The 60000-nt window shown below is 49.3% G+C and overlaps 3 protein-coding genes across 5 annotated transcripts; 1 reads left to right on the forward strand and 2 right to left on the reverse strand.

Annotated features, from left to right (window-relative positions):
- Nucleotides 1-13429: 13429 nt before the first annotated feature.
- LOC144888532 (methionine synthase-like) lies at nucleotides 13430-34627 on the reverse strand. Of its 3 annotated transcripts, none has more exons than XM_078766869.1 (5): nucleotides 34537-34627; nucleotides 22115-22479; nucleotides 15967-16169; nucleotides 15760-15849; nucleotides 13430-14550 (listed from the first exon to the last, which is right to left on the reverse strand). In XM_078766869.1, the coding sequence occupies exons 2-5, from the start codon at nucleotides 22131-22133 to the stop codon at nucleotides 14371-14373; spliced, it is 492 nt and encodes a 163-aa protein (XP_078622995.1). In that variant the 5' UTR covers nucleotides 22134-22479; nucleotides 34537-34627; the 3' UTR covers nucleotides 13430-14370. The 3 variants fall into 3 exon arrangements, with proteins under 3 accessions (XP_078622995.1, XP_078622993.1, XP_078622994.1); XM_078766867.1 differs by lacking the exon at nucleotides 34537-34627 and adding an exon at nucleotides 34377-34525; XM_078766868.1 differs by lacking the exon at nucleotides 34537-34627 and adding an exon at nucleotides 30113-30211.
- Nucleotides 34628-35103: 476 nt separating this feature from the next.
- Nucleotides 35104-37511, forward strand: LOC144888533 (gem-associated protein 7-like). Its single transcript, XM_078766871.1, has 2 exons — nucleotides 35104-35115; nucleotides 35316-37511. The coding sequence occupies exon 2, from the start codon at nucleotides 35353-35355 to the stop codon at nucleotides 35986-35988; it is 636 nt and encodes a 211-aa protein (XP_078622997.1). The 5' UTR covers nucleotides 35104-35115; nucleotides 35316-35352; the 3' UTR covers nucleotides 35989-37511.
- LOC144888395 (uncharacterized) lies at nucleotides 36379-41279 on the reverse strand. The gene is made up of 4 exons (XM_078766268.1): nucleotides 41172-41279; nucleotides 40687-40819; nucleotides 39462-40546; nucleotides 36379-36566 (listed from the first exon to the last, which is right to left on the reverse strand). Exons 1-4 carry the CDS (start codon nucleotides 41188-41190, stop codon nucleotides 36379-36381), a joined length of 1425 nt encoding a protein of 474 aa, XP_078622394.1. The 5' UTR covers nucleotides 41191-41279.
- Between the last annotated feature and the right edge of the window lie 18721 nt (nucleotides 41280-60000).

Genomic DNA, 60000 nt, shown 5'->3' on the forward strand with positions numbered 1-60000 from the left:
GCCGACATTTGGGTTACCAAGCAAAACCTATATGAGAGTGTTACAGATTGCCAGCCAACTTTGATCAACCTGGCCCCATCCTACCTGGCTGACCTCCTCTCCAGACACACTCCCACCCGCAATCTCCGCTCTGCTGGTACCAACCTCCGGACCCCCCCCCCCCCCCCATCCGGACCAAATTCAGATCCTGGGGGGACAGGGCCTTCTCCACCGCTGCTCCCACCCTCTGGAACTCACTACCTCACACCATCAGAGACTCCTCCTCACTCACCACATTCAAAACATCACTCAAGACCCGTTCAGCACTGCATTCAACATTCAACCCACAGCATTTAACCCCTGACTATCACTTCTCCTTCTCCCTCTTTTTGCTTTTTTTTTTTTTTTTTTTTTTTTTTTTTTTGTATACAAGATCGAGGCTCGTGAAAGAGCGAACATTAATTACACAGAAAGACAAACCGACACATAAAACATATAACATAGGGAGCGGTAGACAAGATGTGGAGAGAGGGGGAAGGACACAAACACAACATTTGAGAGCAGGGACCGAGAGACATGGAGACATCGAGAGATCTGAGAGAGGGCGAGGGCTTTGGGGGGGGGGGGGGGTGGGAGAGGTATAAAACATATGGACACTGCCAGGACTTCCAGGAAAGAAGTTGGAATTTCAAACAAAGTGGATCTGGGGTGAATTAGCGGGGGTAGAAAAGATCAAGGTTTTGGATGGGGGAAGATAAGAGATGGTGGTGAACAGCTGTTTTAAAGACCTGGAGGGAGGAGTGGGATTGAAGGGAGTGAGGGAGTTTGTTCCAGAGGCGGGAGAAAAGAGGAATGAAAGAGTGAAGGTGAGCGGAGAGCCGAGATTTTGGCAGTTTAACCATCAGAGGGTTGCTGGCAGATCTTGTGCGACCTGTAGGAATATTTGGGGGACAGAGCACAGAGAGAGCTGGGGGTGCAAGGCCGGAGAGGAGTCGGTAGAAGACAGAAAGACCACCTACCTGCCTGCGGTGAGTGAGTGAAAGGCCCTCAGAGATAGCTTCATCGCGGGAGATTCCAATAATTCTGAAAGCTTTGGTTTCAACAGCGTGAAGCCGAGCGAGGTGTGAGGCAGAAGCACCGGCCCATAGGGGAGAACAGTATTCCATTGAGCTGCGGATGAAAGCCTTGTATGTGGTGAGGAGCTCAGGTGTGCCGAGGAAGGACTTCGCACGACGGAGGATGCCCAGTCGGCGACTGGCTTTGGAGGCCAGCTTGGAAATGTGGTTTTCCCAAGAAAGATCATGGCAGATAGTGAGACCCAAAATCTTGAGCGACAGAACTTCTTGGAGAGGATTGTTGAGAAAGTAGATGGGAGGGTTGTCCAGTCGATCTTTTCGGAGAGACATAGTAAGAGTGTGAGATTTGTCAGGATTGAAAGACATGTTCCACTTGTTTGACCAGTCTGTGATTTTGTCCAGGTCTTCAGAGAGTGAGGAGGCAGCAGACTGCCGATCTGAGGGAAGAGGAATGGAGCGGCAGAGAGTGGAGTCATCAGCAAAGAGATAGAGAGGATTTTCGAGAGAGTCAGAGAGATCATTGATGAAGACCAGAAAAAGCACGGGGCCCAGAACACTGCCTTGGGGAACTCCAGCCTGAACAGGAAGAGGAGATGAGAGAAACCCATTCAGGGCCACACGTTGACGACGACTAGAGAGGAAGTCCGCCAGCCATGCGTGGAGATTTCCATGGATACCAAAGGAGGAGAGTTTGGTGAGCAGAGCGGGGTGCCAGACCGTGTCGAAGGCACGTGATATGTCGAGGGAGACAGCTCTAATTTCCTGTTTGGCATTGAGGACCTCCATCCATTGTTGAGACAGCAGAAGCAGCATGTCCAGAGTAGAGTGACCTGGTCTGAAACCAAATTGATGATCAGAGATCAAGCCATTGGAGAAGAGGAAAGATTTCATATCAGAAGCAATGATGGATTCCATGACTTTGCTGATAATTGGGAGAAGGCTGATTGGTCTGTAGTTGCTAGGATCTGTTTTTGCACCTTTTTTGTGCAAAGCGGTGATGTTGGCTGATTTCCAAGCAGATGGCAGTTGACCTTGAGCAAAAGAGAGGGTGAAGAGAACAGAGAGAGGGTGAGATAGAGCAGCAGAGCAGGATTTTAGGACCCGTGGGCTGATGCCGTCGGGTCCAGTTGCAGAATCAGAGTCGAGGGTTGACAGAAACTTTTCCACCTTGTCAGGAGGAAAGGACACGGAGTCCAGGAGCAGCAGGGTACGACTGGGTATGGTGGGTACAGAGAGGGATGGGTTTGGGACACAAGATTTAGAGGCAAACACAGAGTTGAGGCATTCAGCTTTTTCACGTGCGGAGTCAGCTGTGTAGCCGTTTGAGGTAAGGGAGGGGATGGAGGGGGAACAAACACCAGAAACGGATTTGACCAGACGCCACCAGGATTTGGAAGAGGGAGACAGATAAGAGAGTTCGGTCTTGAGAACGGAGAGATATTGTTTCCTGGCTCTCCTGAGGGTGGACACACACTTGTTTCGGGCTTTGTGAAAGGAAATGAGATTTCCTTCCGTTGGATTTGCTTTCCAGGAGACGAAGGCAAGTTGTTTCTGGGCAACAGCCTCACCACAAGATTCCGTGTACCATGGACGGGAGGAGGGGTATGACAACTGAAGACGAGATGGGATAAATCTGTGCATGAGAGAGAGCAATTTACTTTGGAAGAATTCCCAGGATGAGTTGATGTCAGAGGTGGTAGAGATGGGAGACCAGTCCAGATGATTGATGGCTGCTTGAAGACCGTGCCAGTTGGCCTGAGTGAAATGCCAGACTCGTCGACGCTGAGCAGGCTCCCTGAGGATGGTCAGAGAGATGTCCACTTTAACAAGGACATGATCAGATGATCCGATCGGAGCAGAAGAAGAGCAGCAGACATTTTCAGGGAAGTTAGTCATAACCAAGTCCAGAAGAGAAGATGTTCCGTTGACTGAGATCCGGGTCGGGAAATTGACAGATTGTGTCAGTCCCAGTGAGTCGCAGAAGTCCTTTGCTGAGGAGCCATGGCTGGTGAGAGAGGTACCCACACCCAGCCAACTGGCATGATGACAGTTGAAATCACCACATATGAGGAAGAGAGAGTTGGGATGAGTAGATAGAAGTTGGTCCATATCATCAGACAGCGAGATGTAGATGGAGTCATCACTGTTTGGTGGACGGTACAACACACATATGAACAAGAGGTGGGAGCGAAGGGGAAGCCGTAGCCAGAGGTATTCCTGGGGGTGAGGTGGAGAGAGTGCAGTGCAGGGCGAGTGAGGAAGAGAGTTTTTGATAAAGATAGCAACCCCGCCTCCAGGACGAGGCTCAGGTCTATCATACCGGAGGAGGGAGTAGCCCGGGAGAGATACTATGGAATCAGAGACATCATAAAGGAGGCTGAGCCTTGCTTGCATCATAAAGGAGCCTTGCTCCATTACCTATTACCTTTAAATATTTCCCTATTGATTCTTGTCTTTTTGCAATTGTTGTTTTCATGTTTTGTTATGCATTATGTTTTGCACTCTGTCAAAGCGCCTTTGGGCTTCATGAAAAGCGCTATACAAAATAAATGAATTATTATTATTATTATTATTATTGTCTGGTGGTTTAATTTGCTGTGACACTTCGATTTTTGTAGGGATAAAGACTAAGATGCTTCTTCACAATTGTACGCAAAGTTTCCCTGTTAATGCCTAAGTTTTTCGTTCTTGAAAACTTCTTGCTGACTTATTACCTACGCCACCAAAGGTGAATGGACGTTATATGTTCACCCCTGTCTGTCTGTTTGTTTGTTTGTCCGTTTGTGAAAAAAATATCTCAAAAAGTTGTGGAAGGATTCGGACGAAATTTGGCAGAGATGTAGCGTATGTGACAAGGACAAAATCATTTGATTTTGGTGAAGATCCGGCTTCTGATCCGGCTACTGGAATTTTTTTCGTGATTCTTCACCATTGGGAGATCAGGCCTAAACAATACATAGCAGGATATCTCAAAAGGTTTTGGATAAATCTGGACGAAATATGGTGGAGAGGTTGGGTGTCTGACAAGGACGATTCGATTCGATTTTGGTGAAGATCTGAATATGGATTTGGATATGACAATTATTTAATTTCTTAAGTGATTCTTCTCCATTGGGAGATATGGCCAAACATGCTTCATAGCAGGATATTTCAAAACGTTGTGGACGCATTTGGACAAAACTTGTTGGACAGGTTGAGTGTGTGACAAGTAAGAATCGATTCAATTTTGGTGAAGATCCAGATCGGGATCCGGCTCGTATAATTTTTAAAGTGATTCTTCCCTATTGAGTGATATGGCCAACCAGGTGGAGGTATGCTCTCTACTGAGTGCCGTTCTAGTTTGGGCTCTGTCGGGCTGTTTCTCTCAGTCTTTCAATTGTTTCTTCAGTTCTTAATGAATTCCTTCACCCTGACCTTCTTGCATCTGCTACACTGCCAGTTGTCCTGTGTGCTTCAACATAAGCGCAATATTGAATTCCATGTGGGGCATTTAGCAAACCAAAGTTTGCCCGAAAGTGTCTTTGAGCAATATTTTAATACAGTAGTGATTGGCAAAACCAAAAGCTTCACAATTAAATGGCAGCTCTGTGTTCCTTGCTCCATTTGTCCATTTTTGGTTTTGATGATTGAGTTCAATTTTTCAAACGGATTCCTTCACATCACCTTACAAAAACAAAACCAGATATTTAATATAAAGAGTTGTTCATGATTAAAATGTGCCTGGTGTTGGCTTAACGGTTCAGGTGGCTGGCATAGGTGAGTTGACTCAGCCTGTCATCCTTCCTAAGTTGGCAAAATGAGTACCAGTTTACTGGGATGTACCAGCCAAAATGAGTACCAGCCATTCGAGTATCTTGTGTCGGAATAGCGACTCGTCCAGGATTGTGCCCAATAGCCAAGAAACTGCTGTGGCAGCCATATGCATTTGAAGATGCAATAACGAGTGTTCTTCTTCTTCGTCTCCGAACAGTTCATTACCGACACCTCGCAGTGCATGTAACCTCATATAAATCCATCTCGTTTATTGTCAGGAGGCTCTCGTTGAAAAGCATAACTGTGTCGTTGTTGATTATTCATGATTATCTTCAAGCTTGATCGTGTAACAGCAAATCTGCAAGGCAAAGCACACGTACTCACTTTTCAGCTCTCTTCTTGGGACCCTGCCTCATGATGTCGTTGTATATCCTTGAGACACATTGGGGCTTGTCCTGTGCAAGGCAAATGCAGTCGGATTCGACTCCACAATTGAAGAAAAAAATCCAGATACAGACAGTTCAGAGTTGAATACTCCAACAAAATAGCCAATACTGCCCTAGCTCAGCCGACAACTAGCTTGCACTCAATGGAGGTCTCTTCACTACAAGCATGAACTGGACTCATCTCTGCTTAGCTTCAAGATTCCTTTTTAATGCTGCAAATCGTCGGCAGGTTGTACAATTGCGAGATTCACAAAGGACAAATTGCAAATTTCTTTCATTTATCTCTTTATTATGAGTTTTCACCACATCAATGGCATCAATAATCTCACCAACATATTCTTAAAGGGATGTTTCAGGGAATCATGGCCTCGGCGTCTGTATTTTCGCACTTGCACAGGTGTTGAAAACCACAATTCCCATTTAGATAAGTGTTGCAAAACCACTTTTCGCACTCGTGCTGGCATTGAAAACCACTTTCCACACTTGTGTCAATGTTGCACACCACTTTCCACACTCGTGCTCGTGTTGAAAACCATTATTCGCATTTGTGTTAGTGCTGCAAAAACCAATTTCCACACTTCTGCGGTTGAAAACCACTTTCAGCACTGGTGCTTGTGTTGAAAACCACTTTTCGCATTTGGTTCAGTATTGCAAAACCACTTTCCACGAGGGTGTTGAAAACCACTTATCGCACTTGTGTTAGTGTTGCAAAACCACTTTTTGCACTTGAGTTGGTGTTGCAAAACCACTTTCCACACTTGTGCTGGCGTTGAAATCCATTTTTCGCACTTCTGCTCATGTTGAAAACCACTTTTCGCACTCCTGTTTGTGTTCAAACCCACTTTTTGCATTTGTGTTAATGTTGCAAAACCACTTGTCTCACTTTTGTAAGTGTTGCAAAACCACTTTCCGCACACGTACTGGCGTTGAAAACCTCTTTTCGCACTTGAGCTAGTGTTGCAGAAAGACTTTCCGCACTTGCGCAAGTGTTTAAAAAACCACGTTCTACACTTGGGCCTGTGTTGCAAAACCACTTTCCACACTTGCGCTAGTGTTGAAAACCACAATTCGCATTTGTCTTAGTGTTGCAAAAACCAATTTCCACACTTCTGCTGCCATTGAAAACCACTTTCAGCACTCTAGCTAGTGTTGAAAACCACTTTTCGCACATGGTTTAGAATTGCAAAACCATTTCCCGTGCTCGTGCTGGTGCTGAAAACCACTTATCACACTTGTGTTAGTGTTGCAAAACCACTTTTCGCACTTGTGCTAGTGTTGAAAACCACTTTTCACACTTGTGTTATTGTTGCAAAAACAATTTTCCGCACTCGTATTGGCATTGAAAACCACTTATCGCATTTATGTTAGTGCTGCAAAACGCACTTGTGCTAGTGTTGAAAAGCACTTTCCGCACTTGCGCTAGTGTTGCAGAACTACTTTCCACACTCGTACTGGCATTGAAGCCACTTATCGCACTTGTGTTCGGGTTGCAAAACCACTTTTCGCACTTGTGCTAGTGTTGAAAAGCACTTTCCGCACTTGATCTAGTGTTGCAGAACTACTTTCCGCACGTGTGCTGGCATTGAATACTACTTTTTGCACTTGTGTTAGTGTTGAAAAACCACTTTCCACACTTGTGCTGGCGTTGAATACCACTTTACACACTTGTGCTAGTGATGCAAACCACTTTTCGCGCTCCTGTTAGTGTTCAAAACAACTTTTGCACTTGTGTTGGTGTTGCAAAACCACTTTTCACACTTGTGTTATTGTTGCAAAAACCACTTTCCGCACTCTTAATGGCGTTGAAAACCACTGGTCGAACTTGTGTTGGTGTTGCAAAACCACTTTCGCACTTGTGTTAGTGTTGCAAAAAACACTTTTCACACTGTGTTATTGTTGCAAAAACCACTTTCCGCACTCGTACTGGCGTTGAAAACCAATGGTCACACTTGTGGTAGTGTTGCAAAACCACTTTCGCACTTGTGTTAGTGTTGCAAAACCACTTTCGCACTTGCGTTAGTGTTGCAAAACCACTTTCGCACTTGTGTTAGTGTTGCAAAACCAGTTTCGCACTTTTGTTAGTGTTGCAAAACCACTTTTCGCACTTGTGTTATTGTTGCAAAAACCACTTTCCGCCCTCGCACTGGCGTTGAAAACCACTTTCCGCACTTGAGCTATTGTTGCAGAACTACTTTCCACACTTGTGCTGGCATTGAATTCCAGTTTTTGCACTTGTGTTGGTGTTGCAAAACCACTTTCCGCACTTGAGCTATTGTTGCAGAACTACTTTCCACACTTGTGCTGGCATTGAATACCATTTTTTGCACGTGTTATTTTTGCAAAACCACTTTCCACACTTGTGCTGGCGTTGAATACCACTTTCTGCACTTGAGCTCGTGTTGCAGAACCACTTTCGCACTTGCGTTCGTGTAGCAATATCACTTTTCGCACTTGCACTAATGTTGAAAACCACAATTCGCATTTGTCTTAGTGTTGCAAAACGAATATCCACACTTGTGCTGGCATTGAAAACCACTTTCAGCACTTGTGCTAATATTGAAAACAACTTTTCGCACTTTGGTTAGTGTTGAAAACCATTTTCTGCGCTCGTCCTGTTGTTGAAAACCACTTATCACACTTGTGTTGGTGTTGCAAAACCACTTTTTGCACTCTGTTTCGTGTTGCAAAACCACGTTTCGCACTCGTGTTATTGTTGCAAAAACCACTTTCCACACTCGAACTGGCGTTGAAAACCACTTACCGCACTTGTGTTAGTGTTGCAAAACCACTTTCACACTTGTGTTAGTGTTGTAAAACCACTTTCACATTTGTGTTAGTGTTGCAAAACCACTTTCACACTTGTGTTAGTGTTGTAAAACCACTTTCACATTTGTGATAGTGTTGCAAAACCACTTTTTGCACTCGTGCTAGTGTTGAAAACCACTTTTCGCAATTGGGTTAGTGTTGCAAAACCACTTATCGCACTTGTGCTCATGTTGAAATCCACTTTCCACACATGTATTAGTGTTGCAAAATCAATTTCCACACTTGTTCTGGTGTTGAAAACCACTTTCAGCACTCGTGCTTTTGTTGAAAACCACTTTCCGCACTTCAGCTTGTGTTGAAGAACCACTTTCCACACTTGAGCTAATGTTGCAGAACCGCTTTTTGCACTTGTGCTGGCATTGAAAACCACTTTTCGCGTGCCTGTTGGTGTTCAAAACCACTTTTGCACTTGTGTTAGTGTTGCAAAACTACATTACACACTTGTGCTGGCATTGAAAACCACTTTCCGCACTCGTGCTAATGTTGAAAACCACTTTTTGCAATTGTGTGTGTGTTGCAAAACCACTTGTCGCACATGTGCTCGTGTTGAAACCACTTTCCACACTTGTGTTCTTGTTGCAAAACCAATCTCCACACTTGTGCTTGCATTGAAAACCACTTTCCGCACTCGTGCTAATGTTGAAAACCACTTTTCGCAATTGCGTTTGTGTTGCAAAACCACTTTTCGCACTCAGGTTCGTGTTGCAAAACTACGTTTCGCACTCGTGTTATTGTTGCAAAAACCAATTTCCACACTCGAACTGGCGTTGAAAACCACTTACCGCACTTGTGTTAGTGTTGCAAAACCACTTTCACACTTGTGTTAGTGTTGTAAAACCACTTTCACATTTGTGTTAGTGTTGCAAAACCACTTTCACACTTGTGTTAGTGTTGTAAAACCACTTTCACATTTGTGTTAGTGTTGCAAAACCACTTTTTGCACTCGTGCTAGTGTTGAAAACCACTTTCCACACATGTATTAGTGTTGCAAAATCAATTTCCACACTTGTGCTGGTGTTGAAAACCACTTTCAGCACTCGTGCTTTTGTTGAAAACCACTTTCCGCACTTCAGCTTGTGTTGAAGAACCACTTTCCACACTTGAGCTAATGTTGCAGAACCACTTTTTGCACTTGTGCTGGCATTGAAAACCACTTTTCGCGTGCCTGTTGGTGTTCAAAACCACTTTTGCACTTGTGTTAGTGTTGCAAACCTACTTTACACACTTGTGCTGGCATTGAAAACCACTTTCCGCACTCGTGCTAATGTTGAAAACCACTTTTCGCAATTGCGTTTGTGTTGCAAAACCACTTTTCGCACTTCTGTTAGTGTTGAAAACCATTTTTCGCGCTCCTGTTTGTGTTCAAAACCACTTTTTGCCTTTGTGTTAGTGTTGCAAAACCACTTGTCTCACTTGTATTAGTGTTGAAAACCACTTTTTGCAATTGTGTTAGTGTTGAAAACCACTTTTCGCACTTGTGTTAGTGTTGCAAAACCACTTTTCTCACTTGCGCTAGTGTTGAAAACCACAATTCGCATTTGTCTTGGTGTTGAAAAACCAATTTCCACACTTCTGCTGCCGTTGAAAACCACTTTCAGCACTCTTGCTCGTGTTGAAAACCACTTTTTGCACATGGTTTAGAATTGCAAAACCATTTTCCGCGCTCGTGCTGGGGTTGAAAACCGCTTATCACACTTGTGTTAGTGTTGCAAAACCACTTTTTGCATTCGTGTTATTGTTGATAAAACCACTTTCCGCACTCGTACTGGCGTTAAAAACCACTTATCGCACTTGTGTTAGTGTTGAAAACCACTTTCCACACTTGAGCTAGTGTTGCAGAACTACTTTCCGCACTTGTACTGGCATTGAAAACCACTTTCTGCACTTGAGCTTGTGTTGCAGAACCAATTTTCGCACTTGTGCTGGCATTGAAAACCACTTTTTGCACTTGTGTTAGTGTTGCAAAACCAATTTCCACACTTGTGCTGGTGTTGCGAACTACTTTTCGCGCTCCTGTTATTGCTCAAAACCACTTTTTGCACTTGTGTTAGTGTTGCAAAATCATTTGTGTCACTTGTCTTTGTGTTGCAAAACCACTTTTCACATTTGTCTTAGCGTTGCAAAACCACTTTTCGCACTTGCACTGGTGTTGAAAACCAATTGAAAATGAAAACCACCAAGTGAGTGAACCAAGAACATTCCCAATGTCTCTTATTCCCGGTTTCAAGCCAAAGTTGCTTCGCTCCAGCGATCGTCAGATCAATGTCCAATCGAGACTAGAATCCCGTTGGGTTGGCAGTTACAGTCCTGCTGCCAAAGCTGTGTAAAGGCGCCCTCCAGGCGACTGGGAAATCAAAAGGCGCCCTCCAGGCGACTGGGAAGTCACACCCTCGGGTATGGACATTCCACGGCTCACAGTCGGCGAACCGCAAATTCACCTTCAAAAGCCACGTTGCACACACACACACCAGATACGTCTGAATGCGGTGAAAATGGCATAAGCGAAGCAAAGACCTTGCGCAATGCGCCAAGCACGCAAGTCAAAATGGCCGTCTCGTGGCGTAATGGCACGACGATGATGACGATGATTCTCTTCAGAATCCACCGCAAAACCTGACACGCAGGTTTTTCTGTTACAGCGATAACAACTCTGTCACAGGAATCCCTTTCCTGGGAAACCCAAAGTTCACTCATGACTCTTGCTCGCCAACGTTCGCTCCAGACCGCAAAGCAACTATGCTTCTTGTCCGACTCCACTCGCTCCGCCTTCTTTTCCTCTCTTCTTCCTCTTCGTCGTCCGGTTCCCGATCTGGTTTCCTGTTTCTTTTAACTCTAACTTTTTCACCTTTTGAAAACAGTTCATAAACCATGAACCTTTTGAAAACAATAATAGTACATGGAATCAAAAATGTTTACAGTGGATGAAAACCACCACAACGGAAGTGACGAATCCGTAACACCACGTGCTCGTGAAGCACTTCACCCGCAAGAACGCCCTGGAACCAAGGTGGACGGGACCATTCCAGGTATTGCTGACTACACCAACCACTGTCTTTTGCGAGGGTAAGCCCTCCTGGATCCACGCCACGCACTGTAAGTTGGCTATCCAAGCACCAGACACAACACCACAGTAATTATGTTTTCAGTCACAGGTGTAATACTACTGATAGCGGTAGCATCTATTGGTAACGCGGTTAGGTGGGGCTGATAGCGGTCGCTTCGCGCTTATATTGGTGTCAGCCGTATCAAGCCGTGATCTGGCGGCTCCTCCCCCCTTCTTCTCCGAGATGGAGCACATGGGCAATGGCGTCTTGGGGCAATCAAACGAGCCAAACCAAAGGGCAGCGAACGCTGCCTGGCTGTTACTTTGCGGAGACGCGGGTGAGGCGATTGGGGAATTGAAAGGGGCCTATCTTATTTGATTAATGCAACGTAGAGTCAAACTATTGGAAACACAGCCTTACCTGAAACACATAATAATGAAATAACTATGAAGAGAGCCTATGTTTCGCTACGTGTTGCGATGTGGACTAACTAGGGGACGACCTTTGACCTTTACAAGAAATGGAGGTATTTACAAAGGGAATTATTTACAAAGGGTATATTTACAACACTTTACACGCTCCAGCGATCGTTACACGTTACACGCTTTACACGCTCAAAACCCCAACAATATTTACGATATTATTATTACTATATTATATTATTACTATATACTTATATTATTTACGATATTATAAGCCTGGTGTTGGCTTAGCGGTTAGGGTGCCGGCTTGGGATCCTAGGATCCTGGGTTTGTAATCCCGGTCGATCGCTGAATTAACGCCAGGGGGGTTGACTCAGCCTGTCATCCTTCAGAGGTCGGCAAATTGAGTACCAGTTCACTGGTAATTCCCTGTGTGTCCCAAGAGGTGACTAACGGGGTTGGTGGCAGGAAGGGCATCCGGCTATAAAACATTGCTTCAAAAAGGAGACCGTGCTGCCCAAAAAAGGCCAACCCCTGCTCTGCAGGGAAAAATGGCCTCTAAAGGTGGTTCTATTATTACTATTATTATTATTATTATTATTATTACGAAAATGATACGACTGTATTAAGAAACCTGGGCAAATTTGTCCAAAGCGGCCTGAAGGTGAGGGATGAAGGTATGAAGCCTAAGGCCTATACATAATGTGTCGTTGGAAGATCCGTAATGCCTATGCTTTCGATATTTGATGGTCATTTTCACAATCGGTTTGTTTGTGTTTCACACTGAATGGAAAATTTAAAGGTAGAGGAGCTTGCAGATTGTAATGCATGACAGGGTTGACAATATATTCTGCCTGAATGGCATAGAAATCAAAATGGCGGTGTCAAAATGACATCACCCCTGTCACGTGGCCAGGTCCACAGCTCTGATTGGCGTACATTTGTGAGGGACATACATACATACATACATACATATACACATACATACATACATTAGGAACAGAAAAACACTGTTCTAGACGGCTTTGCACTATGGGCTACACTGTAAAAAAATCCGTGTCACTCAGACCAACGAACGCCAAGAAAATGAATTTTTAACATGCGAACATACACATATGTACATATATATACATGTACATGACCGATCCATTAACCTCGCTTTTCAGCGCAGTGTAAAAAAGGAATGTAGCGAGCAAAACAACTCCATACTAGGTGAGGTTTGGGAACATGAATCCCCCGAAATTTTTGAAAAATTCATGTCAATTTTTTTGGGTCATTTTGGGGGTATTTGTGTCCAAATTGAAACCAAAAAAATTGCACCCATGTCCAAAGTAAGCGGTTCAGTTTGGCATTTTAAATATGAAATAGGCACTGCCTAGAAATGAATGAAACCGTTCAGAATTACTCTTTAGAACCCCTTAGAATTATCCTTTGGAACCCTTAAGAATTAAAGTTTCGAACCCCTTAGATTTACCCTTTGGAATTACCCTTTACAACCCATTCGAATAATCCTTTAGAATCACCCTCTAGAATTACGCTCTAGAATTAAACTCCAGAAATACCCTCGAGAATCACCCTTTAGAATCACCCTTTAGAATCACCCTTTAGAATTATCTGCTGGAATTATCCTCGAGAATTAAACTCTAGAATTACCCTCTAGAACCCATTAGATTTACCCTTTCGGACCCTTTACAATTACCCTTTAGAAACCATTACAATTACCCTTTAGAATTAAAAATGGTGGGTTAGAACGGTTCTTCATTTTCGATGGAAGGACGGACATAGCCCAATATTGAAGCGGCTACAACACTTAAAAACTAAGCAAATAAAAACGTGATAATTGGAGGAATTTGGTTTATTTCACCTGAACATCCATTGCTGGGAGGATTATTTTCAGTTAATACAGCATCTTATTATCTTAAAAAAATTAATGAACACTGAATACCACATACCTTTCAAGGACTTTTGATACACTAGTAGGCCCTTTTTGTATTATTATTGTTATTTTTAATGAGATATCGCCCGGCACAAAGCCTTTAAGGACACGAGGTGGGGGGCACACAAAGGAAAGTATAAATATTTGACAGAAAGGAGGAATCTATTGACATTCTTGTTGAATTGAGGTAAGTTTGGTCCAAATTTTCATTAGCCTTCACAGTTTTGCAGCATACTTGCCTGCTTGAGCATTAACTTACCTCTCACTGGGCCCAGATATGCATGGGCCAGGGTGGGAGATGGGCGAGGGGGGTGAGGGTGGGTACAAAACCAGAGCATTCACTCACTACCCCTTCAAACTCGTGAAACTGGAGGGGTTTTCCTGAATCACTGAATTGAGAGCCCGACAGATTTATTTAATGTGGTCGTGGTGCAGCACAGGCATTGCGGGCCAAATGGTCCCCTCCTGCGTCAAGGTTCGTTGGTGAGATTTATTGGTCTGGGATTGAAGTGGTCACAAACTTCACCGTGACCAACAGACATTATCAGGTTTTGTATTTGTGTGCAGCAGAATCGCGTTTTTACTTCATGCAATGTAAAGATGGCACTTCGGTATTTTCCGTGAAGTTCACAGAAGGGAATGGGGAAGAGAAACCCAACAATGGACTCTATTTCCAAATTTATCGACGAAGGCAGACTTTCTGCTGCCTGGCTATACGGAAGTTAGTATTGTTAGTTAGTGAGTTCCGTGCTCTATGGAAGGCGTTTCACCCATGCATTTGACATTTTTAATGTCATACGTCACATGCCACAATGAAACATTGTATGTCAACTCAAAAAGCTGTACACCGTCATGTGACCCCTCCCATGTGATCCCACCCAAACTCCATCACGAGTATAACCTACTGATGTTGCGAAAGTCTGGATGCTCAACGGACGGTGAAATGGAGAGAGTGCGGTTGGTTGGTCCCATAGCCCCGGCCACAAAGCGCCTGTGGCCCGTTTCGGCCCAGACCGCATCAGCCGTACGCCTCGCCAAGTCGGCTGCCTCAAGGTTCAGTCGGTATGCCTGCGCACGCGCATCGAGGAGTGAAAAGGTCATTGTGGATGGGGTGATCAGAAAGTGCCGCATGACGGTGTCATCCACACAATAGCTTTTTTTTCTTCTTTTTTTTTGTATACAGAATCGAGGCTCGTGAAAGAGCGAACATTTATCACACAAACAAATCAAACAGACAAACAAAATATATCAAAAGATGGAGCGGTGGACAAGATGGGGAGAGAGGGAGAAGCACACAAACACAACATTTGAGAGCAGGGACATCGGGAGATGTGTGGGAGGGAGAGGGCTTGGGGGGAGGAGGCGTGGGAAAGGGGGGGGGGCGGTGGGAGAAGTATAAAACACAAGGACACCAAGGACTTCCAGAAAAGAAGTTGGTATTTCAAAAAAGTGGATCTGGGGTGAAATAACGGGGGTAGAAAAGATCAAGGTTATGGATGGGGGAAGATAAGAGATGGTGGTGAACAGCTGTTTTAAAGACCTGGAGGGTGGAGTGGGATTGAAGGGAGTGAGGGAGTTTGTTCCAGAGGCGGGAGAAAAGAGGAATGAAGGAGTGAAGGTGAGCAGAGAGTCTTGATTTTGGCAGTTTAACCATAAGAGGGTTGCAGGCAGATCTTGTTTGACCTGTAGGAATATTTGGGGGACAGAGCCCAGAGATAGCTGGGGGAGCAAGGCCGGAGAGGAGTCGATAGAAGATGGAAAGACCACCAACCTGCCTGCGGTGAGTGAGTGAGAGGCCCTTGGAGTAAGCTTCATCGCAGGAGATTCCAATGATTCTGAAAGCTTTGGTTTCAACAGCGTGAAGCCGAGCTAGGTGTGAGGCAGGAGCACCAGCCCAGAGGGCAGAGCAGTACTCCATTGAGCTGCGGATGAAAGCCTTGTATGTGGTGAGGAGCTCAGGTGTGCCAAGGAAGGACTTCGCACGACAGAGGCTGCCCAGTCGGCGACTGGCTCTGGAGGCCAGATTTGAAATGTGGTTTTCCCAGGAAAGATCATGATCATAATAATAATTGATGATCATAATAAAATCATAATAAAATGATCATAATAATTGTCTACTTATTTGTGTACTACTATGGTCTGGTGAATTGCCCATTCCCACGTCCTATTGGATTTGGGTTTGAGATGCAACATGAGTGCGATGGACCAAATGGCCATTTCCTGTTTCAAAAATTATCTTATTATTTGTGAGAATTTCAATGAGTTGCTCGGACTGACCAGGTGAGAGAGCTGGTAATCGCTCTGTGCGACACTCGTACTGCTGAACGTGTTTGTCTCAATAATGTCCGCTCCGGCCAACAGGTAATCCTGCCACACACGACCACAACATGTTATTACATGAACAGACTCAGAAAGTTCAGTATTTTTCTCGACCTAGTAACATCTCGAGCCATTTCTGACAGGTTTCCAGCACTTTTCGCCCACCCGGTGGATCTTGCGGACCACATCGGGACGGGTGAGAGTCAGAAGGTCATTGTTTCCCTGAAGGTTGCATTTGTGCTCCGAGAACTCGCTCCCATGGAAATCACTCTCCTGGAGCTTGAACTGCTGCAGACATGTCCCCATTCCACCATCAAGCACGAGCACCCGTTGTCGTAGCAGCTCCAGCAGAGCGGCCTCCGAATCACCTGCAGCGGGAGGACAACACGTGGACCTCACGAGTTTCAGGACATCCTTGTATATCGTGAACTGTACAATGTCTTCTGTCTAAGCTCTGTCTAAGAACAGCAGTAACTGTTCACATGTTGACGTCAAAATTGTCTTGCTACGAACACGACGAACTGCTACGAACACACAGGTCAAAGGCGGTGGGAGGGATTTTCGAAGCTCCACAGTCCACACGGTCTCCACGTTTTTCGAAGTTAAGTCTGTTCACAATTGTATTTTGTCGAAACTGTATTTATCTTTCGGTGTGTGAAGTTATTGTGTGCAACTTTGGTTGTTTCTCGGTGTTTATCTTTCATAAATTGATCGTCTGTTTGCCGTGTCGCGAGCAAGGCCTTTGCCGCGTCGCGAACGATTTGAAATCGAAGTTAAGTGATTGTTCCCATTTATATTTTCGTTAAAACTGTATTTATTTATGGTGTTGTACGTATATTGTGTCCCGACGAAGATTTTTCGGTGCAAATCTTTCATACCTGTATTGAAAATCGTGTTAATTCGTGTCGTGTCTTGAGGCCATGTACAGTGTGCACTGTACAACCTTGACGCTTTGTTTTTCTCTCAGCGGTCCGTCGTTTGTGATACAATAACTTTCGTTCTCTGTATTCCCAGTCTTTTCACCCATAGCCTACTTCCTTGTGTAAATCTCAACTCAAAAAAAAAAAAAAAAAAAAAAAAAATTTCCTTCTCTGTTCTCATTCGTTTATTCATACTTATTCGTTCGTTCGTTCTTCGACCACGTGTTTCTCCCCCATTTCCCCAGATAGTTTTCACTCATTAACCTTCAATGTTTACACTTTCCCCTCAAGTTATGTATTCCGTCATATTTTATAACACCTTTTTCTTCTTCTTCTTTAAAAGGCTGCTTTCGACTTGCTCATCAAATCAATTCATCCCCAAAAAAATATCCATCTCCTATAGTGCCTTTTTTCTACATTCCCTAAACTCTCCTGCACTCCATCCTCCATCCAGCGTCCTTAAACGTATTTTTAACTCGAAGGTCACAAGAAACTCATTTTGCAATAAATGTTCGTTTCCCATAAATCGCACACTTTCAAAAATCCAATCTCACCCCTCCCCTCCAAATCTTCCCCATAACCCCTCCCCTCCAAATCTTCCCCATCAACCCTCCCCTCCAAATCTTCCCCATCACCCATCCCTTTCAAATCTCCCCCCTTGCCCCCTCCCTCCTAAACTACCCCCTCACCCCTCCCCGCCAAGACGCCCCCTCGCCCCTCCCCTCCTAGACTCCTGCCTCACCCCTCCCCTCCAAATCTCCCCCATATCCCATCCCTTTCAAATCCCTCCCCTTGTCCATTCCCTCCCAAACTCCCCCCTCACCCCTCCCCTTCAAATCTCCCCACCCTCATTGCTTCTCAATTTCCCCCCTCTCACTCCCCCTCCTCAAAGCGTCCTCCCCGCTTCTTCCCCCTTCAAACTCTCACCTCCATCTCCCCCAACCTTCTGCCTCGCTCTTCCCCCTCCTCAAATAACACCTCATTGTGGCTCACCCAATCACCATCAAACCTTTTGTCCGCCCCATCCTTCCCTTTCTCTGAGCTATTCTGAAATCTCTGACACACCTTCAACAGCTCTCCCTACCTCTTCCACCTCTTCCACATCTTACCCTACCCCTCCTCCCCCCTGTTCTGTATCTGATGCTCCCCCTTCCTCTTCATTAACGGTATGGACCTCAAACATCCGGGGCCTTCGTTCAAACTTAACTGATCTCTCCATACAGGTTGCTTCTGTCAAACCAGACGTGATCTGCTTAACAGAAACTTTCCTCCTTTATGATGTCTCTGATTCCATAGTATCTCTCCCGGGCTACTCCCTCCTCCGGTATGATAGACCTGAGCCTCGTCCTGGAGGCGGGGTTGCTATCTTTATCAAAAACTCTCTTCCTCACTCGCCCTGCACTGCACTCTCTCCACCTCACACCCAGGAATACCTCTGGCTACGGCTTCCCCTTCGCTCCCACCTCTTGTTCAAATGTGTGTTGTACCGTCCACCAAACAGTGATGACTCCATCTACATCTCGCTGTCTGATGATATGGACCAACTTCTATCTACTCATCCCAACTCTCTCTTCCTCATATGTGGTGATTTCAACTGTCATCATGCCAGTTGGCTGGGTGTGGGTACCTCTCTCACCAGCCATGGCTCCTCAGCAAAGGACTTCTGCGACTCACTGGGACTGACACAATCTGTCAATTTCCCGACCCGGATCTCAGTCAACGGAACATCTTCTCTTCTGGACTTGGTTATGACTAACTTCCCTGAAAATGTCTGCTGCTCTTCTTCTGCTCCGATCGGATCATCTGATCATGTCCTTGTTAAAGTGGACATCTCTCTGACCATCCTCAGGGAGCCTGCTCAGCGTCGACGAGTCTGGCATTTCACTCAGGCCAACTGGCACGGTCTTCAAGCAGCCATCAATCATCTGGACTGGTCTCCCATCTCTACCACCTCTGACATCAACTCATCCTGGGAATTCTTCCAAAGTAAATTGCTCTCTCTCATGCACAGATTTATCCCATCTCGTCTTCAGTTGTCATACCCTTCCTCCCGTCCATGGTACACGGAATCTTGTGGTGAGGCTGTTGCCCAGAAACAACTTGCCTTCGTCTCCTGGAAAGCAAATCCAACGGAAGGAAATCTCATTTCCTTTCACAAAGCCCGAAACAAGTGTGTGTCCACCCTCAGGAGAGCCAGGAAACAATATCTCTCCGTTCTCAAGACCGAACTCTCTTATCTGTCTCCCTCTTCCAAATCCTGGTGGCGTCTGGTCAAATCCGTTTCTGGTGTTTGTTCCCCCTCCATCCCCTCCCTTACCTCAAACGGCTACACAGCTGACTCCGCACGTGAAAAAGCTGAATGCCTCAACTCTGTGTTTGCCTCTAAATCTTGTGTCCCAAACCCATCCCTCTCTGTACCCACCATACCCAGTCGTACCCTGCTGCTCCTGGACTCCGTGTCCTTTCCTCCTGACAAGGTGGAAAAGTTTCTGTCAACCCTCGACTCTGATTCTGCAACTGGTCCTGACGGCATCAGCCCACGGGTCCTAAAATCCTGCTCTGCTGCTCTATCTCACCCTCTCTCTGTTCTCTTCACCCTCTCTTTTGCTCAAGGTCAACTGCCATCTGCTTGGAAATCAGCCAACATCACCGCTTTGCACAAAAAAGGTGCAAAAACAGATCCTAGCAACTACAGACCAATCAGCCTTCTCCCAATTATCAGCAAAGTCATGGAATCCATCATTGCTTCGGATATGAAATCTTTCCTCTTCTCCAATGGCTTGATCTCTGATCATCAATTTGGTTTCAGACCAGGTCACTCTACTCTGGACATGCTGCTTCTGCTGTCTCAACAATGGATGGAGGTCCTCAATGCCAAACAGGAAATTAGAGCTGTCTCCCTCGACATATCACGTGCCTTCGACACGGTCTGGCACCCCGCTCTGCTCACCAAACTCTCCTCCTTTGGTATCCATGGAAATCTCCACGCATGGCTGGCGGACTTCCTCTCTAGTCGTCGTCAACGTGTGGCCCTGAATGGGTTTCTCTCATCTCCTCTTCCTGTTCAGGCTGGAGTTCCCCAAGGCAGTGTTCTGGGCCCCGTGCTTTTTCTGGTCTTCATCAATGATCTCTCTGACTCTCTCGAAAATCCTCTCTATCTCTTTGCTGATGACTCCACTCTCTGCCGCTCCATTCCTCTTCCCTCAGATCGGCAGTCTGCTGCCTCCTCGCTCTCTGAAGACCTGGACAAAATCACAGACTGGTCAAACAAGTGGAACATGTCTTTCAATCCTGACAAATCTCACACTCTTACTATGTCTCTCCGAAAAGATCGACTGGACAACCCTCCCATCTACTTTCTCAACAATCCTCTCCAAGAAGTTCTGTCGCTCAAGATTTTGAGTCTCACTATCTGCCATGATCTTTCTTGGGAAAACCACATTTCTAAGCTGGCCTCCAAAGCCAGTCGCCGACTGGGCATCCTCCGTCGTGCGAAGTCCTTCCTCGGCACACCTGAGCTCCTCACCACATACAAGGCTTTCATCCGCAGCTCAATGGAATACTGTTCTCCCCTATGGGCCGGTGCTCCTGCCTCACACCTAGCTCGGCTTCACGCTGTTGAAACCAAAGCTTTCAGAATTATTGGAATCTCCCGCGATGAAGCTATCTCTGAGGGCCTTTCACTCACTCACCGCAGGCAGGTAGGTGGTCTTTCTGTCTTCTACCGACTCCTCTCCGGCCTTGCACCCCCAGCTCTCTCTGTGCTCTGTCCCCCAAATATTCCTACAGGTCGCACAAGATCTGCCAGCAACCCTCTGATGGTTAAACTGCCGAAATCTCGGCTCTCTGCTCACCTTCACTCTTTCATTCCTCTTTTCTCCCACCTCTGGAACAAACTCCCTCACTCCCTTCAATCCCACTCCTCCCTCCAGGTCTTTAAAACAGCTGTTCACCACCATCTCTTATCTTCCCCCATCCAAAACCTTGATCTTTTCTACCCCCGCTAATTCACCCCAGATCCACCTTGTTTGAAATTCCAACTTCTTTCCTGGAAGTCCTGGCAGTGTCCATATGTTTTATACCTCTCCCACCGCCCCCTTCCCATGCCCCCCCCCCCCCAAAGCCCTCGCCCTCTCTCAGATCTCTCGATGTCTCCATGTCTCTCGGTCCCTGCTCTCAAATGTTGTGTTTGTGTCCTTCCCCCTCTCTCCCCATCTTGTCTACCGCTCCCGATGTTATATGTTTTATGTGTCGGTTTGTCTTTCTGTGTGATTAATGTTCGCTCTTTCACGAGCCTCGATCTTGTATACAAAAAAAAAAAAAAAAAAAAAAAAAAAACAATATTAATCATTGAACCAACCAATCACTATCCCTCAATCTCACGATTTTCATCCATCCATTGTATCCCTCCATCTACCACTCCACGAGAAACACACGTGTGCAGATTAACTATTAAAGTGAAATTTATTCAGCTGCAATACATTATATTGTAGCGGTTACCGCTGGATGTACATAATCGCCTTGCACCGGCCAGAACACGGCCAGACGCGCCTCTCCCGGGCATGCCCGGACTCACTGTTCCCGGGCACGCCCGAACCTCCCGGGCACGCCCGGTCTCGTCTTTCCCGGGCTCGCCCAGAGCGCCCGGGCATGCCCGCTATCGCCTTTCCAGGGCTCGCCCAGAGCGTCCGGGCATGCCCGCTATCGCCTTTCCAGGGCTCGCCCAGAGCGCCCGGGCATGCCCGCTCTCGCCTTTCCCGGGCTCGCCCAGAGCGTCCGGGCATGCCCGCTCTCGCCTTTCCAGGGCTCGCCCAGAGCGCCCGGGCATGCCCGCTATCGCCTTTCCAGGGCTCGCCCAGAGCATCCGGGCATGCCCGCTATCGCCTTTCCAGGGCTCGCCCAGAGCGCCCGGGCATGCCCGCTATCGCCTTTCCAGGGCTCGCCCAGAGCGTCCGGGCATGCCCGCTCTCGCCTTTCCCGGGCTCGCCCAGAGCGTCCGGGCACGCCCAGCCTCGACTTGCCAGGCCGCAGCCAAACACGCCCGGGCAGGTCCAGACTCGCCTTTCCAAGGCTCGCCCTTGACACCCGGGCATGCCCGGTATAGCTTTTGCCGGGCAAACTTCCCGACATAAATGTGTATATATATTGTTGCCCGATAAACGGGCTTGTCAGAATACCTGAGCTGTTTGGTTTCAATAAAGCAACTCGGACGAATTCCGTCTTTGGTCGCGTCAATTCTTTCGACTCGCGTTGGAGCGCAGTTCCTTCAATATAACTGTTTAGATGTGAAGCTGATATAATGGACAAATTACTATATTAATACAGTAGGTATTTGTACGTGTACATCTTGTAATACGCTTAACATCAACGAACACAGTGTGCAAAGCTTTTACCCTGTAGGTAGACACTCATGGTGGAAGCTTTCACGCTGAACAGATGTGGTGGAGCGGCCAAAGCAGGGAACCCGGAATGGAGGCGGGCCGAAGCTGGGATGAAGGCGGGGCCAAGGCGGGATGGAGGCGGGGCGAGGCCGGGATGGAGGCGGGGCTGAAGAAGAAGGCAAAGCGAATCCGCGACGAGGGCGGAGCGAATCCGAGATGAGGGCGGAGCGAATCCGCGATGAAGGCGGGGCGAATGCGGGATGAGGGCGGAGCGAATCCGCGATGAAGGCGGGGCGAATGCGGGATGAGGGCGGAGCGAATCCGCGATGAAGGCGGGGCGAATGCGGGATGAGGGCGGAGCGAATCTGGGACGAGGGCTGGACGTTACAAAGGAAAAGTTTAAATGCGAAGTGGAACAGAAAAGCACAAAATAATGATGAAGTTAAGATAAAGTGGAGAAAATAAATACTTGAGGTAAAGTCCGAAGAAGCATAGGCAATAGCAAAGAAATATTTAAAAATTGTGATAAAGCCGAATCCGTCCACTCAGGCTGCGCCAAACTGAAAGACAGACGGCGAACTCCCGTGGAGTCCAAACCTCATTCCTGACTCGCTCACTGATTGGCTGTACATGTTGACATTTCCCCCCAAAGATCTATTTTCATTGGCTGAAAGAACTTGGGGGCTGCCATCGATTTACAGCTTCAAGAGGATTAGGTTAGGCCAAGTTTAAAAAAAAAAAGTTTCTCGTCCGGACTTTTTTGAAAAAGGAGGAGGGAGGCCTTACTATTTACTATTTTCATTTTTTTTGCTATTTTTTTCTAAGAATTTTTTTGTTAAGAATTTTTTTTGTGATTGTATTTTCTTTTACGAAATAAATGAAAAATCAATACTGCAGAAATCTAGGCCTACTTTATTAACTACAACAGGGCCTAGATACCGAGCTTCTCACTCAGAGACCCACGTTGTACTCCCACCTCCCACCATTAAACCTACATCATAGGGTAGGACTATGGCCTGACTGTATTCACACTTCAGAATACACGAAACTACAACTAGTACTAGGCCATCCAAGTATAGCGTTACAGCTACATATGGATTTTTTAATGCACCAAGTATTTATAAACAAGTACACTAGAAAATGTATGTCTTGATATGGCTTAAATATTTACGCTATATCACGACACTGAAGGAGCTGGGGCTCCCACGTCGATCAGAAGAATGGACGCGACAAAAAGCTGGAATTCATCTGAGTTGCTTTATTGAAATCAAACACTCAGGCACTCTGAAAAACCGTTTATCTCTCAGCAATATATATCTATTCCGCCAGGGGGTTTGCCCAGGCCCGGCGCCAGGGGGCGTGGCCCAGCGTCCTGGCTGCGGCCTGGCAAGTTGAGGGCGAGCCTGCCCGGGCATGCCCGGGCGAGCCTGCCCGGGCATGCCCGGGCATGCCCGGGCGTCCCGACCGAGGCCTGGCAAGTTGAGCGCGGGCCTGCCCGGGCGTCCTGGACGAGCCCGGCATGGTGATCGCTCCGCGTCCTTGATAGGTGCAAGGCGATTGTGAAAACTCAGCGGCAGCCGCTACACACGTCCCCCCAGAATCGACTTGCACCGGCAGGGTCAATTTGAGGGGGGTCCTGACGACCCGGCCGAAGCGACCCCTGGCGGGTCGTGGGAGGGGGTCCGGTGAGGTGGTGGGCGGTCGAGTGGGGGGCACCGTGGACGGGGGGCGGCCTCGCCGCGGCGGAAGGGCCACCCGTGGTGGGTGGTCGACGTCCACGTGTGCCGGCTTGAGGCGGTCCACAGCAATCCGGTCCGACCTGCCGCCGATGTCGATGACGAACGACTTGTCGTCCCGTCGCAGCACCCGGAAGGGCCCGTCGTACGGCGGCTGGAGTGGCCACCGATGTGCGTTGTGACGCACAAAAACATACTCCGCTGTGCGGAGTGCTGGGGGGACGTAGGACTGGGGGTCACCGTGGCGGGATGTTGGCACGGGGGCAAACCGTCGGGCGGCCTCCTGGAGGTCCGAGCGCTGGTGAGCTGCGGACCAGGGACTGGTAGCGTCGGGCACAAATTCGCCCGGGACGCGTAGCACCTGGCCATAGACAAGCTCGGCGGTGGATGCCTGGAGGTCTTCCTTGGGGGCCGTGCGAAGGCCCAAAAGGACCCACGGCAGCCGGTCGGCCCACCCGACGTCTTGAAGGCCGGCCATGAGCGCGGCCTTCATGGAGCGGTGGAATCGCTCGCACAACCCGTTTGCTTGGGGGTGGTAGGCCGTAGTACGGTGGAGCTTTACCCCCAGGTTGCGGGCGACCGCGCCCCACTGCTCGGAGGTGAACTGTGGACCACGGTCTGACGAGATGTCCGCCGGTGCGCCGAAGCGGGCGACCCAGGTGGCGATGAAAGCCTGCGCCACGTCGGCGGTGGTGGTGGAGACGAGGGGCACGGCCTCCGGCCACCTGGTGGTCCTGTCCACCATGGTGAGCAGGTGTGTGAACCCCCGTGATGGGGGGAGGGGGCCCACCAGATCCACGTTGACGTGGTCGAAACGTCGTTCGGGCACGGTGAAAGGTGCCAGCGGGGCCTGGGTGTGTCGGTGGACCTTGGCCCGTTGGCAGGCCGTGCAGGCGCTGGTCCAATCGCGGACGTCCCGACGAAGGCCGTGCCAGACGAAACGCGCCGACACCAGCTTCTGGGAAGCTTTCCGGCCCGGGTGGGAAAGGCCGTGGAGGGAGGCGAAGATGCGGCGTTGCCAGGCGACGGGCACGATGGGGCGAGGCTGGCCTTGGGAGACGTCGCAGAGCAGGACAGTGTCCGCGCAGGGGATGTCGGCCAGGCGGAGGCCCGTGTCCGCCGCCCGGAGGGCTTGCACCGTGGTGTCGGTGGTTTGGTCCGCCGCCATAAGCGCAAAATCCACGCCCAGGTGGACCGCGTTCGCGCTGGCCCGGGAAAGACAGTCGGCCACGGCGTTGTTTTTGCCGGCGACGTGCCGGATGTCCGTGGTAAACTCCGACACGGCGGAGAGGTGGCGCTGTTGGCGGGCCGACCATGGCTCCGTGACCTTGGCCATGGCGTAAACCAACGGCTTGTGGTCGACGAACGCCGTGAAAGGACGGCCCTCCAGGAGGTGGCGGAAATGGCGGACGGCCAGGTGTAGACCGAGGAGCTCCCGGTCAAACGTGCTGTATTTGAGCTCGTTCGGCCGGAGCTGCCGGCTGAAAAAAGCGAGTGGCTGCCAAACCCCGTTCACCCATTGCTCATGTACGGCGCCCACCGCGTAGTCGGAGGCATCCGTGGTGAGGGCGATGGGAGCGTTGAGCACCGGGTGAGCGAGCAGTGTTGCGTCGGCGAGGGCCCGCTTTGAGCCTTGGAAGGCCGCGTCCATTGCTGCGGACCAGGCGATGTCGTGCTTGGCCGGCTTGCCCCGGAGGGCTTCGTAGAGGGGCCGCATGAGCTGAGCAGCGCGGGGCACGAAGCGGTGATAAAAATTCACCATTCCCAGGAATTCCTGCAGGGCCTTTATGGTGCGGGGACGCGGGAACGTGGTGATGGCCTCGACCTTGGTTGGCAGCGGCACGGCCCCGTTCTTGGTGATGTGATGGCCCAAAAAATCAACGGCCGTCGTGCCGAAGTGGCATTTGGCCGGGTTGACGATGAGGCCGTGCTCGCTGAGGCGCTCGAACAGTGTTCGGAGGTGGAGGAGGTGCTCGGCCCGGGACGTGCTGGCGACGAGGATGTCGTCCAGGTAAACGAAAAGGAACGGCAGGTCACGCAGCACGCCGTCCATCAAGCGCTGGAACGCCTGAGCCGCGTTCTTGAGACCAAACGGCATCCGCAAGAATTCGAATAAGCCGAACGGCGTGATGACTGCCGTTTTAGGGACGTCGGCCGCCCTGACAGGTACCTGGTGATATCCCCGTATGAGGTCAATTTTTGAAAAAATGACCCGTCCCGCCAGACGGGCGGAGAAGTCTTGGATATGCGGGATCGGGTACCTGTCGGGGGTGGTAGCGTCATTCAGACGGCGGTAGTCGCCACACGGGCGCCATCCACCCCCCGGCTTTGGCACGATGTGCAGTGGCGAGGCCCACGCGCTATCGGAGCGCCGCACGATGCCGAGGTGCTCCAACGCGTCGAATTCGGCCTTCGCTACGGCGAGCTTGGCTGGGTCGAGGCGACGGGCCCTGGCGTAGACCGGCGGGCCCGTGGTTGGTATGTGGTGCTCGATCCCATGCCGTACTGCGACGGCCGAAAACGTCGGCCGCGTGAGGGCCGGGAACTCCGTGAGCAGGCGAGCAAACTCGTTCGCCGCCGGGACGGTGCATGCCAGCTCGGTCGGCGCGGAGCTGCTCAATGTGCATACCAGGGAGCTGAAGGTTTCAGCGTTGATTAAACGACGCCGTTGGACGTCCACCAGCAGTCCGTGTGCGCAGAGGAAGTCGGCGCCTAGCAGAGCCACGGGCACGTTAGCGGTTACAAACGTCCAAGCAAAGCGTTGGCCGCCGAAGCAGAGGGTGACGTTGCGCGGGCCGAAGGTGCGGATAGTCGATCCGTTGGCCGCAACTAAGGAGGGGCCGCAAACCGCGGATTGCCTGTCCTGGTCAGAGGCGGGTATGACGCTCAGTTGGGCGCCGGTGTCGCACAGGAAGCGCCGTCCGGACGCTGTATCCGTGATGAACAGTAAGTTGCCCGTGTGGCCGGCGCTCATGGCTGGTAATGAACGCCGGCCCGGCCGTTTCCCGGCCTGCCGAAGGTGCACGGGGGTCGGCATGTCCGGGCCTTCTGTCCGAACCTGGCATGATAGTAACACCACGCTTGGTCAGGTGGAGGCCTCGGTCGTCGTGCCGGAGGTGGTCGGCTCGGTAGAGCGGCCGCCAATGGCGTCGGCAGTTCGGCCGTCGACCGTGCCGGGTGCTCGGGCGCCCTGGGTGTTGCGTCGGACGGCGGTGGGTCCCATGTCGCCGCTACGATGCGCTGTCCTGCGGCGGAGATCTTGTCGGCTTCTCTGGCAAGGGCCCGGGGATCTGTGATCGTCGTGCTTGCCAGGGCGAGGCGTACCGGGTTAGGCAGCTGACGGAAGAACAGCTCCCGCAACAGGAATGCCGGAGAGTGCTCGCCGAGCAGTGAAAGCATGTAGTCCATGCGCTCGGAAGGGCGCGTGTCGCCGAGCTCAGGCAGATCGAGCAGGCGCCGTGCGCGTTCCGCCGATGGGAGGGCGAAAGCATCGAGGAGCAGCTTCTTAATCGCGCCGTATTTGTCAGCGGCTGGCGGGCTTTCGAGGAGGCTCAGGGCGCGGGCCGCAGTAACCGACCCGAGCGCAGCTACCACATGGTGGAAGCGGGTGTCGTCGGCCGTTATGCTTCGCAGGGCGAACAGGGACTCCGCCTGTGCGAACCAAACCGCCGCGTGAGCCTCCCAGAAGGTAGGCAGTTTAAGGGCGACTGCCGTGTCCATGTCGATAGGTCACCAATGAAGGAGCTGGGGCTCCCACGTCGATCAGAAGAATGGACGCGACAAAAAGCTGGAATTCATCTGAGTTGCTTTATTGAAATCAAACACTCAGGCACTCTGAAAAACCGTTTATCTCTCAGCAATATATATCTATTCCGCCAGGGGGTTTGCCCAGGCCCGGCGCCAGGGGGCGTGGCCCAGCGTCCTGGCTGTGGCCTGGCAAGTTGAGGGCGGGCCTGCCCGGGCGTCCTGGACGAGCCCGGCATGGTGATCGCTCCGCGTCCTTGATAGGTGCAAGGCGATTGTGAAAACTCAGCGGCAGCCGCTACAACACCAACTTACTTTCGTTGTTTGGTATCCATCACCAATGTCATCTCCATCGTCAAATTCTCCACTGGCAAATTTACTTTTAGCGAAGAGATCGTTCAACGTTCGCTTCTCATCTACAACTGATCTCGCGAACCAAGACTTCAAACCTTTTGTCGACGAACGAATGCTTACACACACGAATATCGTTATATTTCCTACTCAAATTTGTACCATTAAAAGTACTAGGGCATGCCCGTACGTGGGTGCAATGCCCGTACGTGGGTACGTGGGTACGTGGGTGCGAGTACGGTGACAATCCCCCCCCCCCCTCTATTTACATGAAATGGTTTGGTCCATGAAATGTTTTGGTCCATTCGCAACGCCAAAGCGAACGGCGAACGGCTTGCGAGTACGGTGACAATCCCCCCCCCCTCTATTTACATGAAATGGTTTGGTCCATTCGCAACGACCACAGAACCCCCCCCCCTCTATTTACATGAAATGGTTTGGTCCATTCGCAACGCCAAAGCGAACGGCGAACGGCTAAATCGCCATAGCTCGGTAACTACTTGTCCGATTAATTTCAAACCTTGAAAAGGCACATCCTCGGGTCCCCAGCAATATACCTGGCAAGTTTCAAGTATATCGGACCCGTGGTTGTCGAGAAACAGCGGTCACAGACAAACATACAAACATACAAACATACAAACATACACACAGAGATTACTGGAATTATAGATAGATGAAACTAGGGCATGCCCGTACTATATCTATATCTAAAATTATATCCCCCCCCTCTATTTACATGAAATGGTTTGGTCCAAAGCGAACGGCTTGCGAGTGGTGACAATCCCCCCCCTCTATTTACATGCAATGGTTTGGTCCAAAGCGAACGGCTTCCGGAGTTTGGTAAAGAAATCGCCATCGCGTGCACAAACGCGCAGGAAAGCGAATGAATCGCAAATTCGTTTTTATTAGTTGTAAAACATAGTTTAACGCCAACATAGTTTGCAAACGTGAAATAAATGAATACGCTCTCAAATGTGCCATCCGAGGCAGAGTGTGCCCGCCACGTTCGGCACACGCGATCGTTCGCTGCTCTCTGATTGGTTGAATCGTTTTTTGGACATAGCTCGGTAAGTAATTGTCCGATTAATATGAAACCTTGAAAAGGCACATCCTCGGGTCCCCAGCAATATACCTGGCAAGTTAAAAGTATATCGGACCCGTGGTTGTCGAGAAACAGCGGTCACAGACAAACGTACAGACGTACAGACAGACAGACAGAGATTACTGGAATTATAGATAGATGCAAGATTTTTACACGTATTAATTGCACTTGCCCAGTGCACAACCGCTGCGAGAATTGACCGTCTTTAGCACAAAGTGTCTGCGTTAAGCCTAGCATGTATTAACCAGGAAGTTCCGTTAGAGGGCGTGATCCATAATAGTTCAGATCATCAATGCACAAGATACGATCAGCAAACGCCCGGAAACGGCAAGTTTTAGACCGAGTTTCTTCGCAAAACGATTTTTTTTTAAACAAGTATATATTAAAAAAAAAAAAAGTATTAAATAGTAAATAAAAGTAGGCGGCGACTAAAAAGGAAGCGGGCGGGGACGAGAAACATTTTTTTTTTTTTTACTTGGCCTTATCATTATCAAGATGCTTGAGCGCTTCCATTCCATGATGTTTACGGTCACGGACATTGTAAAACGCTGAAATGGCACCGAGTTCCGTGTAATTGATTTGGACTCGTCCAAGTGAACCCTGTATAAATATATAATAATTAAAACAACAAGGAACGTCAACGAACAAGGCCATTGGGCCCACCAAGGCCTAGGCTAGTATAAGATTACCAACCTATGGTTCCGACAAACGTCCGTTCTTTACCCTTTTAATACTGAGAATCAATAAATGAAGCAGCGGTTGACCCTTTATAAAGTCTTTGGTATTAATCGACCAGGTTCGAACCGTCGACTCCCTAAACTCAAAGCGGCCGCTCTAACCATTTATTGATGCCTCATAGTTTTTTAATTTGTTTTTTTTTTCTTTACTGTTTTTTCCTGAATAATTATATTGTGGCGAGCACGAAAACACACTGGCGTGGTGACTTCATTCCACGCACAAAGTGGGCGGCGGCCATGCCCAAGGGGTAGGCGTGGCCGCGGGATATACACCGGGCACGCAGCCCCGAGCGCGCCAGTGTTACAGTGAGCTCAGAGAATAAAGAACGTTTGAACCTACCGCGTTGTCCGCTTCCTCCTTGGTAGCAAGTAGCGCGCGTAACACCGCGCTTCATTGGTGACCTTCGACATTCTGGTCAGCCGTCGCTGACCAACCGAACCCGCCACAGCATGGCAACCAACGCGGTCTCCATCAAATTACCCGAGTTCTGGGAGGCACAAGCCGAAGTTTGGTTCCTGCAGGCAGAAGCCCAGTTCCAACTTCGAGGCATCACGGTCGACGAGACCATGTACTGCCACGTGGTCGCCTCCCTCGGGCCCGGCGCGGCCGCCCACGTCGTGTCGGTCCTACGACATCCACCGGCCGAGGCAGGTACGAGGCGATCAAGCGCATCCTCCTCGCCACGTTCGGCCTCACGGTGGACGCATGAGCCGACCGCCTCTTAGACCTTCCTGAGCTCGGTGACACGCGACCATCGGTCCGCATGGACCATATGTTGTCGCTGATGGGCGACGAAACCCTGACCGCTCTGTTCCGGGCGTTATTTCGTCGCCAGCTGCCGGCACGAGTCCGCCTCGCGTTGGCCCGTTCTACCACAACGGAACCCCGAGCTCTCGCTGCCGAGGCCGACAGGTTTTTCGCGGCGTTGGACATGCAGGCGAGTTTTGCCGCGGCCATCGCGGCTCCCGAGGCTGATGATGCGCCACTCCTCGTGGATCTCGGGGCTGCTGCCGATGCGCCACACCTCGTGTCCGTCACCACACGCCGCCCACCACCATCGCCGCCGCGAAGAAAACCGCGACCTCCACCGCCGAAGCCGCCCACCCGGTGTTTCTTCCACGCCAAGTTCGGCCACGAGGCTCGACAGTGTCGCCCGCCGTGCTCATTCGGCAGGTCGGGAAATGGGCGAGCCGGCGCTCGGTGGCAGCTTTGAGCGTCGGCGGTTCCAACAGCTTGCTGTATATAACGGACACCTTGTCCGGGCGCCGTTACCTGTGCGACACGGGAGCGCAGGTGAGTGTCATTCCTGCCGGTACGTCTGACAAGCAAACCGTGGGCCGCGGCCCCGCGCTGCTTGCGGCCAATGGTACATCTATATGCACGTACGGAAAGCGCTGCCTCCCACTGCAGTTTGGGTGACAGGTTTTCCGATGGTCGTTCGTCACAGCCGACATGCCCATGGCACTGCTCGGCGCGGACTTCCTATGCGCTCATGGATTATTGGTAGATGTAAAGCGCAGAAGGCTTGTTCAGGTGGAAACGTTCAGCTCGCTCGCATGCGCGCTGCCCCGCTCGTTGAGCAGCTCACAGAGCGGCTCGCCGAGCGGCTTGTTGAGCGGTTCCGTTCCGGCCAGGTTCATCTGCACGCTTCCGGCAGCGAACAAATTTACCCGCCTCTTCGCCGGTTTCCCGGCCCTCACGAGGCCCACCTTCTCGGCGGGGGCTGTTAAGCATGGGGTGGAACACCACATCTCCACCTCCGAGCCACCGGTCAACGCCCGGGCACGCCGCCTCGAGCCGACGAAGCTCGCCGTAGCTAAGGCGGAGTTCGCTACGCTGGAGCGGCTCGGCATCGTGCGGCGCTCCGAGTGCCTGCGCGTCGCCGATCCACATCGTGCCCAAGCCCGGCGGGGGATGTCGACCGTGCAGACTACCGGCGCCTCAACGACGCCGCCACCCCCGACCGCTACCCCGTCCCTCACATACAGGACCTCTCCGCCCGGTTGGCGGGTATGTCCTTCTTTTCAAAGGTGGACCTCGTACGCGGCTACCATCAGGTCCCCGTCAGGCCGGAGGACATCCCGAAGACGGCCGTCATCACGCCATTCGGACTTTTCGAATTCCTTCGGATGCCCTTCGGTTTGAAGAATGCGGCTCAGGCGATTCAGCGCCTTATGGACAGTGTCTTGCGCGGCTTAGACTTTTTATACGTCTACTTGGACGACATCCTCGTCGCCAGCACGTCCCGCGAAGAGCATCTTCACCATCTCCACACGCTTTTCGGACGTCTGGGCCAGCATGGCCTCATCGTGAACCCCGCTAAGTGCCGGTTTGGCGTCACCGACATCGACTTTTTGGGGCACCGCGTCACGAGGCACGGGGCCGTCCCCCTACCGGCCAAGGTGGAGGCGGTGAGGGGGTTTCCGCGCCCCCGCACGATCAAGGGGCTCCAGGTGTTCCTGGGCATGGTAAACTTTTACCATCGTTTCCTGCCCCGCATCGCTCAGCTCCAGCGCCCCCTCCACGAGGCCCTCAGAGGGAAGCCAGGCAAAGGTGACGTTACCTGGACCGAGCAGATGGATGCGGCGTTCGTGGACGCAAAGCTCGCCTTGGCTAACGCCACCATGCTCGCGCACCCGGCGCCCGATGCACTGATCGCCCTCACCACCGACACCTCGGACTACGTGGTGGGTGCGGTACACGAGCAATGGGTGCGTGGTGCTTGGCAACCGCTGGCGTTCTTCAGCCGGCAGCTTCGCCCGCCCGAACGCCGTTAAAGTACCTTTGACCGCGAGTTGCTCGGGCTCCACCTGGCGGTCAGGCACTTCCGCCATCTGCTCGAGGGCCGTGCGTTCACGGCCTTCGTCGACCACAAGCCGCTGGTCTACGCGATGAGCAAGGTCACCGAGCCGTGGTCGGCCCGGCAGCAGCGTCACCTCGCGGCCGTGTCCGAATACACGACGGACATCCGGCACGTCGCAGGGAAGGACAACCCGGTGGCGGATTGCCTTTCCCGGTCCGTCGCCCACGTGGTCCACCTTGGCATCGACTATGCCCGGATGGCGGTGGACCAGGCCGCCGACCCCGGTGTCCAGGCCTTGCGGACCGCCGTCACGGGCCTCCACGTCACCGAGGTGCTGTTCGACGGCGCGGCCACGGCCCTCTTGTGCGACGTCTCCCTCGGGTGGCCTCGCCCCATCGTGCCTGCGGGCTGGCAGCGCCAGATTTTCGACGCCATCCACGGCCTGTCCCACCCGGGCACGAAGGCCTCCCAGAGGTTGATCGCCGACAAGTTTGTCTGGCATGGCCTCCGGAAGGCCGTCCGCGGCTGGACCAGGACGTGCCTCGCGTGCCAGCGCGCGAAGGTGCACCGGCATACCCAGGCCCCGTTGGCCCCGTTTACGGTGCCGGCACGTAGGTTCGACCACGTGCACGTGGACCCGGTGGGACCTCTGCCCCCCTCGCGGGGTTTCACCCATGTCCTGACCATGGTGGGCCACACCACCCGTTGGCCGGAGGCCATGCCTTTGGCGGCGACGACGGCCGCGGACGTCGCGCAGGCGTTCATCGCCACCTGGGTCACCCGGTTTGGCACCCCCTCGGCCATCTTGTCCGACCGCGGCCCCCAGTTCACCTCGGAGCTCTGGGCCGCGGGGGCTCGGGGTCCAGCTGCACCGAACCACAGCCTACCACCCCCAGGTCAACGGCCTGTGCGAGCGGTTCCACCGTTCGTTGAAGGCCGCGCTCCGGGCCACCCTCCGCGACGGCGGCTGGGTCGACAAGCTCCCCTGGGTCCTGCTGGGCCTCCGGACGGCGCCCAAGGATGACCTGCGCGCATCCGCAGCGGAGTTGGTCTTTGGGCAACCGCTGCGGGTGCCGGGCGAGTTCCTCCCCGACCCCACGGCACCATGGTCCCCGGCGCAGGAGCGCTCCGCCCTGCAGGAGACCGCCCGAAGGTTCGCCCCGTTGCCGACGGCGCACCACGGGCACCCACCCACGCACGTCGCCCCGGAACTTCGCACCGCGGAGTATGTCTTTGTCCGGCACGACGCCCACCGGACACCACTGCGGCCCCCGTATGACGGGCCTTTCCGCGTGCTGGAGACCGGGGTGAAGCACTTCACCTTGGACATCGGCGGTACTCCCGACCGCGTCTCGGTGGATCGACTCAAGCCGGCCCACCTCGACGTGGACCACCCACCGCCGATGGCTCGGCTCCTGCGTCGGGGCCGCCCCCCTGCGGGTGGACCCCGGGCACCGCCCAGCCCTGCCGGTACGCCGCCCCCCGGTCCAGCACCCATCCCGGGTACAGCCGGAAGCATCCCAGCTGGCATCCCTGCACCCCGGACGCCGCCGGTCGCCAGGGGGCGCTTCGGCCGGGTCATCCGTTTGCCCCGCAAACTGGCCCTCCAGGTGCGCGGGAATTCTGGGGGGGGCGCGTATGGCGAGCACGAAAACCCACTGGCGTGGTGACTTCATTCCACGCACCAAGTGGGTGGCGGCCAGGCCCAAGGGGTAGGCGTGGCCGCAGGATATACACCGGGTGCGCAGCCCGGAGCCAGTGTTACAGTGAGCTCAGAGAATAAAGAACGTTTGAACCTACCGCGTTGTCCGCTTCCTCCTTGGTAGCAAGTAGCGCGCGTAACACCGCGCTTCAATATCTTCCAGACCCATTGATTTGTTTACTCGAAGGCGGTAAAGCGAGAGGTGTATGTTAACAGAAAACGTAGCACTGTATATATGTTTGAATAAAATAGATACACCTGTGGGCCTGTGGCGGACACGATGGCTCGCTGGCGCGATGACATCATTCCGCGCACCAAGAGGGTGTCGGCCACGCCCGAGGGGTAGGCGTGGCCTCGGGATATACACGGCCACACGGGGCTCATAGCCCCGAGCACGGGTGCTGTCGTTTGATCCCAATCACTAAAATAATATTCTGATACGAGGTGGAACAAAAACGGACTTTCCAATCTGATCCTAAAAACATTCCCTTTCTGAGGGGAAAAATGGTTCGGAATTGTTGGACGTATTTTGAGTTACCATCTTCCCATTATTGTTATTTTTTCTTCGTGCACCCTTTACCTAATTGTTTTATCTCTTCTTTCTCGATACTCGTTTTTTAAAATCATCTCTTGAGGATTATGGCGGTGCAGATAACGGCTTGACAATAGATGGTGTATTGACACATGTCAGTTTAGTTCAGCTGGTCTGTCGTTTAGTTTTTCGCTTTGATTGGAAAATAAGGTACTTTGATGATAAAGTTATTGATTATTCAGTGTTATATGTGTGTTACTGTTGTTCTAAATCTGAAGAAAAACCTTAATCTTGGCAGAATCAAGGTAATACCATTTCATTTGCACGTGTGAGTTTACTAACTTGTCCTGTCACTGTCAGTCACACATTTACGCGCCAAGTAGCCTATAATTACGTACTCTTTATTTCTTTGCCCTTTTCACTGCTTTTAACCGCCTCATTTGTTATTTTACCGTTGAATGTGTTGTGGTGATTCATCGTACTTATAAAGGCCTTTTGTGTGCAGGACCTTGTGTGAGGTGGTAAACGCAACCTACAAAAGGATGGCTGGGGTGCTGGAGGAAAACGAGGCGCATGGAAGTGATGGAGCTGGCGAGGGTGGGGAAGCCGTGGAGATTCTCACGGTCGCCGTACGGACGGAGGATCCACCAGATGGAGCGAACGCCGCCCTTGGAGGCGCCGAAGAGCCGGGCAGGGTGGTGCTGATGGTGCGGGACGGTGGGTGTGCTACAGAGAGCGAGTCTGCTTCCAATCGGCGCCCGAGGCTTTCCTGCAGCTTTCCCCGACCGGTGCCGATATTACGGCTCCCACGGGGACCGGGAGGAGGAAAGGGATTTGACCCGAGCTCGGCTCGCTTTAAGGCTCTGTTCACTCTACCCGGGCTGGGTGCGGGTCACGCAGACTCTGCACGAGCTGACGAGGATCGTGCGGTGCGTGCGACGTTGCGTGAGCGTTTCGTACGTTGCCTGCTCGCCCTCGGAGGGCGGCCCGCCGAGTTCACCCTGTACGAGCGATTGCGCATGCGCGCCCGGTTCACCTGCGCCGATGTACCTTTTAGCAGCGTGGCCGTTCACGACCTGGAGACGCCCCTGGGCAAACAGCCGGCAGCTCTGCTGCGCGCGAGTGACGTCATCGTGTTCCAGGTGCAGCTTGCAGATTCCGAGGCCGCCGTGGGTTGACGTGGACCCGTGGGTGTGACCATGGTCGCTCCTCTTATCGGACACCTCGGTGCTGTTTCTACCTCGTCCGTTTTGTATATATTTCTGGTGGATTTCCCAGTTCGAGTCCCAAATCCTGTAAATACCTGTTTAAATATTGAGCTCTATTGGGTCGATTTCTCAGGTGTGTTTTGCTCTGAACAAAGCTGCACCTCTTGATGCCACGAGCCATCCCTCGCAGTTCAGTTCATTTATCACAAGTCTGTGTTCCCATTACTTCTGCTATCACATTATACTTTGGTTTTTTTTTTCTTTCCAAGGACCGCCTTTTCTGTGGCAGAGGGGAGGTCGAGAAATATTTTCTGTTTGGATATAATGAGGAAGAAGAGGAAGCATTGCCACTTTATTACCTTATTGGACTTCCTGCTTTTCACAGCATTTTTGCTTCCAATCCCAATGGAAATGTGTGAAAGATTCCATTTCTTCGATGATCTTGTGGCGTGAGAAACCTTTGCTTACCGAACGGGACAGGCCGGCCCCAGGTTGAGTTTGTGACACTCGTGTCTGGGACGTTCGACCTGATCGGACGAGTGTCCGTACTGCCAGGAAGTCCCAAAAGACGTATAACATGCATGACAAGTATATAAAACATTCTCAAGACAAATGCAAATTTTGAAAAAACAAAGTTTTTAAAATCCACAATTTTAATATTTGTCGTTACAATGACAACAACAACAACAACATGCATTTTAAGGCCATTTTCCCTGCTAGAGCGGGGGTTAGCCTTGCGGTCCCCATGACAATCTTCTCCATTTTGCCCTATTTTCTGCATCTCCCCATGTTAACCCCCTTGCCCGCATTTCTTCTTCCACCATCTTTAGCCAAGTCTTTCTCGGTCTTCCCCGTCTTCTACTTCCTTCTACATTCATTTCCATCACTCTTCTCAACCAGTCACTTTCATCCTTCCTCAACACATGACCAAACCATCTCAACCTGTTCCTCTTCACAGCATCAATCACAGGCTCTATTGCCATCATCTTTCGCAATTCATCATTTGTCTTCCTCTCTCTCAACGATACTCCGCACATCCGTCGAACCATTCGCATTTCCACCCTTTCCAGCCTTCGTTGCTGCTCTACATTCATTACCCATGTCTCGCTCCCATAAATCATAACTGCCATAATCATTCGCATGCCGTTACAGCCGATAAATATTTATTTATACATACATTCAATAGGAGATTTGAATCGTAGAAACGTTTCTCTGATTTTACGCTGACGGTGTTCTGTGCGCACGCACAAAAAGGTATTTCTGAAGGGTCATCAATTGATTTCTCGTGATTTCATTATTTCCGACCCCTTGTGGTTTCTTCTTCATATGTCAACATTATACAGGCCTAGTAGCCTCTGAGGCCGAACAGGCATCTAGCACCACACCAAGACTCCCACACCCACATATTCGTTTTATCTTCCGTTCTTGCTTTTCACAATTTATCCCAATCCGTTCCCCTATGTACATAATAAATAGATTTCCCTCAGCTGTGACCTCGTGTTCCAGTGTTTTCAATCCAGGAAGATGGCAGGTTGACCGGTGGCGGAAGTGGTGTATGTGAGGTATTGAACTCATTCCCTTGATGAATGTACTCGTGTGTTGCCGAAAATGCTGCGGTCAGAAGGTCACGGTTGCTCCAGGCAAGGGCCGGCATGAAGTATTGCCTGAAATGAAGAAACGAGAAAGGCCTTGCGTTATCAACCGGAAGGTAAAATATGGTAAAACAAGGAATGCTCGTCGACCCGAGCTTTTATGATGACACGTATGTTTAAATCCAGATGTTTCATCTCATGTCTGCTCATCTATTCTGCAGATTTGCAACTTCCCATGTACGATGGATGAACAGCCGACCGAACCTCATCGTGTGTGTTTACTGCTGGTGTTGTACCCCCACAATCTTTATCGTTGTTTAAATCAAATGAATAACGGTGCACGGTTACTGCAGTGGCGATGGTCGGAAGGAGGAAGTCAAACACTTGGAAGATAAAGTTTAATAAAAAAATTCTTCTTTTTTTGCCAATCCTGGGAGAGTATCTCTCAGGAAGGCCTAACGAATCAGAACTAGCCTGAAGCCATGCTCTCCCATGAGTGTCAATCAGACCGACAACTTTGCAACGTTTAGTAATGTCCACCAACGTGCCGTACTATGGTGTACTTTGGCCTCTGAAATATGAACTGAAAACTTCCGTTAATCTGGAGGGGCAGGTATTGGATAGCTGCAGCGAGCCAATCGTAGCACAAGGGCGTCGACACAATGTGTGGACAGTGCAAACCCAGTGGGAGGAAATGTGGTCATTTACACACAAATAAATATACGAGTAATTGGACTTGAAGGAAATACATAAGTTTGTGTAACTAGAATATATCGATCGACATGGCAGGATGGTCTCGAGTTCCGCACTACTCCCACTCCAGGCTGTCTCGTCTGGGTTTGAATCCTGACCCAGCTATAAACGATCATCCTGGTGTTTCACTGGCAAGGTTTCAGAATCATTGGAATCTCCCGCGATGAAGCTAACTCCAAGGGCCTCTCACTCTCACCGCAGGCAGGTTGGTGGTCTTTGTCTTCTACCGACTCCTCTCCGGCCTTGCTCCCCCAGCTCTGTCTGTGCTCTGTCTCCCAAATATTCCTACAGGTCGCACAAGATCTGCCTGCAACCCTCTTCTGGTTAAACTGACGAAATCAAGACTCTCTGCTCACCTTCACTCTTTCATTCCCCTTTTCTTCCGCCTCTGGAATAAATTCCCTCACTCTCTTCAATCCCACTCCACCCTCCAGGTGTTGAAAACAGCTGTTCACCACCATCTCTTATCTTCCCCCATCCAAAACCTTGATCTTTTCTACCCCCGCTAATTCACCCCAGATACACTTCTTTGTAATTCCGACTTCTTTCCTGGAAGTCCTAGCAGTGTCCATGTGTTTTTTACCTCTCCCACCCTCCCCCCCACCACTCCCATTTCCACACCTCCTCCCCCAAGTCCTCTCCCTCCCACAGATCTTCCGATGTCCCTGTTCTCTGCTGTTGTACTTGTGTGCTTCCCTCTCTCTCTCCATCTTGTCTCCCGCTCCCTTTATCTTATGTTTTATGTGTCCGTTGTTTTTTTGTGATTAATGTTTGCCCTTACACGAGCCTCGATCTTTTATACCAAAAAAATAAAGGGGATTCATGAATGTGTGTGCTGTTCCTCGGATCGACGATAAACTTGGCGTCCTCTCTACCGACATTGGTTGATGGACTTAAAGATCACGCAAAGTGTCCGCAAAGGGTAGGCAAGCTAAATCCGGCACCCTGTGCAAATTCCAAGTTACCTACCTAACTTCCCGACTCGGAGTGGCGACCCGACCTGGACTGTGTCCCAGGAAACTGATTCACCAGCACATCTGCATCGGGCATTCATTACTGAGGATCGATCCGATCCTCCACCATTTTGCATCAACCCACCTGGCATTCTGTCATAGAGGAAACCAGTGAGGGGGAATGTGCTGGAATCATGAAGAGGTTGCTCGGTTGTGGAAATTCCCAGGCTGAGGAGCGATTCCAGTTCATCCAGCAAGTCCCAATTGAGGATTGAGACGCCAAATCCATCATCAAGTCGGTTCATTTTTGATGACTTGGTGATTTGCAAATCGCTTTCACCGACACCAAAACCGTGCTGGCCCGATTCTGTTACGTCACCACCACACCAACTTCCGGTGTACAACGATGGGTATTCAGCATTGAAGACGCAGTCATTCCGCATCTCAAGTGCGTCAAAGTTTAGCCGGAGATCGGCCTCAATAACAGCGCCTTGTAAGGAAGGACCCGGATTTTGTAGGCACAGGAAAGAGGAGTTCCTGCTACTTGGGTTTGAGAAGTTGTTTGAAGTCTTCTGTGGTGGTTTCTCTGAGATACCGCTTCCAGTAACAGGTGGTGCCGCGGTGTGGAGGTGCGTACAAGGTACTACCACAGCCGGAGAAGGACACGTGACAAAGTTGTCATTGGATGGAATAGCTACATGATGGGAATCTGATCCCCAGGCCCACGAATGCTCTGATCTCAAGATTTGGTCCACCAGCTCTGCCAGGTCTTCACTCAACTCCGACAGGTCCTCATCCATTCTTGCCCTCTTTGCTGGCACTGGATCCTCTTGGCTCAGACCGTTGTAATTTGACGGGGTCTCATCATTTCCACACAGGTGTGTAGGCTGAGGTGCCGCCTCAGCTTCGCCATTTCCAGAGGTGCCAGGAAGTTGTGGGCACGCGCAAAATCCCTGAATTGGCGTGGCTTTGTGAGGAACAGGGATTCTGTGTTTATTAACGGAACTTAATTCGGATTGTCTGGGCCTCGTCCTCAGGTGAGTTACAGAGGATGAAATGGTGGAGACCTCGGATGACTGTGAAGCAGGAGTCAAAGATCGGTACGTGCAATGTCCCCTGTTCCTGGGATTGATGTTTGCCGAAGTGTCAGTTACATGAGGAGATATGGATGATGCTTTCGGATTTGAAGGTACCGGGGTTTGATGGAGAAGGAATTTCGCCACCTGTTCACTGTCATGACACGTGATACACAGCGATTGGTCAAAGGAATTGAGAATATAACATTCAAATCAAAGCTCCAATTGCAACCTTTCAAAAAAAACGTTTTACTTCCAGGTCTAGCACCAACGACGGTTTCAAGGTAAACTCACCTGATAATCGAGTTTGTACACCGGATCGTATGTGGATCTCGCTTCCGCATTGCTGTCACCTGAACCCACAACCATTGTCCTGACTTGGTGACCATCTTTAGCACTCCCTCACAAACCACCTCCTCTCCACTCACTGCCAAGGATGGAGGGAGGAATTGTGCAGGATGAAGAAGAAAGCCAAAAGGATTGTGCGTAATCGAGACACGATTTGAAAAGGAGGACAGGTTTGCAATTCCACAAACAAATCATACACGTCATCGCTTTTCAACAGGTAAAACACCGCGATGGGCCCAACATTAGTTTATCTCTACTTTGAATTTTGAACACCGATGATGTCATAACACAAGGGGGTCAACATTATTATATCAGCCTGTAACAAATTTTGACCCTGCCCCCACATACACAAGGACAATGCATACATAATAAATAGATGGGCCCAAAGCAAGTGGTTACCTGTACGGCTGGAGTGTTACACAACGACTTACAGCACGTGGAGTGAAGCATCCGAGCCTCAGAGAGATGATCTGGGTGCACCTGTCGGTACCAGGAAGAACCACTCAGTTCTTCTGGTTGGAACTCCAGAAAGAAAGACGTGCTGGAGGATGAGGAAGCCGAGGTAGATTTCAGGTATCACGTTGCTAATAAAACCTGATATTAGGCCCAAAGTCGTTTGTTTGAAAAATCATGGGAAGGCTTCATCGTCAACAGATCAGCGAACTTGATCAGGAGATTGATGCGATGGGGGAGGAAGTTGGGGTAGGAGGTGGGTGGGATGGGGGGAGGGGGCAGGAGGTGGGTGGGATGGGGGGAGGGGGTAGGAGGTGGGTGGGATGGGGGGAGGGGGCAGGAGGTGGGTGGGATGGGGGGAGGGGGGTAGGAGGTGGGTGGGATGGGGGGAGGGGGTAGGAGGTGGGTGGGATGGGGGGAGGGGGTAGGAGGTGGGTGGGATGGGGGGAGGGGGGTAGGAGGTGGGTGGGATGGGGGAGGGGGCAGGAGGTGGGTGGGATGGGGGGAGGGGGTAGGAGGTGGGTGGGATGGGGGGAGGGGGTAGGAGGTGGGTGGGATGGGGGGAGGGGGTAGGAGGTGGGTGGGATGGGGGGAGGGGGTAGGAGGTGGGTGGGATGGGGGGAGGGGTAGGAGGTGGGTGGGATGGGGGGAGGGGGTAGGAGGTGGGTGGGATGGGGGGAGGGGGTAGGAGGTGGGTGGGATGGGGGAGGGGGCAGGAGGTGGGTGGGTGGGATGGGGTGAGGGTAGGAGGTGGGTGGGATGGGGGGAGGGGGTAGGAGGTGGGTGGGATGGGGGGAGGGGGTAGGAGGTGGGTGGGATGGGGGAGGGGGTAGGAGGTGGGTGGGATGGGGGGAGGGGGTATGGAGGTGGGGTGGGATGGGGGAAGGGGGTAGGAGGTGGGTGGGATGGGGGAGGGGGCAGGAGATGGGGGGAGGGGCAGGAGGTGGGGTGGGATGGGGGGGAGGGGTAGGAGGTGGGGTGGGATGGGGGGAGGGGTAGGAGGTGGGGCAGGAGGGGTTGGGGAGTTGGGGTAGGAGGTGGGTGGGATGGAGGGGGGGGGGTTCAGAGGGGAGGTTGAAAGAATGTATAGAGTATATAATGGGAGGGGAGGGTCAAAATTGTGCAATTTTTGAATACCTAATAAATGGAAGCCCCTTTCATCCTATTTAACCATGTATATTGTGTTCAACATATGAGGTATGTGCATTCCCTCCAATCACCTGGTACAGCATGAACGGTATTTCATATCCAGTTCGTGCCATGTGCAGAACGCCCATTGTGCCGGTCCAGAGTGGGAACCAGGCCAGGCAAGTGGACGGCACATGGCCACCAGGATCTCCCCACTGAGGGGACTCTCCACCTTGGAACTCCAACACACTCGGTGACCCGTTACCTCCACCACGCGGTTCCTTCTACTCCCCGCACGCCGCAGTGTCCGAGATGTGACCATACGACACACAAAGGTTACCTCTGTGCGACAGAGGGATGACATTACATTGTTTGGAAAGTATCAACTTATCGGTTTTACCACTTGACCTTCGACCGAAAGAGTTTGCTTAACCCAGAGACAAGGACATCCATGTCTCTAATTCTGTGTCTCCTTCTCTTGTGATATTTTAATAAAAGTTCTGACCGACAACATGGAGCTACATCCACTGCTGAACAAAAGTGGCGGACAACATAATACATTTACTATACTGATGTACCATGTGTACCATACTCCGTCACAGAGCGTCGGTGCTGCTGTGGCCACATAATACATTTACTATACTGATGTACCATGTGTACCATACTCCGTCACAGAGCGTCGGTGCTGCTGTGGCCACATAATACATTTACTATACTGATGCACCATGTGTACCATACTCCGTCACAGAGCGTCGGTGCTGCTGTGGCCACATAATACATTTACTATACTGATGTACCATGTGTACCATACTCCGTCACAGAGCGTCGGTGTTGCTGTGGCCACATAATACATTTACTATACTGATGCACCATGTGTACCATACTCCGTCACAGAGATCGGTGCTGCTGTGGCCACAGAATACATTTACTATACTGATGCACCATGTGTACCATACTCCGTCACAGAGCGTCGGTGTTGCTGTGGCCACATAATACATTTACTATACTGATGCACCATGTGTACCATACTCCGTCACAGAGCGTCGGTGCTGCTGTGGCCACGTAATACATTTACTATACTGATGTACCATGTGTACCATACTCCGTCACAGAGCGTCGGTGCTGCTGTGGCCACATAATACATTTACTATACTGATGCACCATGTGTACCATACTCCGTCACAGAGCGTCGGTGTTGCTGTGGCCACATAATACATTTACTATACTGATGTACCATGTGTACCATACTCCGTCACAGAGATCGGTGCTGCTGTGGCCACATAATACATTTACTATACTGATGCACCATGTGTACCATACTCCGTCACAGAGCGTCGGTGCTGCTGTGGCCACGTAATACATTTACTATACTGATGTACCATGTGTACCATACTCCGTCACAGAGATCGGTGCTGCTGTGGCCACAGAATACATTTACTATACTGATGCACCATGTGTACCATACTCCGTCACAGAGATCGGTGCTGCTGTGGCCACAGAATACATTTACTATACTGATGCACCATGTGTACCATACTCCGTCACAGAGCGTCGGTGCTGCTGTGGCCACATAATACATTTACTATACTGATGCACCATGTGTACCATACTCCGTCACAGAGCGTCGGTGCTGCTGTGGCCACATAATACATTTACTATACTGATGTACCATGTGTACCATACTCCGTCACAGAGCGTCGGTGCTGCTGTGGCCACATAATACATTTACTATACTGATGCACCATGTGTACCATACTCCGTCACAGAGCGTCGGTGCTGCTGTGGCCACATAATACATTTACTATACTGATGTACCATGTGTACCATACTCCGTCACAGAGATCGGTGCTGCTGTGGCCACATAATACATTTACTATACTGATGTACCATGTGTACCATACTCCGTCACAGAGCGTCGGTGCTGCTGTGGCCACATAATACATTTACTATACTGATCCACCATGTGTACCATACTCCGTCACAGAGCGTCGGTGTTGCTGTGGCCACATAATACATTTACTATACTGATGCACCATGTGTACCATACTCCGTCACAGAGCGTCGGTGCTGCTGTGGCCACATAATACATTTACTATACTGATGCACCATGTGTACCATACTCCGTCACAGAGCGTCGGTGCTGCTGTGGCCACATAATACATTTACTATACTGATGCACCATGTGTACCATACTCCGTCACAGAGCGTCGGTGCTGCTGTGGCCACATAATACATTTACTATACTGATGCACCATGTGTACCATACTCCGTCACAGAGCGTCGGTGTTGCTGTGGCCACATAATACATTTACTATACTGATGCACCATGTGTACCATACTCCGTCACAGAGCGTCGGTGCTGCTGTGGCCACATAATACATTTACTACACTGATGCACCATGTGTACCATACTCCGTCACAGAGCGTCGGTGCTGCTGTGGCCACATAATACATTTACTATACTGATGCACCATGTGTACCATACTCCGTCACAGAGCGTCGGTGCTGCTGTGGCCACATAATACATTTACTACACTGATGTACCATGTGTACCATACTCCGTCACAGAGCGTCGGTGCTGCTGTGGCCACATAATACATGTACTACACTGATGCACCATGTGTACCATACTCCGTCACAGAGCGTCGGTGCTGCTGAAACAGTTGCTTGGCAATGGTTATACTGGATGGTTTTGCCATTGTTTTCCCAGCAGTTGTTAGCGCAGGAATTTGTTGAGGGTGCTGGAAATAACTTGCCGACGCTTCATGAAAGACACCATGGGATATTTAACCTCCACCAACTAATGTTAGCAGACGGGGCGCCAGTTTAACGTCCATCCGAGGAACGGCACACACATTGACGGATCACTCCACCTGTGAAACATGGGATGGCACTTTATATCTGGGTGGGATTCAAACTCGGGCAAGACGACTCAAGGTGAGTCTGCGAGGGTCAGCCAAATCCAGATCCAAAGTGAGTTTGTGACGACATCCGTACAATTTGCATGTGAGTTTGTGACGACATTCCATACAATTTGCCAAATCCAGAACCAATGTGTTGCCAGACTCCATATTCCTCTGTGAGCATGCGAGTTTGTGATGATATTCCGTACAATTTGCCAAATCCAGAACCAAAGTGTTGCCAGACTCCATATTCCTCTGTGAGTTTGTGATGATATTCCATACAATTTGCCAAATCCAGAACCAAAGTGTTGCCAGACTCCATATTCCTCTGTGAGTTTGTGATGATATTCCATACAATTTGCCAAATCCAGAACCAATGTGTTGCCAGACTCCATATTCCTCTGTGAGCATGCGAGTTTGTGATGATATTCCGTACAATTTGCCAAATCCAGAACCAAAGTGTTGCCAGACTCCATATTCCTCTGTGAGCATGCGAGTTTGTGATGATATTCCGTACAATTTGCCAAATCCAGAACCAAAGTGTTGCCAGACTCCATATTCCTCTGTGAGCATGCGAGTTTGTGATGATATTCCGTACAATTTGCCAAATCCAGAACCAAAGTGTTGCCAGACTCCATATTCCTCTGTGAGCATGCGAGTTTGTGATGATATTCCATACAATTTGCCAAATCCAGAACCAAAGTGTTGCCAGACTCCATATTCCTATGTGTGCATGTGAGTTTGTGATGATATTCCGTACAATTTGCCAAATCCAGAACCAATGTGTTGCCAGACTCCATATTCCTCTGTGAGCATGCGAGTTTGTGATGATATTCCGTACAATTTGCCAAATCCAGAACCAAAGTGTTGCCAGACTCCATATTCCTCTGTGAGTTTTTTTTTTTTTTTTTTTTTTTTTTTTTTTTTTTTTTTTTTTTTTTTTTTTTTTTTTTTTTTTTTGTATACTGAATCGAGGCTCGTGAAAGAGCTAACATTTACTTCACAAACAAATCAACCAGACAAACAAAATATATAAAAAGCGGGAGCGGAAAACAAGATGGGGAGAGAAGGTGAAGCACACAAACACAACATTTGAGAGCAGGGAGATGTGTGGAAGGGAGAGGGCCTGGGGGGAGGAGGCATGGGAAGGGGGGGGGGGGGTGGAGGGAGAAGTATAAAACACAAGGACACCAATGACTTCCAGGCCAGAAGTTGGCATTTCAAAAAAGTGGAATTGGGGTGAAATTAGCGGGGGTAGAAAAGATCAAGGTTTTGGATGGGGGAAGATAAGAGATGGTGGTGAACAGCTGTTTTAAAGACCTGGAGGGTGGAGTGGGATTGAAGAGAGTGAGGGAGTTTGTTCCAGAGGCGGGAGAAAAGAGGAATGAAGGAGTGAAGGTGAGCAGAGAGTCTTGATTTTGGCAGTTTGACCATAAGAGGGTTGCAGGCAGATCTTGTGCGACCTGTAGGAATATTTGCGGGACAGAGCCCAGAGAGAGCTGGGGGGGCAAGGCCAGAGAGGAGTCGGTAGAAGATGGAAAGACCACCAACCTGCCTGCGGTGAGTGAGTGAGAGGCCCTTGGAGTTAGCTTCATCGCGGGAGATTCCAATAATTCTGAATGCTTTGGTTTCAACAGCGTGAAGACGAGCTAGGTGTGAGGCAGGAGCACCAGCCCAGAGGGGAGAGCAGTATTCCATTGAGCTGCGGATGAAAGCCTTGTATGTGGTGAGGAGCTCAGGTGTGCCAAGGAAGGACTTCGCACGACGGAGGATGCCCAGTCGGCGACTGGCTTTGGAGGCCAGATTTGAAATGTGGTTTTCCCAGGAAAGATCATGGCAGATAGTGAGACCCAAAAGCTTGAGTGACAGAACTTCTTGGAGAGGATTATTCAGAAAGTGGATGGGAGGGTTGTCCAGTCGGTCTTTTCGGAGAGACATCGTAAGAGTGTGAGATTTGTCAGGATTGAAAGACATGTTCCACTTGTTTGCCCAGTCTGTGATTTTGTCCAGGTCTGCAGAGAGTGAGGAGGCAGCAGACTGCCGATCTGAGGGATGAAGAATGGAGCGACAGAGAGTAGAGTCATCAGCAAAGAGATACAGAGGATTTTCAAGAGAGTCAGAGAGATCATTGATGAAGACCAGAAAAAGGACAGGGCCTAGAACACTGCCTTGTGGAACTCCAGCCTGAACAGGAAGAGGAGATGAGAGAAACCCATTCAGGGCCACACGTTGACTACGACTAGAGAGGAAGTCCGCCAGCCATGCGTGGAGATTTCCATGGATACCAAAAGAGGAGAGTTTGGTGAGCAGAGCGGGGTGCCAGACCGTATCGAAGGCACGTGATATGTCAAGGGAGACTGCTCTAATTTCCTGTTTGGCATTGAGGACCTCCATCCATTGTTGAGAAAGCAGAAGCAGCATGTCCAGAGTAGAGTGTCCAGGTCTGAAACCAAATTGATGATCAGAGATCAAGCCATTGGAGAAGAGGAAAGATTTCATATCTGAAGCAATGATGGATTCCATGACTTTGCTGATAATTGGGAGAAGGCTGATTGGTCTGTAGTTGCTGGGATCTGTTTTTGCACCTTGTTTGTGCAAAGCGGTGATGTTGGCAGATTTCCAAGCAGATGGCAGTTGACCTTGAGCAAAAGAGAGGGTGAAGAGAACAGAGAGAGGGAGTGAAAGAGCGGAAGCACATGATTTTAGGACCCGTGGGCTGATGCCGTCAGGTCCAGTTGCAGAATCCGAGTCGAGGGTTGACAGAAACTTTTCCACCTTGTCAGGAGGAAAGGACACAGAGTCCAGGAGCAGCTGGGTACGACTGGGTACGGTGGGTACAGAGAGGGATGGGTTTGGGACACAAGATTTAGAGGCAAACACAGAGTTGAGGCATTCAGCTTTTTCACGTGCGGAGTCAGCCGTGTGGCCATTTGAGGTGAGGGAGGGGATGGAGGGGGAACAAACACCAGAAACAGATTTGACCAGACGCCACCAGGATTTGGAAGAGGGAGACAGATAAGAGAGTTCGGTCCTGAGAACGGAGAGATATTGTTTCCTGGCTCTCCTGAGGGTGGACACACACTTGTTTCGGGCTTTGTGAAAGGAAATGAGATTTCCTTCCGTTGGATTTGCTTTCCAGGAGACGAAAGCAAGTTGTTTCTGGGCAATAGCCTCACCACAAGATTCCGTGTACCATGGACGGGAGGAAGGGTATGACAACAGAAGACGAGATGGGATAAATCTGTGCATGAGAGAGAGCAGTTTGCTTTGGAAGAATTCCCAGGAAGAATTTATGTCAGAGGCAGTAGAGATGGGAGACCAGTCCAGATGATTGATGGCTGCTTGAAGACCGTGCCAGTTGGCCTTAGTGAAATGCTTTGCCAAATTTGTGACGTTTGTGACGATATTCCATACAATTTGCCAAATCCAGAACCAATGTGTTGCCAGACTCCATATTCCTCTGTGAGCATGCGAGTTTGTGATGATATTCCGTACAATTTGCCAAATCCAGAACCAAAGTGTTGCCAGACTCCATATTCCTCTGTGAGCATGCGAGTTTGTGATGATATTCCGTACAATTTGCCAAATCCAGAACCAAAGTGTTGCCAGACTCCATATTCCTCTGTGAGTTTGTGATGATATTCCATACAATTTGCCAAATCCAGAACCAAAGTGCTGCTAGACTCCATATTCCTCTGTGAGTTTGTGATGATATTCCGTACAATTTGCCAAATCCAGATCCAAAGTGCTGCTAGACTCCATATTCCTCTGTGAGCATGTGAGTTTGTGATGATATTCCGTACAATTTTCCAAATCCAGATCCAAAGTGTTGCCAGACTCCATATTCCTCTGTGAGCATGTGAGTTTGTGACGATATTCCATACAATTTGTCAAATCCAGATCCAAAGTGCTGCCATACTCCATATTCCTCTGTGAGTTTGTGACGATATTCCACACAATTTGCCAAATCCAGAACGAAAGTGCTGCTGGACTCCATATTCCTCTGTGAGCATGTGAGTTTGTGATGACATTCCATACAATTTGCCAAATCCAGAGCCAAAGTGCTGCCATACTCCATATTCCTCTGTGAGTTTGTGACGATATTCCACACAATTTGCCAAATCCAGAACGAAAGTGCTGCTGGACTCCATATTCCTCTGTGAGCATGTGAGTTTGTGATGATATTCCATACAATTTGCCAAATCCAGAGCCAAAGTGCTGCGAGACTCCATATTCCTCTGTGAGCATGTGAGTTTATGACGATATTCCATACAATTTGTCAAATCCAGCTCCAAAGTGCTGCTGGACTCCATATTCCTCTGTGAGCATGTGAGTTTGTGATGATATTCCATACAATTTGCCAAATCCAGATCCAAAGTGCTGCTAGACTCCATATTCCTCTGTGTGCATGTGAGTTTGTGACGATATTCCGTACAATTTGCCAAATCCAGATCCAAAGTGCTGCTAGACTCCATATTCCTCTGTGAGTTTGTGATGATATTCCATACAATTTGTCAAATCCAGATCCAAAGTGCTGCCATACTCCATATTCCTCTGTGAGTTTGTGACGATATTCCACACAATTTGCCAAATCCAGAACGAAAGTGCTGCTGGACTCCATATTCCTCTGTGAGCATGTGAGTTTGTGATGATATTCCATACAATTTGCCAAATCCAGAGCCAAAGTGCTGCCAGACTCCATATTCCTCTGTGAGCATGTGAGTTTGTGATGATATTCCATACAATTTGCCAAATCCAGAGCCAAAGTGCTGCGAGACTCCATATTCCTCTGTGAGCATGTGAGTTTATGACGATATTCCATACAATTTGTCAAATCCAGCTCCAAAGTGCTGCTGGACTCCATATTCCTCTGTGAGCATGTGAGTTTGTGATGATATTCCATACAATTTGCCAAATCCAGATCCAAAGTGCTGCTAGACTCCATATTCCTCTGTGTGCATGTGAGTTTGTGACGATATTCCGTACAATTTGCCAAATCCAGAACCAAAGTGTTGCGCGACTCCATATTCCTCTGTGAGCATGTGAGTTTGTGATGATATTCCATATAATTTGCCAAATCCAGAACCAAAGTGCTGCTGGACTCCATATTCCTCTGTGAGTTTGTGACGATATTCCGTACAATTTGCCAAATCCAGAACCAAAGTGTTGCGCGACTCCATATTCCTCTGTCAGCATGTGAGTTTGTGATGATATTCCATACAATTTGCCAAATCCAGAACCAAAGTGTTGCGCGACTCCATATTCCTCTGTGAGCATGTGAGTTTGTGATGATATTCCATACAATTTGCCAAATCCAGATCCAAAGTGCTGCTAGACTCCATATTCCTCTGTGAGCATGTGAGTTTGTGACGATATTCGACACAATTTGCCAAATCCAGAACCAAAGTGCTGCTAGACTCCATATTCCTCTGTGAGCATGTGAGTTTGTGATGATATTCCATACAATTTGTCAAATCCAGAACCAAAGTGCTGCTAGACTCCATATTCCTCTGTGAGCATGTGAGTTTGTGACGACATTCCATACAATTTGTCAAATCCAGATCCAAAGTGCTGCTAGACTCCATATTCCTCTGTGAGCATGTGAGTTTGTGACGACATTCTGTACAATTTGTCAAACCCAGATCCAAAGTGCTGCTAGACTCCATATTCCTCTGTGAGCATGTGAGTTTGTGACGACATTCCATACAATTTGTCAAATCCAGAACCAAAGTGCTGCTAGACTCCATATTCCTCTGTGAGCATGTGAGTTTGTGACGACATTCCATACAATTTGCCAAATCCAGATCCAAAGTGCTGCTAGACTCCATATTCCTCTGTGAGCATGTGAGTTTGTGACGACATTCTATCCAATTTGCCAAATCCAGATCCAAAGTGCTGCTAGACTCCATATTCCTCTGTCAGCATGTGAGTTTGTGACGACATTCTATCCAATTTGCCAAATCCAGAACCAAAGTGCTGCTAGACTCCATATTCCTCTGTCAGCATGTGAGTTTGTGACGATATTCCATACAATTTGTCAAATCCAGAACCAAAGTGTTGCTAGACTCCATATTCCTCTGTGAGCATGTGAGTTTGTGACGATATTCGACACAATTTGCCAAATCCAGAACCAAAGTGCTGCTAGACTCCATATTCCTCTGTCAGCATGTGAGTTTGTGACGACATTCTATCCAATTTGCCAAATCCAGAACCAAAGTGCTGCTAGACTCCATATTCCTCTGTCAGCATGTGAGTTTGTGACGATATTCCATACAATTTGTCAAATCCAGAACCAAAGTGTTGCCAGACTCCATATTCCTCTGTGAGCATGTGAGTTTGTGACGACATTCTATCCAATTTGCCAAATCCAGAACCAAAGTGCTGCTAGACTCCATATTCCTCTGTGAGCATGTGAGTTTGTGACGATATTCCATACAATTTGTCAAATCCAGAACCAAAGTGTTGCCAGACTCCATATTCCTCTGTGTGCATGTGCGTTTGTGACGATATTCCATACAATTTGTCAAATCCAGATCCAAAGTGTTGCTCGACTCCATATTCCTCTGTAAGCATGTGAGTTTGTGACGACATTCCATACAATTTGCCAAATCCAGATCCAAAGTGCTGCGAGACTCCATATTCTTCTCTGAGCATGTGAGTTTGTGACGACATTCCATACAATTTACCAAATCCAGATCCAAAGTGCTGCTAGACTCCATATTCCTCTGTGAGCATGTGAGTTTGTGACGACATTCTATCCAATTTGCCAAATCCAGATCCAAAGTGCTGCTAGACTCCATATTCCTCTGTCAGCATGTGAGTTTGTGACGATATTCGACACAATTTGCCAAATCCAGAACCAAAGTGCTGCTAGACTCCATATTCCTCTGTCAGCATGTGAGTTTGTGACGACATTCTATCCAATTTGCCAAATCCAGAACCAAAGTGCTGCTAGACTCCATATTCCTCTGTCAGCATGTGAGTTTGTGACGATATTCCATACAATTTGTCAAATCCAGAACCAAAGTGTTGCCAGACTCCATATTCCTCTGTGAGCATGTGAGTTTGTGACGACATTCTATCCAATTTGCCAAATCCAGAACCAAAGTGCTGCTAGACTCCATATTCCTCTGTGAGCATGTGAGTTTGTGACGATATTCCATACAATTTGTCAAATCCAGAACCAAAGTGTTGCCAGACTCCATATTCCTCTGTGTGCATGTGCGTTTGTGACGATATTCCATACAATTTGTCAAATCCAGATCCAAAGTGTTGCTCGACTCCATATTCCTCTGTAAGCATGTGAGTTTGTGACGACATTCCATACAATTTGCCAAATCCAGATCCAAAGTGCTGCGAGACTCCATATTCTTCTCTGAGCATGTGAGTTTGTGACGACATTCCATACAATTTACCAAATCCAGATCCAAAGTGCTGCTAGACTCCATATTCCTCTGTGAGCATGTGAGTTTGTGACGACATTCCATACAATTTGTCAAATCCAGAACCAAAGTGCTGCTAGACTCCATATTCCTCTGTGAGCATGTGAGTTTGTGACGACATTCCATACAATTTGCCAAATCCAGATCCAAAGTGCTGCTAGACTCCATATTCCTCTGTGAGCATGTGAGTTTGTGACGACATTCCATCCAATTTGCCAAATCCAGATCCAAAGTGCTGCTAGACTCCATATTCCTCTGTCAGCATGTGAGTTTGTGACGACATTCCATACAATTTTCCAAATCCAGATCCAAAGTGCTGCTAGACTCCATATTCCTCTGTGAGCATGTGAGTTTGTGACGACATTCCGTACAATTTGCCAAATCCAGATCCAAAGTGCTGCTAGACTCCATATTCCTCTGTGAGCATGTGAGTTTGTGCCGACATTCCGTGCAATTTGCCAAATCCAGAACCAAAGTGTTGCTAGACTCCATATTCCTCTGTGAGCATGTGAGTTTGTGACGACATTCCGTGCAATTTTCCAAATCCAGATCCAAAGTGTTGCTAGACTCCATATTCCTCTGTGAGTTTGTGACGACATGCCATACAATTTTCCAAATCCAGATCCAAAGTGCTGCTGGACTCCATATTCCTCTGTGAGCATGTGAGTTTGTGACGACATTCCATACAATTTGCCAAATCCAGATCCAAAAGACTCCATATTCCTCTGTGAGCATGTGAGTTTGTGACGACATTCCGTGCAATTTGCCAAATCCAGAACCAAAGTGCTGCTAGACTCCATATTCCTCTGTGAGCATGTGAGTTTGTGACGACATTCCATACAATTTGCCAAATCCAGATCCAAAGTGCTGCTAGACTCCATATTCCTCTGTGAGCATGTGAGTTTGTGATGATATTCCATACAATTTGTCAAATCCAGAACCAAAGTGCTGCTAGACTCCATATTCCTCTGTGAGCATGTGAGTTTGTGACGACATTCCGTACAATTTGTCAAACCCAGATCCAAAGTGCTGCTAGACTCCATATTCCTCTGTGAGCATGTGAGTTTGTGACGACATTCCATACAATTTGCCAAATCCAGATCCAAAGTGCTGCTAGACTCCATATTCCTCTGTGAGCATGTGAGTTTGTGACGACATTCCATACAATTTGTCAAATCCAGATCCAAAGTGCTGCTAGACTCCATATTCCTCTGGGTGCATGTGAGTTTGTGACGATATTCCATACAATTTGTCAAATCCAGATCCAAAGTGCTGCTAGACTCCATATTCCTCTGTGAGCATGTGAGTTTGTGACGACATTCCGTACAATTTGTCAAACCCAGATCCAAAGTGCTGCTGGACTCCATATTCCTCTGTGAGCATGTGAGTTTGTGACGATATTCGACACAATTTGCCAAATCCAGAACCAAAGTGCTGCTAGACTCCATATTCCTCTGTGAGCATGTGAGTTTGTGATGATATTCCATACAATTTGTCAAATCCAGAACCAAAGTGCTGCTAGACTCCATATTCCTCTGTGAGCATGTGAGTTTGTGACGACATTCCATACAATTTGTCAAATCCAGATCCAAAGTGCTGCTAGACTCCATATTCCTCTGGGTGCATGTGAGTTTGTGACGATATTCCATACAATTTGTCAAATCCAGATCCAAAGTGCTGCTAGACTCCATATTCCTCTGTGAGCATGTGAGTTTGTGACGACATTCCGTACAATTTGTCAAACCCAGATCCAAAGTGCTGCTGGACTCCATATTCCTCTGTGAGCATGTGAGTTTGTGACGATACAACAACAACAACAGGCATTTTAAGGCCATTTTCCCTGCAAGCGCGGGGGTTAGCCTTGCGGTCCCCGTGACAATGTTCTCCATTTTGCCCTATTTTCTGCATCTCTCCTTGTTAACCCCCTTGCCCGCATTTCTTATTCGACCATCTTTATCCAAGTCTTTCTCGGTCTTCCCCGTCCTCTACTTCCTTCTACATTCATTTCCATCACTCTTCTCAACCAGTCACTTTCATCCTTCCTCAACACATGACCAAACCATCTCAACCTGTTCCTCTTCACAGCATCAATCACAGGCTCTATTCCCATCATCTTTTGCAAATCATCATTTGTCTTCCTCTCTCTCAACGATACTCCACACATCCACCGTACCATTCGCATTTCCACCCTTTCCAGCCTTCGTTGCTGCTCTACGTTCATTACCCATGTCTCGCTCCCATAAATCATAACACTTCTCACACATGCAGCATACACTTTTCCCTTCAGCTTCAACGACACTCTCCTCCTCATCAGCACGCCACTCAGTTCCCGAAACTTCTTCCATGCACATCTCATTCCAGCAACCGTTGCCGAGTCTGATCCACCTTCTCCATTCAGCATGTCTCCAAGGTAACAATGTTTTCACACCTTCCAGCTTCACGCCGTCTCCAAGATCCAACTCAACATTTCCTCCATCTGCAGCTCCCTCTGTGCACACCTTACACTTGAATGTAGCTGCCACACTGGTTAATGACCCTCTCAACCCACTACATTTTTGATGAACCCACTCAGCGCACATTGTACATTGAATGGAATTCACTCCGACACCCTTCCTGCACACAGCACATAGCCGCTTCCCAGTTCTTTCCACCTCGCCACATGCTTTACCACATGCCATCACCTTCGTTTTTCCGATATTCACCTTCAGACCTTTTGTCTCCATACATTCCTTCCACTTGAGTTTGCGACGATATTCCATACAATTTGTCAAACCCAGATCCAAAGTGCTGCTGGGCTCCATATTCCTCTGTGAGCATGTGAGTTTGTGACGATACAACAACAACAAAGGCATTTTAAGGCCATTTTCCCTGCAAGCGCGGGGGTTAGCCTTGCGGTCCCCGTGACAATGTTCTCCATTTTGCCCTATTTTCTGCATCTCTCCTTGTTAACCCCCTTGCCCGCATTTCTTATTCGACCATCTTTAGCCAAGTCTTTCTCGGTCTTCCCCGTCCTCTACTTCCTTCTACGTTCAATTCCATCACTCTTCTCAACCAGTCACTTTCATCCTTCCTCAACACATGACCAAACCATCTCAACCTGTTCCTCTTCACAGCATCAATCACAGGCTCTATTCCCATCATCTTTCGCAAATCATCATTTGTCTTCCTCTCTCTCAACGATACTCCACACATCCACCGAACCATTCGCATTTCCACCCTTTCCAGCCTTCGTTGCTGCTCTACGTTCATTACCCATGTCTCGCTCCCATAAATCATAACACTTCTCACACATGCAGCATACACTTTTCCCTTCAGCTTCAACGACACTCTCCTCCTCATCAGCACGCCACTCAGTTCCCGAAACTTCTTCCATGCACATCTCATTCCAGCAACCGTTGCCGAGTCTGATCCACCTTCTCCATTCAGCATGTCTCCAAGGTAACAATGTTTTCACACCTTCCAGCTTCACGCCGTCTCCAAGATCCAACTCAACATTTCCTCCATCTGCAGCTCCCTCTGTGCACACCTTACACTTGAATGTAGCTGCCACACTGGTTAATGACCCTCTCAACCCACTACATTTTTGATGAACCCACTCAGCGCACATTGTACATTGAATGAAATTCACTCCGACACCCTTCCTGCACACAGCACATAGCCACTTCCCAGTTCTTTCCACCTCGCCACATGCTTTACCACATGCCATCACCTTCGTTTTTCCGATATTCACCTTCAGACCTTTTGTCTCCATACATTCCTTCCACTTGAGTTTGCGACGATATTCCATACAATTTGCCAAATCCAGAACCAAAGTGTTGCGAGACTCCATATTCCTCTGTGAGCACGTGAGTTTGTGACGATATTCCATACAATTTGCCAAATCCAGAACCAAAGTGCTGCGAGACTCCATATTCCTCTGTGAGTTTGTGACGATATTTCATACAATGTTCCAAATCCAGAACCAAAGTGTTTCAAGACTCCATATTCCTCTGTGAGCGTGTTTTTTTTTTGTTGTTGTTTGTTTTTTGTTGTATACTGAATCGAGGCTCGTGAAAGAGCTGACATTTACTTCACAAACAAATCAACCAGACAAACAAAATATATAAAAAGAGGGAGTGGAAGACAAGATGGGGAGAGAAGGGGAAGCACACAAACACTTGAGAGCACACAACTTTTGAGAGCAGGGAGATGTGTGGGAGGGAGAGGGCTTGTGGGGAGGAGGCGTGGGAAGGGGGGGGGGGGGTGGGAGAAGTATAAAACACAAGGGCACCAAGGACTTCCAGGACAGAAGTTGGTATTTCAAAAAAGTGGAATTGGGGTGAAATTAGCAGGGGTAGAAAAGATCAAGGTTTTGGATGGGGGGAGATAAGAGATGGTGGTGAACAGCTGTTTTAAAGACCTGGAGGGTGGAGTGGGATTGAAGAGAGTGAGGGAGTTTGTTCCAGAGGCGGGAGAAAAGAGGAATGAAGGAGTGAAGGTGAGCAGAGAGTCTTGATTTTGGCAGTTTAACCATAAGAGGGTTGCAGGCAGATCTTGTGCGACCTGTAGGAATATTTGCGGGACAGAGCCCAGAGAGAGCTAGGGGGGGCAAGGCCAGAGAGGAGTCGGTAGAAGACGGAAAGACCACCAACCTGCCTGCGGTGAGTGAGTGAGAGGCCCTTGGAGTTAGCTTCATCGCGGGAGATTCCAATGATTCTGAATGCTTTGGTTTCAACAGCGTGAAGACGAGCTAGGTGTGAGGCAGGAGCACCAGCCCAGAGGGGAGAGCAGTATTCCATTGAGCTGCAGATGAAAGCCTTGTATGTGGTGAGGAGCTCAGGTGAGCCAAGGAAGGACTTCGCACGACGGAGGATGCCCAGTCGGTGACTGGCTTTGGAGGCCAGATTTGAAATGTGGTTTTCCCAGGAAAGATCATGGCAGATAGTGAGACCCAAAAGCTTGAGTGACAGAACTTCTTGGAGAGGATTATTCAGAAAGTGGATGGGAGGGTTGTCCAGTCGGTCTTTTCGGAGAGACATCGTAAGAGTGTGAGATTTGTCAGGATTGAAAGACATGTTCCACTTGTTTGCCCAGTCTGTGATTTTGTCCAGGTCTGCATAGAGTGAGGAGGCTGCAGACTGTCGATCTGAGGGATGAAGAATGGAGCGACAGAGAGTAGAGTCATCAGCAAAGAGATAGAGAGTATTTTCAAGAGAGTCAGAGAGATCATTGATGAAGACCAGAAAAAGCACAGGGCCCAGAACACTGCCTTGGGGAACTCCAGCCTGAACAGGAAGAGATGAGAGAAACCCATTCAGGGCCACACGTTGACTACGACTAGAGGGGAAGTCCGCCAGCCATGCGTGGAGATTTCCATGGATACCAAAAAAGGAGAGTTTGGTGAGCAGAGCGGGGTGCCAGACCGTATCGAAGGCACGTGATATGTCAAGGGAGACAGCTCTAATTTCCTGTTTGGCATTGAGGACCTCCATCCATTGTTGAGAAAGCAGAAGCAGCATGTCCAGAGTAGAGTGACCAGGTCTGAAACCAAATTGATGATCAGAGATAAAGCCATTGGAGAAGAGGAAAGATTTCATATCTGAAGCATTGATGGATTCCATGACTTTGCTGATAATTGGGAGAAGGCTGATTGGTCTGTAGTTGCTGGGATCTGTTTTTGCACCTTTTTTGTGCAAAGCGGTGATGTTGTCAGATTTCCAAGCAGATGGCAGATGACCTTGAGCAAAATAGAGGGTGAAGAGAACAGAGAGAGGGAGTGAAAGAGCGGAAGAACAGGATTTTAGGACCTGTGGGCTGATGCCATCAGGTCCAGTTGCAGAATCAGAGTCGAGGGTTGACAGAAAAGGACACAGAGTCCAGGAGCAGCTGGGTACGGTGGGTACAGAGAGGGATGGGTTTGGGACACAAGATTTAGAGGCAAACACAGAGTTGAGGCATTCAGCTTTTTCACGTGCGGAGTCAGCCGTGTGGCCGTTTGAGGTGAGGGAGGGGATGGAGGGGGAACAAACACCAGAAACAGATTTGACCAGACGCCACCAGGATTTGGAAGAGGGAGACAGATAAGAGAGTTCTGTCCTGAGAACGGAGAGATATTGTTTTGCTGGCTCTCCTGAGGGTGGACACACACTTGTTTCGGGCTTTGTGAAAGGAAATGAGATTTCCTTCCGTTGGATTTGCTTTCCAGGAGACGAAAGCAAGTTGTTTCTGGGCAATAGCCTCACCACAAGATTCCGTGTACCATGGACGGGAGGAAGGGTATGATAACTGAAGACGAGATGGGATAAACCTGTGCATGAGAGAGAGCAATTTACTTTGGAAGAATTCCCAGGATGAGTTGATGTCAGAGGCGGTAGAGTTTGTGACGATATTCCATACAATTTTCCAAATCCAGAACCAAAGTGCTGCGAGACTCCATATTCCTCTGTGAGTTTGTGAGTTTGTGACGACATTCCATACAATTTGCCAAATCCAGATCCAAAGTGCTGCCAGACTCCATATTCCTCTGTGAGCATGTGAGTTTGTGACGATATTCCATTCAATTTGCCAAATCCAGAACCAAAGTGCTGCCAGACTCCATATTCCTCTGCGAGTTTGTGACGATATTCCATACAATTTGCCAAATCCAGATCCAAAGTGCTGCTAGACTCCATATTCCTCTGTGAGTTTGTGACGATATTCCATACAATTTGCCAAATCCAGATCCAAAGTGCTGCTAGACTCCATTATCCTCTGCGAGTTTGTGACGATATTCCATACAATTTGCCAAATCCAGATCCAAAGTGCTGCTAGACTCCATATTCCTCTGTGAGTTTGTGACGATATTCCATACAATTTGCCAAATCCAGATCCAAAGTGCTGCTAGACTCCATATTCCTCTGTGAGCATGTGAGTTTGTGATGATATTCCGTACAATTTGCCAAATCCAGAACCAAAATGCTGCTAGACTCCATATTCCTATGTGTGCATGTGAGTTTGTGATGATATTCCATACAATTTGCCAAATCCAGAGCCAAAGTGCTGCTAGACTCCATATTCCTCTGTGAGCATGTGAGTTTGTTATGATATTCCGTACAATTTGTCAAATCCAGATCCAAATTGCTGCTAGACTGCAGGTTCGTGTCCCACTTCATGTTCTCCGTTATCCCAAATGTAACTTTCAATTGAAATGACGTGGTTCCTTGATCATAGAGACGTCTGTATACAGACACATTGAAGCAAATGCTAAACCGCACTTTGCGCTTCGTGCGAGGGGTAATAAAATACCCCAGTTGGGGACATCAATCTGTCCATAAGGTTCTTCTCTAGTACGTGTGAATTTGCCGAAATGTAATGGA

Source organism: Myxine glutinosa, chromosome 12 (assembly GCF_964187855.1).
Source record: "Myxine glutinosa chromosome 12, kmMyxGlut1.1, whole genome shotgun sequence".
In the NCBI taxonomy this organism is placed as follows: Eukaryota; Metazoa; Chordata; class Myxini; order Myxiniformes; family Myxinidae; genus Myxine; species Myxine glutinosa.

Coding starts and splice junctions, on each gene's coding strand:
- LOC144888532 (XM_078766867.1), bottom strand. CDS start 34,447: ATGGGTCTGGAAGATATTGAAGCGCGGTGTTACGCGCGCTACTTGCTA. Junction 22,480..34,376: donor AGGAGGAAGCGGACAACGCG/GTAGGTTCAAAC, acceptor TGTAACGTCCAG/CCCTCGTCCCAGATTCGCTC. Junction 15,850..15,966: donor TGGTCCGCAAGATCCACCGG/GTGGGCGAAAAG, acceptor CGTGTGTGGCAG/GATTACCTGTTGGCCGGAGC.
- LOC144888533 (XM_078766871.1), top strand. CDS start 35,353: ATGGCTGGGGTGCTGGAGGAAAACGAGGCGCATGGAAGTGATGGAGCT.
- LOC144888395 (XM_078766268.1), bottom strand. Junction 40,547..40,686: donor TGTACAAACTCGATTATCAG/GTGAGTTTACCT, acceptor GTGTCATGACAG/TGAACAGGTGGCGAAATTCC. Junction 36,567..39,461: donor CCTCTATGACAGAATGCCAG/GTGGGTTGATGC, acceptor ACTTCCTGGCAG/TACGGACACTCGTCCGATCA.